We start from the raw sequence: 72,089 nt of genomic DNA on the forward strand, positions 1-72,089 counted from the left end.
TACCCCCGCCCCTTAAGTGAAAAAAGGTAAAATAAAATGCAGATAAGCAACATGCTCAGATGAGTAACACCAGGAGCAATGAGGACAATAGCCTGATCAGAATGACGAGGCATTCAAGGGCAGCAGATCCAGGACAGTGTGTGGGTCTAACACCATGTCCCCGGAAAGATGGAAGAACCCAGATTTTAGTTTGCCCAGGTGAACAAAGAACAAACCAGCAAGATGTGCTTGACATCAACCGACCGTGGTGTGCTTGACATCAACCGACCATGGTGTGCTCATTACAGAAATAGGAGGCCAGATGTTAATCGGTTGCCTCGAGAAACCACGAGGGTCAAGAGACTAGGTGAGAACCAAGCTATGGCCCAAGTCAGTCCAACAATGGAAAGAAGCCCCTCACTCCAAGCTGGCTAATGTCTGTGACTACAGATGTCACTGGGGAGAGAGGGTTAGGCCACTGAACTGTGGGTGGCCACCATCCAGTCTGTGACTCCTGGGAACCTGAAGGCAAGTCCTACTTCACAAAAGAAACAATGCTATGCCTGCAAGCCTGTGGTATCCCAATTTTGATGGCTGCCGATAGTACTGCAGGTATTCCAGAAATCTGCTTTTCTTATGAGTGGGCAGAGATGGTGAAGCATTGGTTTTTGTCAACCAGTCCCACTAGAGTGGAGTTCCTTATCAAGAAGGGCCACTGTGCATACTATTCAGTTGCCCCTTTTAACACAAGCCAGGCTACAGGTGACAGTCTCTCCAGGGCTTTCTTTCTCTCGCCTCTGGAGAGTTCTTACTTTGATCCTATCTTTGGTAAGTGGAAGACCTAGTTACCAGAAGAATGTGGCCTAAAGGTTACACTTCTGTTTCACCTTTGCTTTCACTGGAGGGAAAAGGCATCCATTTCCAGTTTCTTCCAAACCCACTAAATCACACAAGTACAACTTTAATATAGGGCCGCTTTTGAAAAGAGAAAACCCAACTACTTCTTCCATGTCCCAACTTTGCAAGCATTACCAGCCAACTGCTTCATAAACCCAATTCCAGTAACTCAAATCCTTGTGGTACTGCCATGTCATCAGTTTTCTTCATGGAAAATTCCCCAAGTATACATTTTAGAGGTCTAGAATGTGTCGAGGCACCTTCTTTCACTCCAGGGGAAGAGGTAAATTAATCAAACAGCCAGGGAACATACAAAAGACCAGGGGAAAAGAAGAATGATGCACAGACGTGCTTGCTACCTGTCTTGCCAACCAGGTGGCCCTCTGACGGCGGGTGGGATGTTGACATCCTCGGGAATACAAGTCGTCTTTGACCAATACATGAGTTTGGAGTGTGTTCCACAAATCAAACTTGCAGGCTAACCTTGCAGTTGGAATGAATCCACACAGTTTTGAGGATTACAAAACTGATCATAAATGCAGCATCTGTCTCCACTGTGATACACTACGGTGTCATTTTCACTGGTGCACAAAAGGCATAACATCCACACCAAGCAGGCAAAGAACGGTGACCAGCTAGCCACTCAGCAACAGATGAAAGGAAAGTATGTATTTCTCTGCCTTAGAGGATGAAATCACATTAGCCCATTTGAAGGAAATGCAGGTTTTAGCTTCCAAATATTCACCGAGGTGGCACCAAACTGGCAACTAAGATGTGTGCCCTGACTCAGGGAAAGTAAGTATGCTTTTAGTGGTCTGTTAACATCACACTTAATAGTGACCCCTCTGAGAGTAAGGTAAGAAATGGATAAGAAAAAGAATTCTCTTAGCATTTCTCAAAGTGTAATGTGCATGTGAGTTCTTATTTTAAACTTGAGAGTAAGTCCATCTGAAGTCCCAAGATAGAGCTGAGTCTTGATTCTGGCCACCCCAGCAGCACTTAAAATGCAAATGCTACCCTGTCCTTCTCCCCAGAGCACATGTGAATGCAAAAAGCTATTCTTGGCAATCCTTGACATTTTTGTCAATATGCTGTCCGTGTGGTGACATTTGGGAGGTTTCTGATATTGGAGCAGGAGGGTTTGGTTTCTGGCATCTTGGCCTCTACAACTAAGACTGAGGAGTCTGGGGTCAGCAGGTCAGTCCATGACAGGGTTCTCGGGTGGCCTGCTCTAATTTATATTCATAGTGAACAAAATGGCAGCACAGTGCTTAGAAGAGGCACAATGTGAAAGAACTCTGCAGAGCTGGTCACACCAGGCTGGGCCAATTCACTGCCCATCCCGAACACTGGAAAGTCACTACAAACCACTGTTTGAAAATTGGAAGAAAAGAAGTTAAACTTCTAAATGGAAGAATTTATATATAACATTATCTAAACATTCAGAGGGCTTATCACAACTCTCTGTAAGACATACACTTATAGCCCATGGCTAAAATAACAAGGAGGGCTAGGAAAGAATACTGGGTGTGCATATCAGAAGCCCTAGGTTCCATCCCCAGCCCCACCATATGGCAGAGCTGAAAAATGCTCTGGTGTTTGTGCTTGTCTGCCTCTCATAAAAATAAATTTAAAAAAAATAGTAAAATAGCAAAAATGAGATGCATCTGCCGCCCAGTGTTTCCAGTGGCACAGAATGCCTTGCATGCAGTCCAGTGAGAAGCAGAATGGGGAGAAGGCTCTTAGTCACAGTCCAGCTCTCTGCTCCCTCTCCTACACGGCGTCCTGGGCAAGGCCCCCCAAACAGGTTTGAGTCAGACAGGCAATACCCCAGGTCCAGGTCTTAGAAATGCTTGGGTCTGGGATCACTCCCATGGCCACCTCTCAGCCTGCGCCCTGGGGACAGCTGCCATCTCCCACCCAGTCTTCATACATCAGTGCCCTTCCTCTTATCCTCCCAGAGCAGTCAGAGGTCCCAATAAAATGCAAGGCTCCCTAATGGGATGGCTCCCCAACCTGCTCAGGGTCACCACCAGAGTCCCTACAAGTGCCACCTCAGCCTGACCACCCTACACACATCAGCACCTGTGCTGCCTTCTTCCCCGCAGCCTCAGCCCATGGGCCACACAACTCTCGCCTTCGCCCTCTCCCTGTTACCTACAGACATGACTCAAAGGCCCATGATTTGAGGCCTGCCTGACAGCCGACACAGAGAAAGCACCTCCCCTGCTGCACATCTCTCTACATAGCAAGCAGTGCCACACTCACTCACTCACTCACTCAGCGCCATTTGATCCACCCAGACACAAGTGCCCTGAGAGCAGGTCCCCAGCTTACTGGACACCGGTGATGCACAAGCTGGCTCGTTCTCTGTGCTACAGGAGTTGTCCTGTGCATTGCAGGGTGCCTAGTAGTGCTCACACACACGCACACACATACACACCCCAAGCTGCTATAACCAGAACTGTCACCAGACACCGCCAGATGTCCTCTGAGGGGCAAAACCACCTCTCGCTGAGGACCACTCTCTTAGCAGAGAAGTGAGAGCACTAAGGGAGGGTGCCGGGCTAAATTAGAAGCATAACAACAGGTGGGAATGACTTTGACAGCTCTGGGGGCATGCTGCTCTACTGGGAAATGTCTGAGGTGGAAGCTGAAGCAAACCATTCCATCTTTGTCAGTTCCCACCAGTGACATGCAAGCTTCCAAAGGTACAGAACTTTCCAGAGGCATTGGTATGAAGCTCTGAGAGTCTCCTTCCAAGACCCAAATAGCACAGTGATTTGAACAAATTTCATTACATCCCCCAAGTGCACTCATTATACATTTCAAGGCGGATCCAGCTGTTTATACGCGTGTGAAAACTGTCTCAGTGGCCCTGGCACACCGACTGTAGAGCAGCTAGAGCCGCCTTTGAGCCAGAAGCTTGTGTTCTGAGCATCTACCCAACAGACAGGTCTACTAATTATCAGACAAGCTCTAAGGAAAAAGAAAACTGCTCAAAGCAAAGCACAGGACTTGCATGTGTTCATCCCTGGTTCCTATCCCTTGCACCACACATGACAGAGCTGAGCCAAGTTCTGATCTCTCCCTCCCTCCCTCTCTCTCTCTCTCTCTCTCTCTCTCTCTCACTCACTCTCTCTCATAAAAATAAAGGTCTAATCATAAGATGTGAACATTTTAAATGTCTCTAAATGCCCTGAAGGCCACAAATAGCACCCTCCAGAGCCAGAGTAGCCGGACGCAGAAGTCACTAATTCTGTATATTTCCAGACTTGTAGCCAAGTTAAGCTGATAGAAGAATGCAAGCTGAGGGGAGCGCAGCAGGTTAAGTGCAGGTGGCTCAGAGTGCAAGAACCAGAGTAAGGATCCTGGTTCGAGCCCCCGACTCCCCACCTGCAGGGGAATCGCTTCACAGGCGGTGAAGCAGGTCTGCAGGTGTCTGTCTTTCTCCCCCCTTCTCTCTTCCTCTCCCCTCTCCATTTCTCTCTGTCCTATCCAACGATGGCGACATCAATAATAACGACAACAATAAAAAACAACCAGGGCAACAAAAGGAAATAAATATTTTTTAAAAATGCAAGCTGAAGATGTGACTGTTTTGGGAGTGTTGACACAGCACACAGATGAGCATCGATCTGAGGTCTGCACACTCCAGCCAGGGCCAAGCCTCCTGCCTGTGTAAACAGTGTTGGACTGGAAGGCAGCCAGATGCATCACATTTGGGTACCATCGACATTTGCTTTGCCACTGCATGTGCCAAGGAGACCCTGTGGCCTGCAAGCCTGAAACATGCTATCTGGACCTTTCCCTAAAACATGATGGCTTTGCCCAAATCTGCGCTTGCTCTTGCTCTCTCCTTCTTGCCCTCTCTCTCCCTCTACAGTGACACCTCATTTCCAGCAACTTCACTTCCCCAATCACAAACCCAAGAGAATAGTTCCAAGCTGGAGGAAGAATGAATACTGATCATGAACTCTGAGAACCTGTCTTCACATTGGTAAGTCTTCCATGTTCTAGGACTCAGGGTAAATAAGGAAGAACTCGGAAAGAGAAGCGGCTGAATAGAGGGAAGACGGATGGAAAAACACAAAGCTGAATGATTATTCCACGTGCCCACAAGAACAACTAAAACGGGAGTGGCAACTACACTCTGACACTGACCCTAGGTGTCCCCCATCTTATGGCAGAGGAAACTGAGACTGTGAAAGCTCAGATAAGCTGCCTTCCTTAGGACGCACAACAAGTGGCAGAATCAGGAGGCAGACTCAACCACCAGGTCTAGGGCCAGGGAGGCGGCTCAGTGATAGAGTGGAGTGTGCCTGAGGCCCCTGATTTAATGAATGATCAACCCCTGACACTGCATATGCTAGAGCTGAGCAGTGCAATGCTGTGTGTCTGTTCCCCCTCAAAAGTAAGAAGTGAATCTGAATTTGAAGGAGGCCGTCCACGTCTAAAATCAAGGCTGGCCCCACGTGGATGGTCCCTATGGTTAGTAGTGCGCCCAGCTTTATCTCCTGCAGGTGGGGACTGCAGGTCTGAACTTGGGTCCTCAAACATCACCGCATGTGCAATCTACTGGGTGTGTCGCTACTTTCAAAACTATTAAAAGTGGGCCCCGCTTTCCAAACTATCAAAGACCCAAGGATCTCTCCTTGAGAGGTAACTGGCATATGACCATGTGTAAATAACCTGCATGCCATGTTGATTGCATATGATTCTGTACTATCGGCTAAGTGCCACCTTGGTGTGTCACCTGGCACCTCCGTGACCTCACATAATTACCATTTCTTTTTTGTGGTGAGAACATTTAAGATCTACTCTCTAGGCAATTTGAGCAACAATGCAGTATTGCTAATTCTAACCACAAAGCAGTACATTAGGGTCCCAGAATTAACCATGTTTTTTTTTTAATAGAAATCTTTACAAACATGGTTATATTCCTGTCTTCTTAAATAAAGTTGGCTGACTCTGCATGCTATTTAAATCATCTAACTGTAGCTCAGGAGGTGGCTCAGCAGTCAGAATTCATGAAAAAGACTCAGCTATAAGATAAAATCTTGTTTTTTGCTACCACATGGACTGAGCTGGAGGGGAGCATGCTAAGAGAAATAAGTCAGGAGAAACAAATGCTGGATGATGTCGCTCATGTGTGGGATGTAAGAAAGTAAGTGAGGGAACAGGCAGTGTGAAACATATAAACCCTTTGTCTATGTCTGCATATCTTAGGAAGATATCTAGGAAGAGAGGAGGTGAAAAGGGGAGCAGCCCCATGCCCTGCACTCGGGTGGTAGGTAAGGTGAACCAGCACATACTTATAGGAGATGTAAATTAAACTCATACCTGAGACAACAGGCTTGTAAAGCATTTCCTCAAAACAAAAGTGTTTTAAGGAGAAGGAAAGCAGCTGTCTCATTGGGCCCCTGTGTTACAGCAAAAGCATTCTCGGTTCGTGTGGGTCTGAGTGTTTGTAAGGGGATGCCCTCAGTGCCACGCACATCTGTACACATTGGGGCACAGCACTGAGTGAGCCTTGACATCAGGGTCTGCAAGTGGCAGACACAGCCAGCTGGCTGCAAAGAAAATCTCACGCATGTAGTTCTGGTGTCATCGCAAGGCTAACTGACTGACTCTCCCCAGGCTTGTCCCTGCTTGGGCTGCCCCAGTTGGTTAATCTGTCCCAAGAAGTGCATTGGGCTGCCCCATTGAGCACTAGAGATTCCAAGACAGCACCACTCCCTCTCTAAAGACTTTGGGTTGCTCCTCAAAGTAGGGCATTTCCCGACAGAGAAGAGTGGAGGGGAGGATGAGAACAGGGGTGCTGCAGTCATGCCCCATCCCAGGGTTTGGAACCTGGCAGACCAGCTGGGCCTGACCTGCTTCTGGGCCAGCACTGCCTGTCATCCTGGGCCATGAAGCCCCAAAACAGCCCACTCCAAACCCACAAGGGCTTCAGGTCTGCCCACTGTTCCACTGTAACTAACACTTTCAAGAATGACCAGAGGCCTGGGGGGGGGGGGGGGGGCGGGGAGGAGAAAGTGGTGGTAAGAGAAAGTTTTCAAAAAAGACAGAAGAAGCAGTTCCCAAGCAGGATACAATAAAAAGAGCTGTTGGTTGCCAGTTTGGAAATTCCCAATGCTGTTGCAGAACCAAAACTCTCCTAAGATCAACATTGTTCCATTGCGTGGAGTTGTGACACTATCCTTAGGAACAGGAATGTGCTCCAAACTCAAGTTAGGAACTATTGATAGAAACTTGGCCAAGAACTTCACAGGCGGGGGACAGAGTGGAGGAAGGAAAGGGGGTGGGGGGTGAGACGCAGAGGAACAGGAGGAGGAAGGGGTAGGAGGACTTCTAAAATGCCTACTTAATCATTCCGCCTCATTCTCCCATGCTGGGCTGCTCCTGTTCATTCTCTGAAGGCTCTGTGTGTTTATGTGGCTGATGCAGTGGAAGCCATGCAAAGACACATCACACCCCAGGCCCCATCCTCACTGTCCCATCTCTGCCTCCCCCCAAAACACTGAGGTAGAGACATTTTGTCCTCCCACACCTGTGGGCCTGCTCCACACTTGCACATGCTGGGGACGGCCTCACCGCTGTCCTCCAGACCAGTGGCTGCAATGCAGTGCAATGTCCCACCTACCAGAGACCCAAGTCACCACCAGGTGCTGAGTCCCTACAGCACAAATTCTCACCACTCCCCACCTGGTCCACTTAATGGCGGGCAGAAGTGACTGAGTTCCCAGACCCATGAGGTGGGCCAGGGTGACTAGTCCACAGGAACAGGGCACCTGTCTCCTTCAGAAACAGACAAATACACATCCATGCCAGATGCATACAGGAGAAAGCTCTGCATTTTTAGCTACCCCTGCCCCCAAATTCTGTGAAACATCAGTACCTCCTGGATCACTGTGCTCTCCAAGGGAACATAAGTCATGAAGCTGCCCAGCATCCCTCCCCCAGAGGTGACAGGATGCCTGAAGCCTCCCCCACCCCCACTCCCCTCACTCAGCTCAACAGGGCACAAGTCCAAGGAGAGAAGCCCCTGGTCCGCCCAGAGATGAAACACACAAAGGAGCAAATTAGAATGCAGCTGATACTGTCCCACCCAGAGCCTGGTTTTTTTCACCGAGCACATGAGGTAAGGTTTATATTTTGTTGTTGCAAACATAGTAATGGCCATGTTTTTCTGTGAGTAACAGTTGGGAGCTGACATAATGGAGCTAAAGGCGGCAACTGCCTACACTCCTGCAGGGAATACTTCCACAGGAAGGAACATCAGAGCCGCTTCCAGAATGCAGGCCGTTCCCCTCTAAGGCACAGAGTTTGGCAATCCAAAGGAATGATTTGGGCTGCCACTCATGGAAACCTTGAAAACCCATGCTGAGATAAGCCAGGCCTGGACGTCCGTGTCCTGCATATATACTGTATGACCCATTTTTCTAAGGTATCCTCGAAAGGCGAAGCTAGAGATAGCAGGTGTGTGGGTGCCACCGACTGGCAGGCAGAAGGGACAATTAGTAGGTGGGGAGAGGGTCTTTTGAGGGCTATGAGAATGTTCTGGAACTAGGCTGTGGCAATGGCTTCACAACTTGGATAATATACTGAAAACCATTACTTTGTGCCTCTTAATTTTAAGACTTATTTATTACTGAAAGAGGTCAAAGAAGAGAAGCAGAGCATGACTCTGGCACATGTGATGCCAGATATAGAACTTGGAACCTCGTGCTCGAGAGCTTGCCACCATACCCACCGCACTATCTCCTGGGCTAGCCAAGTTACGCACGTACATTAATGGCGCCTGTATGGGTGGGGCTCAAGTTTTAGTGCTTGGAACCTGCATTCCTAAGGCTCCTGGTTCAATCCCAGGCACCATACATGCCGGAGTGATACTCTGACTTTTCTCTCTCATGTGAAACCCTATTTAAAATACATACTTTTTTAATAAAATAAAGGAAATAGGAGGCTGGAAGAGAGCTCACTCAGCGGAGCACACACTTTACCATGCACAAAGACCTGGTTTGAGCCCCAGAAATCATATGGTAGCACCATGCAAAGGGGAAGCTCTACCTCTCTGTCTCTATCCCCCACAGTGACGTTTTTAAATAACTCTTTTTTTAAAAAGGGAAAAACCACTCCGTTGCTGAGTGGGGATGAGAGAAGGCCTGCAGAAGACCTCTTGGTCTCACCCGCCTGAATTCAAGCATTGGCTGAATCCTGTGTGGTCTCTTTGAGGTAGCTCTGACACAAGCCCTGGATTTCACAAACACCTCTGAGAGTCTCCTCTCAAAACCCTGGCCCGCCCTTGCCCTCCCCCACCTCAGGAGGACTTAGCTCCTCCAAGTGAACAAAGCACCTAAGGGGAGACTGTAGGCTCAGCTCACAAAAACAAGGACTCCAGGGGGTGCTGTGAGGAGCAGGGAGGGAAAAATACCCCTTAGGCATGGTACTCTAAGCACACAGCAAATGGCCTCTATTACAGGGACTAGCAGGCACAAGTGGACCAGAATCTTCCATGCCCACTGAGCAAATGAGGCAAGGGGTACATTCATTTCCTGCGGCTGCTGTGAACAAGTTGCCACAAACCAAGTGGCTTCACATGACACCAGTTTCTCTTCTCACAGTTCTGGAGGTCAGAAGTCCAGAGTCAGCTTCATCCAGTGAAAACCAAGGTGTCAGCGGGGCTCTGTTCCGTCTGCAGGCTCTAGGGAAGGATTCATTTTCCTGCCTCTTCCAGTTTCTAGAGACTTCCTGCATTCCTTGGCTCAAGGCCATAAGACTCCAACATCTGCTTCTGCTGTCACATCTCCTCCTTCAGTTCAGAACCTCCCACCTCCCTTTTGGAATGCCCCTTGGGATGACACTGGGCCACCTAGGACATCCCAAATCTTCCCCCATCTCAATTAAGTTGGTGATGCCAACAAAGCCTCTTCAACCACAGATGCTAACTTATTAACAAGTTTCAGGCACTAGGAAACCAATGTCTTGAGGAGGGGAGCAATCTTCTACCTACCATGGCGGGGTGGGGGGGGGAGGAGTTAAGTATCAAATAGCAATGAATGCGAGATAAAAATAGCCAGCGGTGAACCCAGGCTTCTCTCCAGTGCTCTCTGGCTGCCAGGATGCAGGTTATCAGGTCAGCCTCCTCAGATGCTGTTTTAGCACTTGCCCACCTACAGACCACGTGCCCCTTGGGGTCCTTCAATGGAAGAGGAAGCATGCAAATGCCTGATGTGCTGGGCACAGGGGAAGTATCCACACATGCCCCCTGCAGACCAAAGGATAGCAGCGAAGAGGAACTCCCAAGCAGACACAGCAGGATAAAAGCTTGGGGGAGAAGGCCAAGAGGTAGGGCATGTCCCAAGGCAGCAAGACCTCTTCGTGGAGTTCATAGGCAACGACCGCCACCTCTCCAGATTCAAAGGAGGTCTCGAAACTTGACATCAGGCTCAACCTGACGCTGTTGACTGGCTACGGAAGAAGGGCAAACACTGGAAGAAGAAATTCCCAGGGCCCCCAATCCTGGAAGAACAAATGAGTCCAAGAGGCTGCCTGACACAGTTATTGATGAAGGACTAAACAAATGGACAGAGGCGGGATGCTTCAATCTAGCTGAGGACTGGGCATCTGGGTGCATTCCAGAAAAAACACTAGACCAAGCAGATGACCCCAGCTCAGGTACCTGTCACTCCCACTTCTCGGCAGGACATATCCCCAGCTGTGACCCTGGGTGCAAAATGAGTTTGATCTAACCTGAGCCCACTGCTGCCAGGCTCTGCACTAAGGACAGTTTGACTGGAGTGTCACCTCCCTGACACTCAAACTCACCCCTCCCTCATCTCTTCCCTACACACCGCCTTCCGGTCCCCTTCCTCCCTGGCGAGAAACCCCAGAGGTGCACAGATGATTAGGATAAGGATGTCCTGGATTCAACTGGACCCTCCTTCCCCTTCTCAAAAGTCATACTGGCTGATAAGGGTACTTCACGGCTACCTTAGGCCTTATGTTGTATGTCTGTCTCCTGCCCTCTAGACAAAGGTGGTCTGACTATCCACCCAGCTCACGGGCACCAGAGAATCTCTGTAACTGGTTTCTTCCTTTTACTGGACTCCCATGTCACTAACTGAACTCCGGAGAATTTCACTGTGCCTGAATTCCATCAGCTTAACTTTACTGAATGTGCTGGAAAGACAGCCAATGCTTGCAAAAGGACGTGGGCCAGAAGTGGCTCGCCGGTGACCTTTACCACATGGCTTGACCCGAGGGCTCCCAAAGCATAAACCTACCAGAGAAGGTGAAAGGCATTCTTCCCACTTCTAAAATCATCAGTGAAAGGGAAGAAAAGGAAACTGACAGACTTCCAAACATCCGGGAGCTATCTTTAGAAATGAATGACTTTTCCATTCACTTCTCAAAAAAAGAAAGGAAAAAGAATTATTAGAGCAAAAATAGACCAAGAAGTGACTGTTGATAATATAGGTGGAAGAAAATTCTTCCAGGAGCCCACCCATTCTGACCTTAAAAGCAACATGACAACCCACTTCACAGCAATGCTACCTATGGTCCTAAAGAAAGAAAAATGGCCCCAGCACCGCCATAAGCCAGAGCTAAACAGTGCTCTGGTCAAAAGAAAGAGAGAAAAGTGGAGAAATCGCAACAGGGAACAGGGATTTATCTTGGGAGCAGAGTACACACTTCTTATGGATGAAACTCTGGGCCCATCCCCAGCAATCCCTCAATCAGTCAGTGCATCTGAGGAAATAGCTCAGTTGGGAGAGTTCAGGACCTGCATGCCAGAGGGTGCTCCCAGTTCAACCCCCAGCACCCTGTGTGTTCGGAGTAGTGCTCTGACTTCTCTCTCCTCCTTGCTCATCAAACTATGTCTTACAGGAAATAAAAGATCTTTTTCAAAAGGAAAAGACCTTGAAATGGAGAGATCATTATTCATTTATTTACCGTAACATTTAGATGATATTGAAATAAGACTATGGGTTGGATATAGCAAGCCTCCAACATTTTTTATATTAATATCAGCCGTTTCCAGGAAGATAGCAATGATGTTCAGCTGGCTCTGTTATGCAGCGTATGCCAAACTGGCATATTCTACAACCATGGTCTTTGTTGGTTCTTTTTATGTGGTACTGGGGAATGAGCCCAGGGTCTTGCACAAACTCAATACCACTACTGAGTAGTCTCCACAGTCCAATTTTTTAGTAATTTCATATTTTTAACTTTAAAAAAAATATTTATTGGATAGACAGAGAGAAATTGGGAGGGAAGGGGAAGATAGCAAGGGAGAGAGACAGACACCTGCAGTACTGCTTCACCACTTGTGAAGCTTTCCCCCTGCAGGCGGGGACTGGGGCTTGAACCTTGGTCCTTGTACATTTTAACAGGTGTGCTCAACCAGGGGCACCACCACCCAGCTCCCGTTTCATATTTTTGAGGAGAAGAGCTAGAGAGAGAGGGAAGGACAACAAAGCATCATGCCACTCTACCTTTCAGAGTTCCCATGCACCAACCATCTTGATGCTCTCCTGTGATTTCGGGGCTCAACCCAGGCACTCAAGCACCATCAGGTGTCTGCTATGCTAGGTGAGCTATCTCCCCATTGCAGAACCATGAATCCCTTCTCCCTAAGAAGAACTACCTACTCAAGGGACTTAAAAGAATGATTATTATCTTTATTCATTTATTGGATAGGGACAGTCCGAAATTGAGAGGGAAGGGGAAGTAGAGAGGGAGAGAGACACCTGCAGTACTGCTTCATCACTCACAAAGCCTTCCCCCTGCTGGTAAGGGCCGGGGGCTCAAATCTGGGTCCTTGCATACTGTAACATGCAACATGCGTGCTCAACCAGATGCACCACCACCTGGCCTTAAGGGACTTTTAAAGTGCTGCAGAATCCTTCCACACCACACAAGCCAAATCCAGTCTTAGCAACAAGTAGGTCCTATAAGCTTTTGTTGTGATATAACCTGGGTCTTTTCCCAAAGACATGACCATTTGTACTCAGCTTTAATCTCCACCGTGGCATGCCATGCCCTACCTACCCACCCCACCCCCCATCCTGCTTATGCTGTAGAGGCTGACATTTCCAGCACTATGTAACCCCAACTGAGTTACAGGACGTTTTCATCAATACAACCCCATGGATGCATACCCATATATAACTGTCAAAGGCCAAAAATTCTTTCAAGGGAGGTTAAAAAGACATTCTTCCTGTATTTTTCACCTAAAAAGCAAGTATCTTTGTATAAACTGGTCACGAGAACTCCAGGTTGAGGCATGTAGGATACATGTGTGTCCTTAATATAAACCATACAAGACTCACCCATGGAAACCACTAGCTGTCGAAGTGGTGAGTCGCTTTATTTTTTTGTGAAAAAAAAAAAAGGTTTTTAAAAAATTGTTATTGCCACCAGGGTTGTCTCTGGGGCTTGGTGCTGGCACTACCAATCCACCACTCCTGGCAGCCATGTTTTCCTTTTATTTTTTTTTCTTCCTATTTTATTTGACAGAATAGAAAGAAATAGAGCGGGGAGAGGGCAAAAGCATCCTTCCTGCAGGTGGGGAGCTGGGGCTTTAACCTTGATCTTGTGCATGGTAATATGTGTGCTTAACAAGATGCACTACTGCCCAGCCCCCTGTATTTATTTTTGAGGGAGAGATCAGAGACCTCTCATCTCAGGTACATACAATTCTGTAGACTGTACCTGGAGCCTCATGCATCTATGTGCTTTTTAAAAATTTTTTATTATCTTTATTTATTTGCTAAAGATAGCCAGATATTGAGAGGAAAGGGGGAGACAGAGAGGAAGAGAGACAGAGAGAAACTTGCAGATCTTCCCCCCTGCAGGTGGGGACTGGGGGGCTTAAACCTGGGTCCTTGAACATTGCAATATGTGCATTCAACCAGGTGTGCCATCACCAGGCCCCAAGCATTTATGTTAAATATGAGAGAGAGAGAGAGAGAGAGAGAGAGAGAGAGAAATTATGGAGGAATAAGTGAAGATAGGTTCTTCTAAGGTTTATCCTAATCCCAAATTAACTTTTTTAGCAAATGTGTGGATTCAATTCCCATAAAGCTATGAAGATTATATGCAGAGTACACAGCTGCAAGAATGGTGAGTTTAAGCCCCAAGAGGGCTAATCATCAAGAGGAGGGAATTACATTTTGAAAATGCTGGAGGATTTGTAAGTCAATGTTAAATTAATATTAATAATTTTTTTAAAGTACTGAATTTCTTTTTCACACATCTGTAGTCACACCTGCAATGAGGTTTCCTTTGGCTCATAACCTCTTTGTTACAACTCAAAAAAGAAAGCGCAGCTACAAAAAGTTGACCACACTCCCTAAGCTGGCAATATCAAATGCTGTTAAACACAACATTAGATTGAATTACTATAAAACTCTAGAAGAGATAGTCGACAACTTTTGCTTTACTTTATTATAGGCTGTTCTATTACTACTAAATTGAGTACAAAATGACATTTTAGATCAGCAAAAGTTTTTGCGTAACCTACTGCCTTCACTTACTCCTCCATAATTTCTCATTTCTCTCCCCCCCTCTCTCTCCCTCCTTCCCTCCCTCCCTCCCTCCCTCCCTCTCATTTATTGATTCATCTCTCCCACATCAGTTGATTATCTGGAAACTATTTGGGGAAAAGTCCTCAATACCTGTACATCAGTTTTCCAGCCACAACTCAAAAACAACAGGTCTTAACTGTCAGATGCCCATGGAGAAAATGGTGGGGTTTTTGCATATAATAAAGATCAGTTACAACTTTAAAGTCTAACTGGTCACCTATAAAAATCGGCAGGGTTCTATTCTGAGGGAGGTAGAAGAATGACTATTGCACCATTTACACCCTTCTGTAGACTCCACTTAAATGTTTGTGGCTTGCAGAACATTCCATACATATTTAGGGCAAGGTATTATGGGAGCTGAGAAGTGCAAGCTGTCCCCTGCTGAATTTTCACTCACTATAAAAACAACGGCTCAGAAAAGTACACACATGTTTTCACTTTACAAAAAAAAAAAAAGTAAAATATCTACTTTTGTTCGCTCGACCAACACTTCCAGGCTTAGAAACAAGACTTTAAAAAACTGTATAAGTGGTGTCTGAAAAGAGTGGGACATCATTTTGGTAACACAGGTTTCTGGAAAGAAGAATACAGGAAACATGTGTGAAATACATGGAAAGGAAGATTGGACAGGGGATTTCTGTAAGGGGGTCTCACCTATGTCCTGGGTGGTACCTTCAAAGTGAGAATTCTTACATTTCGAGTTTTCATCATAAGCCCCACCAACAAAACCACAACTGTTTTATATTACCCTCATAAAATGTGCCTCAGTGTTTTTGAAGCAAAACAGTATTTTTGTTGGTTCCTTCTCCAGTTGTTTGGGGTTTTAACAGACAGACGGCATAAAAGGGCACTGCATTCCAAGGAATTCTACCAATTCCAGAACCACCCAAGGCTTATTCAAACAGCCCTGACTCTTGCTTTTGGTTAAAATTATAATATGATCTCACCTGATTATCAAAATAGCTGAGCATCTTTTCTCACCCATCAAGTTGTGCTAGGGTTTATCTAAGTTTCTGAGGCCAGAAGTCTATAACCACTCCAGAGAGAATGTTAGGCGATCATGATCCTTTTGCCCCACCCCCACCCCAATATCCAAACCCAGAGAAACCTTCAAACAACATTTCAGCAGTCTCTCTCCATTTGTTTTCAGAGGACAGTGCCATAGAGCTGCCTTTCCTGTGCAGGTAGGAGGAAGCAGGGGCGATGTCACCACATTTGGGCCTTTCTAAGTCCTGAGACCACTGGAAGTGTTTCCTTTCTGGCTCAGCTTGGAGAGAAGTTGCTCCAAGAGGACAAGATATCAGATAACTACTGCAAACACTCTCAACAGAATACCCGATTCCACGGGGGGGGGGGGGGGGGGGGAGGGGAGGCATACCTCCAAAAAGTAGCTGAACCTCTGAAACCAGTAGACAATGGGGCAAACAGTTAAGTTATATGAACTCAATTTAATGCAATCTGCTAGTTCCTGTAGAAGAATCTATCTTACTCAACAACATTTACATGAATAATAAGCGAACTTAGGACCCTATTCTTAACATGCACAAAAAGAAAATCTAAAATGCAGCAATTGGCTTTCGGTTTTTTTTCCAAAAGCATATGGGTCTAATATTCCATTCTGCATATGAAATGCTATTCCTATCAAGTTTTAACTCAAGTTTCAAGGTGCACAAGGAAAAGGGAGCAGCAGCACGGGGCTCGGAAGCAGGCTCTCCCAACTCTAAAAGCATTGGGAATCTCTAAAGTGTTGCGTGTGGCATCAAGGTCTGGATGGAAACGGAGCTGAGCCCGTGAGACCAAGGACCACTTAGCCGGGGCACACGTTAGCGCTCCGAGGTGACAGCCCATCTGGCCACCAGGAGTCGGGGGGCGCGGAGGCCCGGGAGGTATGGGCGAGGTCACCGCGGAAAAGGGAAAAGAGGGCCATCCGTCAGCCCCGGGAAAGGAAATTCCAGGCGCCGGACAGCGGGTGACGTGAGGGAACCGAGTCAGAGTGTCCGCCCCGCGGTGCGGGCCGGGGAGGAGGCCAGGGCTCCGCTTTCCCGGGGATCGAGGTCCGGTCCTCCGCCGGCGCCCTGGGAGTGGGGGCGTGGAGATGCCCGATTCCTGTCCCGGGGCCCGAGGCGCAAGATCTCAGCCCAGACCCGGGAGCCTCCCGTTGTCCTCGAACCTCTCTCAGAGCCCTGGGCATGGATAGATGGAGGCGCCCAGATCTGGCCCAGCCCCCCCCCCACCGGCGCCTTACCGATCGCGGGGGTCGATCCACGACGTCTGGCGCGTGTTGTGGTCAATGTAGAAGACACGGCCGTCGTAGTCGAGTGCCTCCTCCCAGCCAGCGGGCAGCGGCAGCTCGGAGCTCTCCCGGGCCCGCAGCTGCGTCGGCGCGCAGGGCGTTGAGGGAGCAGGGGCCGCGGCTGCGGGCGCGGGAGGCTGGGGCTCCCGCGGGGACTGTGCGGTCGCCTGCGGCTCCCGGGGGGCCTCGCGGGTCTGGCCCCGCCACCGGCGCCGGCCGCCGCTCAGCCACGGCATGACGGCGCGGGCCCCGCCTCTGCCCGGCCGCCCCGGGCGCGCTGCCTCCTCCGCCAGCACTAAGGCCCGGTGCCCGAGGCGCGGGGGCAGTCGCGGGTAGCCGCCCGCCGCGCGCGGTGCATCCTCCGCCCGGCGCCCACACACCGGCGCCCACCCGGCGCCCGCCGCTCAGCCGGCCCTGAGAGCCGCCGCCCGCGCAGCTCGTCTTCTCCACCGGGTGGCCTAGTTCTCTGCTGCTGCTGCTGCCGCTGCCGCTGCCGCTGCTGCTCGAAAAGTCACCGCCTTCGAGCCGCCGCCGTCGCTGCTACTGGCAGCCCCTGCGTCCCCACGGCGCGCCCGGCCATCTTCGTTCCTCCGCGCGGCCCGGGGCGGGAGGGGCGGGACCTTGAAGCCCGGCCCCCTGGCGCTCCGGCCCGCCTCCCTCACCGACTCAGCCGCAGGCTCGAGCGATTCCCCGCCGCGGCCCCGCCTCTCCCGCCGGCAGCCCCGCCCACTTTCCCGCGGAAACTCCTCCTCCCGCCCCGCCCACTTTCCCTCGGCGGCTCCTTCCCAGCCCGCAGCCGCAGCAACGGCAGCTGCCGCCGCAATTTCCCCGGGCGGCTCCTCCCCGTCCCCTACCTAGTCCCGCTCTGCACCTTTTCCCTAGGGGCACCTCAGCGCGCAGCTCGCCCACCCCCCCCACCTGCAGGAGCTGCTTCACCCCCTCCTCCTAAACCCGAACCTGCTTCTCCCGCGCCCCTCCTCGACTCCTCGACCTCCTACCCCTTCTCCCCCACTCCTCGCTCCACCACCTCCTCCCGCCTCGCCAGGAAACCTCACGGGGACCGGGATGGGCGCCACCGCGTCATCCGTCTGTCCGTCCGTCCGCCCCTGGGTCACCTCGGAGAGGAAAGAGGACCCGGAGCACGGTGCCCCAGTCAGGCTGCAGGGCGGCCTGCCTGAGACTGACTCCCGGGGCTCCAGGGATACCCGGGGGACGGAGTAATCCCCTCACTTCACAAGATGTTGGGCCTTGGATGCCTTGGGAGCCTCCCTTCTGCCAAGTTGGGGGCTGTGGGAGGCGGGGCGAGGGAGCAGCGGCCCCTGGTCTCCCAAATACTCTAGATGGTCCCTGGAAAGTGGGTAAAGCCCCGAGGGGAGACCGGGGCAGTAGCCACGGCTAGTCCTCTTGGGTGGGGCAGGGAGGGTGCACCTGAAAGCGAGGTTGGGCAGGTGACCACTTCTGGTGCCTGCCAGGAGGACCCCCGGATGGGCCGATCCCCATTCCCGGCAAGGCAATGACCCCTGACCTGCCCTGGGGTCCTTACATCCTCCAATCTGGAAGAACTGATTGATGGTTTGAGCAGAGACCCAACCAGGCCACAGCTGGGGAGGGAGCCAGGGCAACTCCTAGAACATGAAACCTCCATGGTAATTTATGTTCCACTCACATCTCCTCGCTGTGGAAACTCAACCCCAAAGTTGGGGCTTTCAGTTGCTCCAAATCCCCCAGCTACTCAGTGCTCCAACTCCCTGGCCGCAAGACTTAATGCCAGGAAATGCAGGAAAGTATCAGGGAGGTTTTTAAACACTGTGACAGTGATACTAAAATATCTAGGAAAAACTGAACCAAATCCAGATACATACAACAGAACAGGGGGAAATTCCCCAATATGCACACTTCCCTTCCGTGGAATAATGCTAAAAAGTGACTGCCTTCCAATTTGGGGGTAAAACTGTTCACATTACTTCTATGAGGGGAAAGGTTCATTTAAAAACGAAAACATGAAAGATAGACTGCTAGGTATCTATCTACTCGAGGCTATTGCCTCCACCCCATCACTGCAACACAGTATCTCTGTCTTTGTAATACCCAGAAATTCCACCACGGGAGTCCTCATGGTTAAATGTGGGGAGGCAATAAATGCCTCAGGAAATGGGCAATCTTTAATGATCTTGTATGTTGCAGGGAGTGCACAAGCTATGCCTACATGCACATCTTTCCTTCTAATTAGCATGATTTACTGCTGGCAGACAAGGTGGTTGCCACTGCCCCCCAGTTCTCCAGACATCTTACCATCTGGATCTGCCTTCTCAGGTCATTTCAGAACCTCACAAATCTGGATTCAGAAGAACAAGGGCAGTCTGGGAAATAGCTCAGCTGGTAGAGCTCAGGTCTTGTACATGCCCCCACACCATATATGCCATCAGAGCGATGTGCTGACTCCACTCTCTCTTTCTCTCTCGACTCAGTGTCCCCCCCAACATGAGTTAAAATAATAAAAAGTAAAAAAAAAAAAATGGTAAAAGGCCGGATGAAGAAAGTCTGAGCTAAAGAGGAAGGGCTCAAAGAAGTTACATCTATGTAGGTGCTAGGAGGCAAGTGTAGTCCAGCCTTTCACCGAGCATGAGAAATCCTGTGTACTCAGTCAGACTGTAGCCATTATGGGCCACAGACCTACTACATGCAGGCTTTGTGCTGGGTGTTGAGGAGCTGCAGAGACCAGGATGGAATCTGCATCTAGGATGAACCGTCCTTACCCCGAGATTGGGGACTAAACAAAGAAATTGGCACTTTAGGAGGGGAAACAAAGATTTACTGACAGAGAGGGAGAGGGAGAAACAGAGAGATATCGGAACTCTGCTCTGGCACATACAGTGCCAGGAATAGAACCCTGGACCTCACACACACAAATCCTGTGCTCTGGGGCCAGGTGGTGGCGCACCTGGTTGAGTGCATGTGTTACAATGCACAAGGACCCAGGTTCAAGCCCCTGGTCCCCACCTGTAGGGGGAAAGCTTCATGAGTGGTGAAGCAGTGCTGCAGGTGTCTCTCTGTCTTTCTCCCTCTCTACCTTCCCCCTTCCTTCTCAATGTCTGGCTGTCTCTATCCAATAAATAGAACGATTAAAGAAAGTTAAAAAAAAAAATCCTGTGCTCTACCCACTGAGCCACCTCCTAGGCCTGAAAATAGGCAGGCCGCTGGCCTGGGTGGCATTAACTCTAGTAGCCCACAGCACACACAGCCCCATTCCCCAGGGGCTCCTGATGAGCCCAGGCTTCCCTCCCCTGCCCTTGCCTACCCCCCAAGTCCCTATCTTCACCCCCTCCCCAGTCAATCCTCCCAGGAGACCCCCCAACATACACACACACACACACACACACACACACACACACACCTTGGGCACTGCTTTCTAAGGGGCACGACTTAATAGTCTGGCTCTTCGGAGCACTTAGCAAATAGAAATCCTTTGATCATCCAGGCTACATCTCCAGGTCCCCGGTAATGGTAATTGCATTAGCACATGAATAGCGATATCGAGAGTGTGACGTAGCAGTTGAAAGGCAGATGGGAGACACTCACTAAAAAATCTCCATCCACATGTCCTGTCTGCCAGTGGCCCCAGGATCTCCCTGCCTCAGATAAGGGAGACAGCAGTTCGCTTTCATCTTGCCAAAAGTCCAGGCTCAAAGGACAAGACCACAGCTTGAGGTGACCTGTTTATTGAGCCTTTGGTCCTTTTCGACTGGGTCTGCCCCAGGCAGCTGGTGATTGTCCAGAAAGACCTGCGGTGGTGTTGAAATGGAGGAAAACTAGGAAAGGGGGTTGCAGGAACTTGACTCCCCCTCAGCTCTGCCATAAACTGGGCAGTCTTATATCATGTGTTAATTGTTAGGGAGAATAAGGCCAGTCTTTCTTACAGACTCTCGGGGCTTTCCATGTTGGACTAAAAACACATGCACACACAAAAACACTGCAGGGAAAGGAGTCTTTAGTCTTAGCTGAATGCACAATTATGCATTCTTTATGGCCTCCATGTTAAACCACAGCCTTGCCAACAAGAAAAGCAGGAGTGTGGTGCTGACCTCTCCTCCCACCGAGATTGCAGTTGGAAAACCAGTTGGGGGGGAGGGGAACCCACACAGACTCCAGGTAACCGAGAGGCAGACACTTGTTCTCCTCAGCTCAGACCCTCCAGGAAAGGCCCTTTCTGAAACTGCCAGGATGCACCGAAGCCACATATGTTCTGCTGACTACATACTTTTCTTAAAGTGCTGGGGGTGGGGGGAGTCAATCCAACACTCTTTGCATGCCGGACAAGTCACCAAAGAGTCTGTGGCTTTTTTTTTTTTTTTTAACCATTCTGCCCTTTCTCCTCACCTCTCTACCCAGAGGATAGACTTTCTTTAAACAAACAAACAAACAAAAAAGGTGGGAGGGGGACACACTAGGTTCAAATTTGCCATCTATACACTTTTAGTGTTTGAGAAGCTTCTAGAAAAGGGATCCCAGTGAAGGCTGCAATCATCACGTCTGGAGTGAGAAAAAGAAATACTGCCAACGAAGTCTCGCTTTCTTGTATAAACAATCAAGTGTTCTAGGAAGTGACAAGCCCGGTAATTCTACACATTGTGCTAAAAGGAAAACGGAAATGGGCTGGATAGGGGCTGAAGAAGAAATGCCTCATTGTTTGGCATTCTTTAAATGCTGGAATAATTACTCAATTAAAGGCGGGCGGGCACTTCCCAGATATTTAAATTATGCAGATCCAGAGGCGGAGACTCAACGGTGTATCCCGCTGGCTTAGGGACCTCGAAGGGAGAGGAAATCGGAGGTCCCTAAACCACATGGGGCGGGGTGAGGTGAGTGCCCGACACTTCTCTCCGTGCTGAGCTTTCGATTGGTGCTGTGCTGCATTCGGATTAGGGAAAGCCCTCCGGAGTCCTCTTGTGCACTCCTGGGAGCGCTTTTTCTTAAACGAGATTTTCTTGATTTGTGTTGGATGTTTTAGTTCGAGCTGAAGGTTTCCCTCGTGCCTAAACCTCCACTCCAGAGAGATGGAGACTATTCCAGAAGCAACTGCAGTGAGGAGAAGCCAGATCGAATGCAGAGTTTTAAAATCATTATAGACCAATTCCTCTCCCCAACTGCGAGCACTTGTGGTCTCCCACTTGCTTCTCCCCTGGTCTTCCCTCCCCAGGTTCTGTTTTTTCCTTCTTTTCCTCCCCGCCCCTAGGTTATGTACTACCAGAGGCGAAGGAGCTGGCTGAAAATGCATTCCAGGCAAACCATCATTTTCAGGAGCCCCAGCCACCACGGCCTGCACACAACAGACTGCTTCCTTCCAGCTGCACGCTCGCTTGCTTCGGGTTATGACTCTGGTCCCCCATGTATTTGGAAAAACAGACTCTTCAACTACAAGCCTCTACCTTTAGAACCCAGCAGAGTAGCTTGCACAGTTTAGGCTTCCAGAAACAAGAAGGAGGGGGTCATCAGACCCAGACAGGAACAGTCTCTGAGTCATTAACAATTGCTTCTCACACAATGACGCGAACATTACAAATGAGTCTCTTTTGTGACATGGATGGAATCCTTTTGGATCAAGGGTAATCTCCCTGGATCCTGAGGTTCCCCCCACCACCACTACCTCCACACACCCAGATGGTTGCTATAAATCAGTAATTCTCAATGGGGTCGGGGGGGGGGGGGAGATGTGGTCACTGCTCACAGACATTTGGAGGTTGTCACAGCTGGAGAGAGGAATCGCTCCTGGCATCTAGTGAATGGAAACTGGGGGAGCTGATCGACTTCCCTTAATGTGTGGGGTGGCACCCACAGCAAAAAATGAATGATTCATTCCTAATGTCACTAGTGAGACTGGAGTCGTGGAATATATGTGTGACTTTTGATAATGTTTAGATTACTTAGGCCTTCGAGAGGGAAAGCCAAGACCTAGGGAGTATAAGTAACTCCCCCACAGATCTGGTCACAGTTCCAGGGGAGCAGCCCTAGCAGCCTCAAGCTATAGCAGTAGGACACATGACTTACAAACACGAGGTCCTGAGCTTAACTCTCAACCCTGCAGATGCTAGAGTGATGCTGTGGTCTTTCTCTTTCATGCTCTCTCATTAAGAGATTAATCTTTTTAATATCTTATTCATTTTGGTTAAAGACAGAGAGAAATTGAGAGCCAAGGGGGAGATGGGGAGACAGAGACACCTACAGCACTGCTTCATCACTCGTGAAGCTTCCCCCCGCAGGTGGGGACCGGGGGCTTGAACATGGGCCCTTGCACACTATAAAGTGTGCGTTCTGCAAGATGTGCCACCACCTGGTCCTTAGTCTCCCTTTTAAAGCGTGGGTCTTGAGACAGAAGCAGCTCAGGTTTCCCACCTGACCTGTACCAGTTGGGGGTAGTGCAGTATCTCAGAGAAACAGAGCCAATCAGCTATGCATAGTTATACATACAATTATGTGAGTCAATTCCTTACAGTGAAAGTTTCTATCTATCTATGGCAAAAAAAACTGGAGCCAACACTTCCATTCCAGTGTGAAGGCTGGGAACTACAGCAGGTAGGGGGACTCCCCCTTAAGCATGGACAAGTTTGTCCTTCTGGGTGACTCATGTCTTGACTGGATGAGATGAGCTAGAACTATACCTGTAACCCCATCTCCCCAATTTATATGCTTAAATCGGTTTCTGTGATTCACATGCTCATCTCTTGCAGACCAACCCAGAATCCTGTCACCAAATGCGACAGTGAACTTGCCCATCAGAGTTCCAGACTTTACAATCAGCTTCCTTGGGATTCAAGAACTTTCTGCCCACTGGGTTGTTGGTGGGACAGTGAAAGATTCAGGGGGTGGAGGGCTCACTGGAATGCCTGGCTCATTCATTGGTTTTCAAAGCCCTGTGTTACCCATATGCTAGGGGTGGTGTGTGTAGGGGGGAGGGGCATCTAAATAAAACAGTTTTGGCCAGAAGATAGCTCACTTGGTGGAGCACAGGCCTTGCCATTTGTTTGGCCTGGGTTTTTTGTTTCTAATATTTCATTTATTTATTTTCCTTTTTGTTGCCCTTGTTTTTTTTTTTATCATTGTTGTGGTTATTATTGTTGTTGTTATTTATGTCGTTGTTGTGGAATAGGACAGAGAAATTGAGAAACAAGGGGAAGACAGAGAGGGGGAGAGAAAGATAGACGCCTGCAGACCTGCTTCTCTGCTTGTGAAGCGACCGACCCCCACTGCAGGTTGGTAGCCGGGGGCTCGAACCGGGATCCTTACGCTGGTGCTCAAGTTTTGCGCCATGTGCGCTTAACCCTCTGCTACAGCCCAACCCCCCTTGGCCTGGGTTTAAGCCCCAACACCACAATGGAGTATCATAGATGGCTGTGGGGGAATTCCACAAATGGTGGAGTGGTCTTCTGGCACCTCACCCTTTCTCTGTTCCTCCCTCTCTCCCAAAAATAATAAAGAAAGTAAAAATGGACTGGAAGGGTGCTGCTTAGTGGTGGTATCATGCAGACACGAGGCTCTGGGTTCACTTCCCAGCTCCACACTAAGAAAAACAAAAGCCATTTTGCAACATTGATTTTGATTTTTGGTTACTACCTGAGACAGTTTTCCTTACTCACTCAATCAGTAGAAATAGTGTAGGTAGCTGAAATACATTTTTGTGAGCAGATTTTAAATAGATGAAACTTAAAGTAAAGAAAAAGAAGGGGAGAGAAAAGAAAAGAAAGGAAAGGCGAAAAAAAGAAAAGAAAAGAAAGGAAAGGAGAAGAAAAGAAAGAAAAAGAGAAGAGAAGGAAAGAAAAAAAAAGAAAAAAGAAAAGAAAAGGTATAGGCATTCTCAGAGGTTCCTTTCCACCTTCAGCCACCGAGCACAGTGCTAGCCACTCAGCTTACAACTCATTGGTGTGATGTTCTGCCCGATTTACCTGGTACAGAAGTAGAAATGAGTGAAAAAAGTGGTGGTGCACATGGTAGAGTGGCCACATTACCGTGTGCAAGGACCTGGGTTCAAGCTCCTTGTCCTCACCTTCAGGGGGAAAGCTTCACAAGCAGTGAAACAGTGCAGCAAGTGTCATTCTCTCTCCCCCTCAACCTCTCAACTTCAAACTGTCTTTGTCTAAATACATAAATGAATAAATAAATTTATTTTAAAAAGAAAAGAAATAGCGCAAAGCACAAGGACTAGTGTAAGGATCCCAGTTCAAGCGCCCAGCTCCCCACCTGTGGGAGGGGGGGGTCACTTCACAGGCAGTGAAGCAGGTCTGCAGGTGTCTCTCTTTCTCTCCCCCATCTGTCTTCCCCTTCTGTCTCCATTTCTCTCTGTCCTATCTAACAATGACATCAATAACAACAACGAGAATAACTACAGCGACAATGAAAAACAACAAGGGCAACAAAAGGGAAAATAAATACATGTAAAAAAGAAAAATGATGAAAAGAAAAAAGAAAAGAAATAATGAAAATCCAGCTGTGGCTCTTAGGTATGAGCTGCATCCACAAGATGCCACACAATGACTTACAGGCAACAGAAAGAGGTTCCTCCCAATTCTGCAGGCCGGGAAGTCCCAGGTCAGGGTGCCAGCACCTCCCAAAAGGGCCCTCTTCTGGTTGGCAGGCTTCTTGTATCCCCACACAGAAAAGAGGGATGTCTAGAGGACTGCCTTTCATGTGTACACTTATTTACTCTAGAATTATGTGCTTAATTATTAATGAGAAAGAGGAGAGAGAGAGCCAGAGTACCCCTATAGCACACGAAGTGCCAGGGGTTGAATTTAGCAACTCACTCCTTCGAGTCCTGAGTTGTATGGCTGTACAGCCTATTGTTTATTTTTATTTTATTTTATTTTATTTTATTTTATTTTGGCTAGAGCCCTGCTCAGTTCTGGCTGATGGTGGTGCTGAGGACTGAACCTGTGACCTCAAAACCTTAGTCCTGAAAGTCTTTTACAGAACCATTATGCTATTTCCCCAACCCTTATTTATTTAATACAGTGCCAGAGAGCAAACTCAGGGGCCCACTCATGTGCTTGGTGTCTGAGCCACCTCTCCAGGTGCATTTTTTCATTTTGATTATTCTATGAAAGATGAGGTTGAGAGAGAAAGCATAGAGCACTGCACTACCACCTACAGAGTTCTACTCATCTTGTCTTTGCTGCCCTCATGCAGTCTTGGGGATCAAACCCAAGGCCTCACACATGCTGGGCAGGTCCTCTACCCACTGAGCCACTTCCCTGTCCTCTGGAGTCTCTTTAAAAAGCCCGGCTCCATGGCCAGCCGAAGGGGGGTGGCTCAGTGGGTAGAGCATGGGGATAGCCTGCATGGAGGGCCAGGTTCAATTCCAGTGATGCTCTGGTTCTCACTTTCAGTCAATGAAGGAATCCTTTTCAAACACTGTAAATGTATAAATAAACAAATATAGTTGGAAGGACATCGACATTCAGATCCTATCGGACTCCTTCTTTTAAAAAGCAGTAAGTTCCTTTAAAGTATGTGTAACTACTCCAAGAAAAACTTGAAATGTGAAAAAATAAATAAAGTGCAAAAAAAAAAGTAAGAATCTCAAGACAATGGTTGGGGGTACAGTTCAGTGGTAGAATGCACACACTCTTGCAGGAGGCCCTGGCTTCCACTCCCAGCACCCCAAACCAAACCAAACCAGAACAAAAAAGATGAGACCCACAGAACATTCCAACAAGCATAATCCCTTTGGAGAGCAGGAGCCCATCCAAACCTCTGACTTCCTGTCTTTGTGTCCTTTGAACATGCTAAAGGGACAGTAATTATCAGTGGCAGAACAGGAGCTGTCTGGGGAAACAGGCCCCATTCCTACACATCAAACCACTTGCTCCGAGACTTCTCTGCCAGAACCTCACTTCCCCAAGGCTAACATGACCCCTATGCTCGGGGTCTCCTGCCAGTGTGGGCTGAATTATGTCCCCCACTGCTGGGAAATTGTGCCAATGCAGTCACATCTGCCATGTTGTCCCCTCAGGCTAGTTCCCACGAGAGTTGGGACATTCTCAGAGTGCCTGTTCCGCCATGTTGTGCCCTCAGGGCATTGTCTATATCCCCGCAATATTTGGAGTGCTTTGGTTACTCCTCCCCCCTCCCATCCTCACCAGAGTTATTATCCTATCCTGGAGTGCTATGGTTACTCCTCCCCCTTCCCATTCTCGCGAGAGCTGCTCCTATAAAAGCCCTTCTTCTTCCACGCCTCGTTCTCTTGCCAGCGCTTCACTCCGGTGTTCAGACGCAGGAAAGGTTACTGCGTGAGGCGGCCATTTTCCACTACCTCCACGTGGCCCAACCTGCTTCTCTAGCACCCAACTCTGAGGTGCCAGCACAAATAAAGATTTGTGTTTCCTCTTCGCTCCGGACCCCTCCTCTCTCTCTTCTCCGCGGCCCGCGCACAACAACACCCCACAGATTTAAGTTGTCTTTCTTTTTCTTTCCTTTCCTCTCCTCCCTCGTCCTTCCTTCTTTTCTTTCTTTTTTCTTCCTCCTCCTTTTTTTTTTTTACCAGAGCCCTGCTCAACTCTGGCTTATAGTTGGTGTTAGATTGAACTTGGGACTTCTGGTGCCTCAGGCATGAAAACCTGTTGTACTACCACCAGTGCTACCTCCCCAGCACAGTGGATTTAGGTCTAAATCCAATCAATTTCTCCTACCTGCAAATGAGTCTTGATTTGGGAATATGATTACCACAGATGTAATTAGTTGAAAGATGAATTACATTAACACAGTGGCTCTTTAACCCAATACAACAGGTGTCCTTATACGAGAAGACACAAGGCTGGGGAGCTAGCTCAGTAGTAGAGCACCATACTTACATTTGTGAGGTCACGGAAAGAAGGAAGGAAGGAAGGAAGGAAGGAAGGAAGGAAAGATACAGTCACATGTGGGGAAAGGTGATTATGGAGACAGAGACTGGAGCTATGCATCTACAAGCCAACCAAAGCCAGGAACTGCCATTAACACCCAAAGCTGGGAATATTCCTGGGAATATAGTGATTATGGAACATTGAATACCTGCATATGAACTCTGGCTCTACTCTTAGTATATTTTTGAGTGAATTATTAAAAAAAGAAAGAAAGAGCCATAACTGGGAGGAGGGCAGGTGGTCCCTCAGAGGTGCCTGAGCCTGCTGATGCCTTGACTTCAGACTTACAGCTTCCAGGACTGTGGGAACAATTTGTGCTGCCTTAAGTCACCCTTTCTTTGAATCTTTTGCTCAGACCAAGCCCTGTGAGAGATCCAAAATGGACTATGACTTGGACTATCCCAAAAAGTATGTGCTCCTGTTGAAATCCCAGCAAGAGACACGCCCAGACATGCTGACAGAGCCTGTAGGGACAAAAACACCAGCACCTCTGAGGCAATCCTGCCCTAAAACCCAAACCCAATCTGATCAAAGCCTCTAGAAGGATTCCATGGATTCCAAAGGTCTTATTAGTAGCAGATAAAAGGGTATTTAGATATCTTAGGATTCCTCAAGTGCAAAGGTCTTCAGAGCTAGAGAGAAAAGTACATATTTTGAGAACCACATAAATGCAAAATTCAAGCAAGGGATCAAGTTGCCTTTCCTACTAAAGTCCCTGGGTGCACAGAAGAATCAATAACATGGACAGCTTAAACCTCAGGGTCAGGGTCTAGAGAATATGCCTTGGGGCACAGCAATCATTAATTGGGTTCAAGTGTCCATTGAGAGACAAAGACAAGAATCTAGCTGAGGCCTCCCAGAGATTGGGAATGCATTTAGGCTCCCTCATGGAGACAATCACTCAGCTCCAGGAGGATTTAGGAGGAGAACAGAAACTTCCAAGAGAATCAGAACATCAGGTGCCCTATTGGGGTGAAGAAGGAATCTGTGCATATATGATATTTATGCGTATAGTTTCAAAGAATTTCTGAGTCTGGAAAAACCACTGTGAAATGGGTCACTTGGCAATTAATCTAAATGTGTGGTCTTAGTTGAAAACTGACTATATATATATATGATGGGTTTTTAGATAACTAATTTCATTTTTAGTTTAATTAACCAGATTTAAAAATTATTTATATGCTTGGGAGCCTAATGGGACAATTAAAGTGATTCAGTTGTGCTCTCAAATGTCCCAAGGTGTCTAATTCATTAACTTTGTAAGTGAAATTAAATGTTTTGAAAAGGCTGCTTGAAAGTGGTTGCTATCCCATCTTAAAAAAAAAAAGTGGTTATTAGTTAAGGAAGCTCCCGTTTAAAAATTGGGCTAAGGAGGGAATGCAGCAGTGTTGCATGTGCACAAAACCCTAGGTTCGGGAGTCGGGCGGTAGCACGGCGGGTTAAGCGCAGGTGGTGCAAAGCGCAAAAACTGGACAGAATAATGATACTGGTTCGAGCCCCTTGCTCCCCACCTGCAGGGGAGTCGCTTCACAAGTGGTGAAGCAGGTCTGCAGGTGTCTTTCTCTCCCCTCTTTGTCTTCCCCTCCTCTCTCCATTTCTCTCTGTCCTATCCAACAACAACAACAACAATAATAACTACAACAATAAAACAACAAGGGCAACAAAAGGGAATAAATAAATAAATATTTTTAATAAACCCTGGGTTCACCCCCCCCAACACACACACAGACACACACACACACACACACACACACCATATAAAACCCTAAGTCCATCTTTCCAACCCTATGTCCTAATTTGGATCAGATACCAATATTTTTTATCACATAAATTCCACCCAAACTCAGAACCCTTGTTCAACCTCCACAGCCTGCTTACAGCTGATCACGTCTGATAATAATTCACGCGCATGCTTCCTAAGGTTTTTGCCTTTCTGGATTTTTGTGTCATCTGAATCTAATTTTCTGCTTTTGTTCTCATTCACTTATAGAGTTGTGCGTACATGTGTGTATGTGTGTGTGTGTGTGTGCATTTGTGTGATTGCTTGTCATTTTAATAAATTATTTCTTCAACCCACTGATTTATGTTCTTTATAAAGGACCAGTTTAATTCTATGCCAGTTTAACTAGGGAGTATGGGGAGGGGGGTCCAAATAACTCTGTGTGCAGTATGTTGTCTGGAAGTTACTGGGCTCTGATGGGTGGGACCCCATTCTGCTCTGACTGCCCAATCACAGTGAGGACCACATATCTTCTGAGACCTATGGAGAAGCACCATCAACCCCCCCCCCCCCACACACACACACACTCCAGAACAGAATCTGCGTTTTAGCAAAATTCTCAAGTTATTTCCATGTACATCAAAGGTCAAGAAAGGGCTGGCAAGATAGCTTGCCTAGGGAAGGTATCTATTTTGCCATATGTGTGACCTGGGTTCGAGCCCAGTCCCTACAGCACTAAGGAAGTTTCAGTACTGTGTTCATTCTCTCTCTCCCTGAAAAAATAAGCCCGGAGCAGTGAAGCAATGACATAAAAAAAAGTTCAAGACTTCAGGTCACAGCAGTCAATTCTGTGGTGATGGATTCCTTGAGTCTAGGCAGCACAGAGTGCACTGCAGCACTTACTCATTTTAAATGGAAAGCTGACAAGTTCCAATTCAATTAGTGCAGTGAATTGTCTCTGCATATTATTGAATCATGTGTCTATTTTGGTATTGAGTTAGCGCAAATTGGGTGATTGTAACATCAATATATTACATTTATGGTTCAACAGAAATTTCCCCTGACATGGAAGTGTGTGGGGGTTGGTACTGCTGTAATCAGTAGAGGCCCTAGCACCCAAGGGGCCCCAGGATTTGTGCTAAGCTCCAGCCAACTCAGCTGTTATCACCCTAGATAAACTTCTGGGTGGATTAAAGGTCATAAATACTTTTCTGTTCCTCATATCAAGAAGAGGAGTCTGGGGACTAGAAGATAATTTACCCAGCAGAGTGCCTACTTTATCATACAGGAGACCTGTTGTTCGCACCCCAACACCACATGGGAGCACCAGGGCACTGGTGGATGATGAAATGGTGATATGGTGCCTGTCTGTTTCCCTCTCCCTATCTGTGAAATAATGCAAAAGAAGGAAAGAAAGAGAGAAAGAAAGAAAGGAAGGAAGGAAGGAAGGAAGGGAGAGAGAGAGAAAGAGAGAAAGGAAGGAAGGAAGGAAGGAGGGAAGGAAAAAAGAAAGAAAGAAAGAAAGAAAGAAAGAAAGAAAGAAAGAAAGAAAGAAAGAAAGAAAGGAAGAGCTCATTCCAGCAGAAATGAAATCATGCATGCACGAGGTCCTGATGCCACTCAAAGAAGAGAGATCTGTCCCCCCATCTTTTTTTTTTTGAATGAGCATGCCTAACTTAATTTAATCAATATAAAAGGGTAGAAGTGAGGTTCTAAGACTTCCATCCCCAGACTTAAGACAATTGGCATTTTAAAAAATATTTTTAAATTTATTTTCCCTTTTGTTGTCCTTGTTGTTTTTTATTATTGTTGTAGTTATTATTCTTGTTATTGATGTCATTGTTGTTGGATAGGACAGAGAGAAATGGAGAGAGGAGGGGAAGACAGAGAGGGGGAGAGAAAGATAGGCACCTGCAGACCTGCTTCACCGCTTGTGAAGCGACTCCCCTGCAGGTGGGGAGCTGGGCTCAAACCGGATCCTTAAGCTGGCCCTTGCGCTTCGTGCCATGTGTGCTTAACCCGCTGCGCTACCACCCAACTCCCGACAATTGGCATTTTTACCATATTGCTCTTGGGAGTCAGCTACCAAGTAAGAATTATAACTATTGTGAGACTGCCTGCAGTGAACATGTAACCCTAGTAACTATAGTAACCATAGTGTGCCTGCATAGTGTGATAAAGACAGAAACATATGTATACATAGGATAAGACGTCAACCTGAACCTGATTGGCCAATAGAGAACTTTGAAACCAGAGGCAAGCTAAGTCTAAGTAAAGGCTCAGAAACTAGCTGGATGAAGCGCCTTCACCATTACCGACCGGGATGCTGCCCGTGCTGCTAGAGACTTAAGCACACGCGGCCAGGCTAAGCCTAAGTGAGGGTCCCAGCTTCCAGGGACCCAGCTTCCAGGGACCCTCACTCATCCGGTCGCGCCAGTGGATGAAGGACCTCCAGTCTGGCAACACAGCAGATGGTGACCACGTCGTGAGCCTTACCTGCGAACAGCTATTAAGTAAGGAGAGGTATCGGGTTGACTGTGTGTTGTGTGAATTGTGTGACCCTTCTATGGCATCTAAAAATAAGTAAAAAAAAATATATATATATATATATATATATATATGTATATATATATATTGCTTAACCCTGACACGCTTTCCCGAGTGAGTCCTTGCTCTAATTCCTTGCTCGTGACACTGCCATACTGTAAGATATCTTAAGCTATCCATGTGGAGAGAAGCACTGAGGGGCCAAAAAGTGTTAAGTAAGCTAAACCTTCAAGTACCTTCCACACTGGACAACTGTGCAGCCCCGTGCATGACTACAGCTGATGCAAGTGCAGAACAATCAACCTAGCTGAGCCCTACCTGCCTCACAGAATCAGGAGCAAACAATAAATATATTGTTTAAGTCATTGACTTTGGGGGTGATTTGTTAGACAGCAGTATATATCTGCAACAAACACTCACACCTTTATAGTAGCCTCTGAATTTCTATTTATCACAAAATAGAGATGCCACAACTAAGAGAAGCGTCTGGCTGGTGGTGAAGAATCGGTAGCGTTCACTGCGCTAAGTGGTGAAACTAAGCACAATCAAATCCCCAGGTCTTCCCAAACAACGAGAGCAAACCCAATTTGTCAATACAATTGTTGTCTGGGTGGGGAGACAGATTCCTGGTGCTTCTTACTCTCCCATCTCCCCACACTCGCTCAGTGGCCATATCTTCTGTAACTATAATAATCTATCAAAACCAGGGACTCGCCATGGGTAGGTACCATGTATGTGCACAACTCTGCGCCATTGCATTATACAGAGTTTCCTGGGGCCACAGTCAAAACAGAGAAGTAGTCCATGACCTTTACTCAGAAGACCCAGAGTGTGTGGGACACACAGAAATTCAGGGAGAGCTGTTTCTTAACACTGACGCCCCCCTCCCCACCTGAGATGATGAGCACTATACACTGTAAACACCTTAGGGTCTTCACTATCTCTTCTTGGTTACCCCCAACCTGTCCCTGATTTTGTAAATAGTCCTTTTCCTAGACTCTTCTTTTATTTCCTGGCTTGTACATGTTACATGTTTCCTGTAAAGGCCCCTGTCTGAATTAGAAATATACAGAAGTATTCGCAATAGGACTGGCAGTGATTCTAACTAGTAAAGTAAGGAAGGAGGTAAAGGACAACTATGGGATGATTTCATTCAGATGTGGAATATAGAGGATTGAAACACATGAACTTGACAAGGAAAAGGAAAAAAATATATATGTAGGTATAGTCAACCCCTATCTATGACCTTCTGTTGGAGGGTGGCGGTGGGTGGGGGCACAAAAAACGTAGCGGTGGGAGTGATGCGGACTTGTACTCCTATTTTCGTATAATTTTGTAAATCACTAATGAATACATATATTCAAAATGTAAAAAAAAAAAGCTACAAACCCATAAGGAAAAGACAAATAACTCAAGTGTATAATAAGCGAAGACTATGGAGAGGGAATTCACCAAAAAACAAAGTCCTGTTGGTCCAGGAGCATAATATGTCTAACCTTGGAGATGCTGAAAGGCGTATCCCAGGCTGTGCAGAAGTGGGAAGGGGGGAGTCTCATCCCTCAGTGACTAAACTATAAATCAGAGTCACTTGCGAGTGCAAGTCAGTGCTATCTAGTAGACAGGGTTTTCCTTGGGAGTCACTCATCCTCCTAGAAATGCCAACCTCCTCCATACTGTCCGGTCAGTTCTCTGGACACTGTCTCAAGAAACTCAGGAGAACTGGCCCCATAACCAAAGGGTTGATTCTTGATTATTCAAAACAACTTAATATTTGTCAATAAAGGGATATCTTAATAAATTTATATTTATAAATCATAACATCACAGAAAAGTTCAAATTAACCAGGTCTAGTTCCACACGGGGGAATCTTACATTTTAATGGTAAATGAATAAAAGTCATGCATTTGTGATTATAAATGGGTTTTAAATGCAGAGCAGTACTATATTGTCTCTGGAACCTGTTTTTGGAACTAAAGTCTGAGATCAAGGATAGGAAAAAATACTCACTTCAGATTAGAGGTGACTTGAGGGCATAGGGAACGAACTAGATAAAGGAAACTTAATCTCTGCCTGTAAACATGTCTTTCTTGCAAATATTTCAAGCAATGGTGGCAAAAAATGAACATGGGTTAAATCTGGGTAGTGCTTAAATGGGCAGCTGTTGTATTTTTTCATGTATAATTTTCTCATTTTTTTTTCTGCCCCTGGGGTTCCAAGGCCAGTGCAATTCCACTGCTCCCAGCAGACTCCTCTTTTATTCAGCTAGAAGGTGAAAGATGGAATGAGAGAGAAACAGAGAGGAGGAGAGAGAGTACAGCACTGTTTCACCACTCACAAAAATTCCTCTTTTTATGGTACTACCATGGGGTGGCCTGGCCAGGGTCTCGAACCCCAGTCCTTGCACATGGTGTTTGCTTTACTGAGTTAGTTATCTCCCAGCCCCCTCTACACTTAGTACACAGCAAATCTTCTAAGAGTTAATAACAGTTAAAAACAGCTTCCAGGACCAATTTAAATCAGCTAAGTGATGTGGCCAGAGGCTGGGACACCATGCAACCTTGAAAACGCCAGATCAAAGAGCATGGGGAAAACAAGGAAATGCTCGAGGGACATTTGATGGGAAAAGGGAGATTAGAAAACAATCATGAGAGCGTTTTATTTTAAAATGTGTAGCTTCCTATTTCCATCACACAGAGAAAGCATGCAGATAAATGCCAGATTGTCAAATGTGGCTATATCTGAGTAGTGTGAATATAGGTGACTTGGGATTTCACCATTATATCAATTTTATTAGCTATTTAATACTGATTTACAAAATTACATGATAACAGGGGTACAACTCCACACCATTCCCACCACCAGAGTCCTGTGTCCCCAGTCCTTCCATTGGAAGCTCCAGCAGTTCTCCCATGGTTGCAGATATGGGTTGACTATTATTTCTACAACTATCTGTCTATATTTTTATATGTCCTCCCCCTTTTTTTTTGCCTCCAGGGTTATTGCTGGAGCTTGGTGCCTGCACCATGAATCCACTGCTCCTGGCGGCCATCCTTTTTTTCACTGTTGTTGCTGTTGTTACTGTTGTTGCTGCTGTTGTTGCTGGATAGGACAGAGAGAAATGGAGAGAGGAGGGGAAGACAGAGAGGGGGAGAGAAAGATAGACACCTGCAGATGTGAAAGAAGAAAGATAGACACCGCCTGTGAAGCGACTCCCCTGCAGGTGGGGAGCCGGGGGCTTGAACCAGGATCCTTGCGCTAGTCCTTGCGCTTTGTACTATATGCACTTAACCTGGTACCCCACCGTCCCCCCCTTTAAGGTTCCATTTTCTCTTCCTTTCCAGGTCACACATACACCTATTATTATATTCAAATGCCGCCCCCCTTTCCCTCCTCTTTCTCTGGTTCCTGATGGAGTTGGAGTTCAGAGCCCTCTGGTCACTTTCCCCCATCACTTCTCCCCCACTGGGAGTATGGATCAAAATTCCGGAGTTCTGGCTTCTGTAATTGTTTCTCCACTGGACATGGGCGTTGGCAGGTCAATCCATACCCCCAGCCTATTTCTATCTTTCCCTAGAGGGGTAGGGCTCTGGAGTGGTGAGGTTCCAGGACACATTGGCGAGGTTGTCTGCCCAGGGAAGTCAAGATGGAATTATGATAGTGTTTGCATCTTTGTAGCCGAAAGGAGGCAAGATATAAAGTGGGGGGAAAAGATTAATGAACAGGACACAAAAAGTAGAAGTAGAGCAGACGAGAACAGGGATCTTAGAGAGGAAGCTAGAAAGTCCATTTTAGGCGGTAGCACAGCAGGTTAAGCACACATGGTGCAAAGCACAAGGACCACCGTTAAGGATCCTGGTTCCAGCCCGCGGCTCCCCATCTGCATGGGAGGGGTCGCTTCACAAGCGATGAAGCAGGTCTGCAGATGTCTGTCTTTCTCTCCCCCTCTCCATCTTCCCCTCCTCTCTCCATTTCTCTATGTCCTATCCAACAACAATGACATCAATAACAACAACAATAATGACTACTACAATAAAGCAACAAGGACAACAAAAGGGAATAAATAAATCTTAAAAAAAATTAAGTGGTGGGGGTAGATAGCATCATAGTTATGCAAACAGACCCTCAAGCCTGAGGCTCTGTCAAGTCCCAGGTTCAATTCCCCGCACCACCATAAGCCAAAGCTGAGCAGTGCTCTGGTAAAAAAAAAAAAAAAAAAAAAAATCCATTTTAGGCATGTTCCTAAGGGCCAAATATCATTTTTTTGCTTGAATTTGATAAATAATATGGAGTTTGACAACAAATACTGAGAAGATGATGTCAGAATAAAGAAAAGGGCTATAAAGTTGGATTAAAGCAAAAAGTAGTTCCCAGTCTTAAAAAAAACAATCTATGGTGGTCCAGGAGGTAGCACAGTGGATAAGGCTTTGGACTCTCAAGCATGAGGTCCCGAGTTCAATCCCCGGCAGCACATGCACCATAGTGGTGTGGTTCTCTCGCCTATCATTTCTCATGAATAAATAAATAAAATATTTAAGAAAAAACAATCTCTGAATAAAATTATCTGTTTACCCCATCCTGACCCAGGGCCCATACATACATATTTATGTTTAGCACCAGGGCATGTGTAACCTCTGAGTCCCTGTTGGTCTGAGCTCACAGTTCCTGGCCACAGCTGGGAACACTGCAGGCTGCACTCATTTCGGGACCAGTCTTCCTCAAGTGGCAGAGCAGGATACCCAGCCTCTCTCTGGAGACCAGGGCACTGCCTATCATTGCTGCTTTATGGTGAGGGCAACGACCTGGGAAGGCCTGAAGAGGGCTTGTGATGACATTCCTGATGGAAGTGACCATTGACGGTGGCGAGAGGGACCCATTAGAGGTCTCGGCCCATGACCGTTATTACTTTTTAAACTGAATGTATAGTGACTTTACAGGGAAAAAAAACAACAATTCAAATAATAATAATAATAATCAACAATTCACTTTTAAGACTTTTCACCTATTTTAAGCTTTCAAGGGAGGGTGTGGGATACGGAGTTCTGGTGGTGGGAATTATCTGGAAGTGTACCCCTCTTATCCTATGGTCTTGTCAATGTTTCCATATTATAAATATTAAAAAAGACTTTTCATCTATTTTATGAGAGAGAGACTGGAGTATAGGATAAGTGGTGCTGGGGTTTGAACCCAGACTTCCCAGTCCTGTGTACTGCCTGCTGAAGCACTTCCCCAATACTTTGTCCCCTTTGTTTCACCAGAGTGCTGCTCAGCTCTGGCTCATGGTTGTGCAGGGGATCGAACCTGACATCAACATGATTTTTTATTTTGTCCATTTCCTTGGTATTTTTAGAACTGCATCACGGGCATGGTGTGAGGATTAGGCTTAAAAGGCTATATATATATATATATCTATATCTTAATGATTGGGGGAAAGGGAGAGACAGATAGAGAGAGAGAAGATGGTAAAAGAGAGAAGAAGATGGAGAGAGAGAGGGAGGGAGGGGGAGGGGGAAAGGGAGAGAGAAGAGAGAGAGAGAGAGAGAGAGAGAGAGAGAGAGACTATGCTATGACACTGGCTCATCTCTGGCTTATGGTGCTGCTGCCATTGAACCCCAGACCTCTGGGGCCTCAGGCATGCCATCAGCTGTGCTGCTGCTTCACTATCTCCCTGGCCTTGTTTTTGTTTGTTTGACTGCTTTTGTTTTTATTATTTAAAAACTCTGTTGAAGGGGGAGTCCAGCTGTAGCACCGGGTTGAGCTCATGTGACACGAAGCACAAGGACCTGCTTAAGGATCCCGGTTCGAGCCCCGCTCCCCACCTGCAGGGGAGTCGCTTCACAGGCGGTGAAGCAGGTCTGCAGGTGTCTGTCTTTCTCTCCCCCTCTCTGTCTTCCCCTCCTCTCTCCATTTCTCTCTGTCCTACCCAACAATGATGACATCAGTAACAACAACAATAATAACTACAACAACAATAAAAAACTCTGTTGAAGTAAAATGGGTTTAAATCATTACAGAAAAATGAACATTTAATGAACAATTTGTGCAAGTAACTTACACAGGTACAGAGATGCAGAACATTTGTAGCTATTGTGCCTATACTACTCCCTTGTGGGAAGAGAGAATACTTGATGATTACAGTCATTCAAAATCCTCCGTGTTCTTACTGATAAATATATAATATATTAAATGTGATGTGATTACATGAATGAATACAGTGGTCAAGACGACAACTCAGTGGTGGAGTAAAGAAATAACATGTGTGGGAGTCGGGCCGTAGCCAGCGGGTTAAGCGCTCCTGGCGCAAAGCGCAAAGACCTGCATAAGAATCCCGGTTTGAGCCCCCGGCTCCCCACTGCAGGGGAGTCACTTCACAGGCGGTGAAGCAGGTCTGCAGGTGTCTGTCTTTCTCTCCCCCTCTCTGTCTTCCCCTCCTCTCTCCATTTCTCTCTGTCCTAAACAACAACGACGACATCAATAACAACAACAATACTAGCTACAACAATAAAACGCAAAAAGGACAACAAAAGGGAATAAATAAATACATACTTTTAAAAAAGAAATAGCATTGTGTGAGGTCCCACATATAATACCCAGCACTGCAACCTCAGAGTGGTGCTTTGATATCTGTCCTCTCTCACTCATCAAACAGACAAACACAACTTTCAAAATTAATCTATGCTGAGTATAGAAAACTGAGACTCCCCTGAAAATATAGAAAGGAAGAAGAACACCATCCAGAATCTCACTCAGCCACAGACTCAAGATTCTAAGATTCTGAGCAGGGAATAAAAAGAGCAGTGGTTCTCAGTATAAAGGCGGTTTTTCTTACCCTTTTGCTGAGAACTTTCTTGTTAGAACCTTGAGCTTGGGTTCTAATACCGTCCATCTGAAGCCTATATAATGTGATAACCAGAGAAAATCGATAAAAATAACAAAATAAAGCAAACCATTATAAACCATTTTCGTGTTTTTGTTAATGACTGTTTTACAGAATTATCAGATTTCAGAATTATTGTGCAACCCACACAGGAGGCATGTAAGTCACCACACCTCCCACTAAACTTCTGTGTCCCTCCCCTAAGCTGCCCCCACTTTTTTTTTCCTTTTTTTCTGCCTCCAGGGTTATTGCTGGGGCTCGGTTCCTGCACTAGGAATCCATGGCTCCTGGAGGCCATCTTTTTTCCCCATCGTTGTTATTGTTATTGCTGCTATCGTTGTCGTTGGATAGGAGAGAGAGAAATTGAGAGAGGAGGGGAAGACAGAGAGAGGGAGAGAAAGACACCTGTGGACCTGCTTCACCGCTTGAGAAGCGATGCCCCTTAGGTGGGGAACAGGGGGCTCGAACCGGGTTTGTTACACCAGTTTCTGCGCTTCGCACTATGTGTGCTTAACTGGCTGTGCCACCGCCCAGTCCTCTGCCACCATTTTTTTTCCCCTCCAGGGTTATTGCTGGAGCTTGGTGCCTGCACTACAAATCCACTGCTCCTGGAGGGTATGTTTTTCCCTTTTGTCACTCTTGTTGTTTATCATTGTTATTATTGTTATTTTTTATATTTATTTATTTTCCCTTCTGTTGCCCTTGTTGTTTTTTTATCATTGTAGTAGTAGTTGTTGTTATTGACGTCGTTATTGTTAGATAGGACAGAGAGAAATGGAGAGAGGAGGGGAAGACAGAGAGGGGGAGAGAAAGAGAGACACCTACTGACATGCCTCACCGCCTGTGAAGCGACTCCCCTGCAGGTGGGGAGCGGGGGGCTCGAACCAGGATCCTTAAGCCGGTCCTTGTGCTTCGCGCCACTATTATTGTTATTGTTATTGATGTCATTGTTGTTGGATAGGACAGCGAGAAAAGGAGAGAGAACAAGAAGACAGAGAGGGGGAGAGAAAGATAAGACACCTGCAGACCTGCTTCACCACTTGTGAAGTAACTCCCTTGCAGGTGGGGAGCCGGGGGCCGCCACATTTTTAAGGGTCAGTTTTTATGTTATTTGGGTGCTAGCCTTGAAATGGATTTTGATACTTTAAATAGATCTTGTTCATGAGCATCTTTATTTGCACAAATATCCAGCCATTTGACTCTATTTAGATGCCTTAGATGCTTTCGCTTTGTTTCGCTTTGTTTTGTTTTGTTTTGTTCTGTTTTGTTTTTGTTTCTTTGGTCTCCAGGGTTATTGCTGGGGCTTGGTGCCTGCACTATAAATCTACTGCTCCTGGAGGCTAATTTTTCCCTTTTGTTGCCCTTGTTGTTTATTGTTGTTGTTGTTGTTGTTATTGTTATGGCTGTCATTGTTGCTGGATAGAACAGAGAAATCGAGAGAGGAGGGGAAAACAGAGGGGGGGAGAGAAAGACAGACACCTGCAGACCTGCTTCACCGCCTGTGAAGCGACTCCCTCTGCAGGTGGGGAGCTGGGGGCTTGAACTGGGATCTTTAAACCGGTCTTTGAGCTTTGTGCTAGGTGCGCTTAACCTGCTGAGCTACTGCTGGGCCCCCAACTTTGTTTCACTTTGAATTAAACAAATTATATCCTGAGAGAGAAAGAACACTGCTCTGATATACACAGTGTTGGAGATCGGACCCAGGCTTCGTAAACCAATTCTGTGCTCCAGCTCTGAATGAATAAGGTGTCCAAGTAACATGTCAAATCCGCTGAGCACATCATAGCAAATGAGGATTTCAGACCCAAGGGGGTTGAGAAAAAAATTGTATTTGCTATGCTTATGCTGCCATCTCGTGGCGAGTTAGAAGAATGTATAAGGACTATAAATGAATTATAAAACTCAGCTGTGGAATTTCCCTGCCTGTTGATAATACACAACACATAACTTCATTTTAAAGAATTAATCTAAGAGTTGTTGGTGGTATAGTGGTTAGCGTAGCTGCCTTCCAAGAATTAATCTAGTGTGGGCAGGGGTAGATAGCATAATGGTTATGCAAAAAGACTCATGCCTGAGTCTCCAAAGTCTCTCAGGTTCAATCCTCTGCACCACCATATACCAGAGCTGAGCAGTGCTCTGGTAAAAAAAAAATAATAATATTAAAAGAATCAGTCTACTGTTTGGGAAACAAATTAGTCAAGAATTCTAAGACATGCAGGTGAGAGGTCCTCATCTTCAAACCATGTGCCAGACTGTTGCTTCGATATTTCTCTCTCATTAAAGTTAGTTTTTTTTAATTACATGTCTATTGTAGAAAATTCTGACAATCTATAACAATATAAAGAATTAAGAGAGTCATTCACAATCTCACTTGACCTCAAGATCCTGTATTCCCAAGCCAATGAGATGGAAAAGTTCAGAGCAAACCGTTCTTAGAATAATAAGCAATCCTGCTGTTTTTTGTGCCAGTGTAGGATGTGATTTATCAGACCATATATCAGAGCCCCACATAATGTTGTAAATCAATGTTACCACAATAAAAAACTACAAATTAAAACAAGCCAACTTCCCAAGCGGTTATTGATGCATTTTTAACCTAAAAGACCATTTATTGCCCAGTGTTCAGAAGGCTGGAAAATCCTAAATCAAGATGCCAGCAGATGTGGTGATTACAGAGGACTCTTTCACTGAAGGCTGTCTTCCACTGAGTCCTCAAGCTTCACAGATCTTTGGATGGTAACTGGCTTTGTTCGATGGTTTTTGCTTTGTTCTCTATCATCAAGCTCTTTCATCTACACAAATCTCTAGTGACTTGAGCCTGTTCAGGTGGCTTTATTGCTTCACTTTAGTTATTTGTTTGTAGTCAGCGTGGTTATCACAGGAGCTCTGCATATGCATGAACCCACCAATCTCTGTGAACTTTTTTTTTTTTAGAATGAGAGTGACAGAAAGAAGTAGAGTTGCCACACTACTGCTCCATCACTGATGCAGCTTCCCCTGTGTGAGTGCTCCTGTGTGGGGACCAGGAGGTTCAAACCAAACCCTTGAGCATTGTGAAGCATGCGCTCTACTGGGACAGCTAACTCTCAGACCCTTCTTCAAGTGATTTTTGAGGATTCTTTTTTAAAAGAGATCACTTTCTTTATTTTTAAGAGAGACACAAAATTGATGCTGCTGGGGAGGCATCTGGAGCCGCAGGCAGGCACATCTTGGCTCCACCGCTCACCTCCCTTCCCAGAGGTGCTGAGGTTTCCCAAGTTCAATCTCCAGCACCACCACAAGTTAGAGCTGAGCAGGGCTCTGGTTAAAGAAGGAAAAAAGGAAGCTTTATGAATATAGACTCGATCAGAACCTGGGTACGTCTTTACCTTTTCAGGTCACTATACTGCATGCTGCAATTTATTCATTTTTTAAAAATAAATTCACCGTTTTTATCATTATCATTATTATTATTAATTAATTATCCAGAGCACTGTTGAGCTCTGGCTCATGGTGGTGCAGGGGATTGAACCTGAGACCAACATGATTTTTTACTTTGTCTTTTTCCTTGGAATTTTTAGAACAACATCATGGGCATGGTGCGAGGATTAGGCTTAAAAGGCTTATTAATTGATGTTTTAATGTGAGGGGAGAGATCAGAGCACTGCTAGCCCTGGCATACGGTGGTCCTGCCATTGAACCTGGGACCTCTGCTGCTCCACTAGCTTCATGGCCACATTTTTGTTTGTTTGTTTGTTTGTTTGTTCTTTTTTTTAAAAAAAAACTTGTTAGAGTAAATTTGGTTTAAATAATTATATAAAAATGAACGTGAGGAGCAGATGGTGGCATACATAGTAGAGGGCACCTGTTACCCGGCACAAGGACCGGGGTTCAAGCCCCTGGCCCCTTCCTGCAGAGGGGGGAGCTTCACAAATAGTGAAGCAAGGCTGCAGGGGTCTCTCTTCTTCTCTAGCTCCACTGCCACCTCAATTTCTGTCTCTAACCAATAAAAAAGAAAATATTTTAAATAAATAAATAAATATGAACACCTAATGAATAACTTATGCAAATAAATTATGAAAGTATGCTGAGGAAATAGCAGCACCCTTAAACTGGAGACCAGATGCAGAAGTTTTATTTGCTGTAGTCATACTGACCCTGGGAAGATAGAATACTTGATGAATAGAGCCATTTACAAAGTACTCTTGTATTTTTTACTTATTGACAAATGTACTAAATGTGACTTAAGTATGCAAACTAGTCCAGACCAGTCCAGTGGCCAGAGAAAAAGAGCCAACCACAATCTCTCTTGTCCACAAACTCCACATTCTGAGATCCTGGGTGCTAACTCTGAAATGGATTTTGATACTTCAGATAGACTTTGTTTATCTATTACTGAGCCTTTTTATCTGTGCAAATACCCAGCCTATGCAGATACCTTGTATGCTTCAATCTTGTTTCCCTTTGAAGTGACTCCGCTGCAGGTGGGGAGCTGGGGGCTCGAACCGGGATCCTTACGCCGGTCCTTGCGCTTTGCGCCGCTGCGCTTCTGCCCGACTCCCTACTTTGTTTCACTTTGAATTAAACAAATTATATCCTGAGAGAGAAAGAACACTGCTCTGATATACACAGTGTTGGAGATCAGGCCCAGGCTTCGTAAACCAATTCTGTGCTCCAGCTCTGAATGAATAAGGTGTCCAAGTAACATGTCAAATCCGCTGAGCACATCATAGCAAATGAGGATTTCAGACCCAAGGGGTTGAGAAAAAAGTTGTATTTGCGGGAGTCGGGCGGTAGTGCAGCGGCTTAACTGCACGTGGCGCAAAGCGCAAGGACTGGTGGAAGGATCCTGGTTCCAGCCCCTGGCTCCCCACTTGCAGGGGAGTCCCTTCAAGGCGGTGAAGCAGCTCTGTAGGTGTCTATCTTCCTCTCCTCCTTTCTGTCTTCCCTTCCTCTCTCCATTTCTCTCTGTCCTATCCAACAACGATGATAACAATAATAATTACAACAATAAAGCAACATGGGTAACAAAAGGGAATTAATTAATTAATTTATAAAATTATATTTGCTATGTTATGCTGCCGTCTCGTGGCGAGTTAGAAGAATGCATAAGGGCTATAAAGTGGATTATAAAACTCAGCTGCATTCCCTGCCTGTTGATAAATACACAACACATAACTTCATTTTAAAGAATTAACCTAGTGGGGGTGGGGAAATAGCATAACGGTTATGCAAAAAAACTTTCAGGCCTGAGGCTCTGAAAAGCTCTGGCTTATGGTGGTTCAACCCCACCACCACCATAAGCCAGAGCTGAACAGTGCTCTGGTATAGAAAAAAGAAAAAAGAAAAAAAAAAGAATTAATCTAGTGGTTGGCAGGCAAATTAGTCATGAATTCCAAGACATTCATGAGAGAGGTCCTCATCTTCAAACCATGTGCCAGACTATTGCTTTGATCTTTCTTTCATTGAAATAAACGATTCTTTAAAAAAAGATTATTGTCTATTACAAAAAAATTTGAATATCCTGGAAAGTGGAAAGAATTAAGAGAGTCATTCACAATCTCACTTGACCATTAGCTCAAGATTGTGTGTTCTGAGCTGATGAACCGGAAAAATCAGATCCAAGAGTTCTCAGAATAAAAAGCAACCCTTCTGTTTGTGTGCTAACATGGGACTTGATTTATCAGATCGTATATCAGAACTCCACATGTTATAAATCAATGTCACTAAAATAAAAACTACAAATTAAGATAAGCTCCAAACCCCAGTTTGTTATGTATGCATTCTTAGCCTTCTAGACATTGATTTCCCAGTGTTCTAGAGGCTAGAGTCCTAAGTCAAGATGTTAGCAGATCTTCCTACTGTGTCTAAAGTGCCTACTGAGACAGAGAGGTAGAGGCGGAAAGGCAGGGGGGAGGAAGAGACAGAGACAGAGACTATAGCAGTGAGGGAAGATCACAAACTTGGGCGGTGTGCCAGGAACTGTCCAAATGAGTTATTTCACCAGCCCTCTTTAGACAGTTTTAAAACCTCACAAATAATTCTGCAGTTTTATTCTTCCACACAAACTGCCCACTCTGCCTTCCCCAAACTCCTCCAACACCAATGCTCTGTCCCACCCCCATTCTTTAAAGTGATAAGCATTTGCTGAAGAAAGTAGATGGAGAGAGAGTCCAGTGGTTAAACTTGTCACCACTGAAGACTTACTGTAAGTCATTAACCTCCCAAAAAAAAAAAAGAAAGAAGGAAAGAAAGAAAGAAAGAAAGAAAGAAAGAAATGGGGCCAGGTGGTGCTGCACCTGGCTAAGAGCACATATTATCATATGCAAGGGCACAGGTTCAAGCCCCCTGTCCCCACCTGCAGGGGGAAAGTTTTTGTAAGTGTGAAGCAGGGCTTCAGGTGTCTCTCTCCCTCTCTATCTCCCTCTTCCTCTCAATTTCTGCCTGTCTCTATCCAATAAAGATAATATTAAAAATTAAGAAGAAAGAAAAAGCTTATTGCCTTAAACATTTGATGAGAGTCTTCTTTGAAGGACAGCGACTCATCGGGCTGCCCTGGACTTCCTGCTGGGTGCATTGTACCAGGAGGTTTAGAGCAATGCTAAGGGTGAGGCATGTGTTTACAAGGAGAGTACCCCAATCCCTCCTATAAATGTCACTAGAGGGGCCGGTTGGAAGCACACCTGGTTAAAGCATACATAGTAGGAAGCACAAGGACCAGTGCAAGGATAAGGATTCAGGTGTGAGCTCCCCAGTCCCCACCTGCAGGGGTGGTAAGCGGTGAAGCAGGTCTGCAGGTGTCTACCTTTCTCTTCTTCTCTCTATCTTCCCTTCCTCTCCCAATTTCTCTCTGTCCACTCCAATAACATGGAAAAAACGGTCACCAGGAGTAGTGGATTCATAGTGCTGGCACCGAGCCCCAGCAATAATCCTGGGGGCAAATAAAGAAAGAAATAAAAATATATAAATGTCGCTAGACTTCCACCTAAGTGACACCTACTCATGGCCCTTGTTGCAATCACTGCGTCTATGATTGCAGGTGGTAGCTTTTAAATGGGAACATTCTGGCCAGAATTCTTAGATGGGATGCCTTTGTTAAGAACTCACCCACAAGAGGAAGAGAGGACTCGACCTGGAAGAAAAGGGAGGCAATTCTGTACAAATGTAGACAGGTGGTTGTAATGATGATGGTTGGCCCATGTTTGCAACTTTAGGACAACTGTGGTGGTTTGCAGTGGGGAGACTGGGAGTTCAGAACTTCGGTGGTGGGAATGGTGTGGAATTATACCCCTGTTGACATGACATTTTGTAAATCAATATTAAATCACTAATAAGATAAGGAGAGAGAGAGAGAGAGAGAGGGAAAGGAAAAACTCTCCCACATGGCTATCTAGTGCACTAAAACTTCAGCTCAGCCACGAACAACCAGTGCTGTGGTAATTTTCATTCTCTATTATATTTAAAAAGAGTCATCCAGTAGGCGATTCATGCAGATGTGAAACCCCAGCACACCAATTAATAAAGTCCAGCTCATACCAGAAAAAGGTAAGGTGAATGCTTTGTTCTTTCCTTGTAATAGGAGCACCAGGGAAGGAACCCAGGTGATAAGTGGCCGCTCTGGGACTATTTCTTCTTTCTTTCATTGCAAAGGAGAAGAGGCAAAGAGAGGGAGAGATATCACACTACCATTCCATCATTCAATCATTCAGTGCTTTACTTTCTCTCTCTCCCTCTCTCTCATAAAAACAAAACAAAACCCGAAACCTCTAGGGTGGGGCTCACTTTCCTTCATGCTTCTCTCAATTCACACCAAATGATAGTGCATCCGCTAATCCCAACCTAATCAATGCAACAAGTACCACCTCAGCATGCTTCACTTCAGACTGTGTCCAGAGACATCAGGCGTGGAATGTCAACCCTTCACCCTCATTACTCGGGTGAGACCTTTCCTTTCATAGGATTCACTTTCTGACAAAGTCCCAAAACCTAGATATAGACCAGGTCCTGTGAGATAGAGCATATGTTCACATGTATCCATAAATTAGGGCAAAACATATACCTGAAAGCAAAAGTACACAATAGTCTGCAGTGAGTCAGTATAAAGTCCCTAATGAATTAGTATCTAATTAGACTTAGACCTTCCTCACCTAGTTCCTATTACAGTTCTCTCACTCACTCCAAAGCTAACCTTATCAAAGCAAGGACTGCAAAAGCTGAATAAGGGCAAGAGACTGGCATACTTTAACAATGACTCCTTAGTCAATATCAGGCCCCCCCATCAGCTAGGGCCCTATTCAGGGAGACCTGAGATTCCCAAACAGACATGATGGGCCTAGACCTCGAATAAATCCCTCTCTCCATTGTTACCAGTCATCTCTATCTGGAACAACAAAATAGACCCATTTGTGGCCCCCCCATAGGAACCTGCCCTCAACTTAGATCAACAATGGTAGAGAACGTTCCATCCTCCGAAGTAGGATGGACAACATACTCTATGCTACACCTGAGGAAGATGGGTCCTGAAATTGGGGCAGCTTGGAACGTTCCTACTCATGACCACAGAATGTGAGCTCAGATCTACAGGGATGCAGAGGTCACATAGGCTCCTAAGCTGAATATGGGCCCCAGATCACATCAAATCAAAGGGGTTTATAGTCAACAATATTTATACACCTTTCTCATATCTGGGAGCTACTCTCTTCCCTGATCCAACTTTCTGGTCTTTTTCCAGCAGTAACATCATCTCCCCAGACAATAACTTGGATCCACCTGCATATCAGATTGCAGGCTCAGAGGAAAGAAAAAAAAAAACAGGCCCTTTGGAATATAACTAAAATATGCCTACTAGCTATCTACAAAATGGAGGACTCCCCAACTCTTCGTCTGCACTATTCCAGCCTTTAGGTTCATGATTGTTCAACAATTTGTTTGGCTTTGTATGTTAACTCTTTTCAGCCACCAGGTTCCAGATGCTAGCATGATACCAACCAGACTTCCCTGGACAGACAACCCCACCAACGTGTCCTGGAGCTCTGCTTCCCCAGAGCCCCACCCTACTATGGAAAGAGAGAGGCAGGTTGGAAGTATGGATCGACTTATCAACGCCCATGTTCAGCGGGGAAGCAATTGCAGAAGTCAGACCTTCCACCTTCTACATCCCACAATGACACAATGACCTTGGGTCCATACTCCCAGAGGGATAAAGAATAGGAAAGATATCAGGGGAGGGGAGGGGATATGGAGATCCGGTGGTGGGAATTGTGTGGAGTTTTACTCCTTTTATCCTATGGTTTTATCAATGTTTTTTTAAATAAAATAAATAAATAAATGGACCAGCAATATAGCGCAGGTGGGAGGCCCTGGGCTCCATGGTCAGCACCACATAAAGACAGAGTGCTCTTCGTCAACAACCAGGGTTGGGGGTGGTCAGAGGAGGGGAAGTGGGTGTGGGGATAAGGGGCTTTAGGGACTCAGAACCCTATGGTGAAGGAAGAAGATGGTTTGATGGAGAGTAAGATGGCTGATACCTCTCTTGGGAAGATATGGAACTGGATCTCTCTGACAACAATAAGCCTGAAAATCAACATGTCCTCAACAAAGTGAATGTTTAAAAGTGATACTCCAATCTTTCAGTTAAAAAGGAAAGTAGCAGGGGAGATAACAGTGATTCTGCCAAAAAAAAAAAAAAAAGACTCTTGCCTGAGGCTCTGAGGTCCCAGGTTCAATCCCCAACACCACCATCAGCCAGAGCTGAGCAGGGATCTGGTATAAAAAAGAAAAGAAAGAGAAGGAAAAGACAAAGATAATGAAAATAAGAAGAAGGAAAACCAAGGTACCAGGAGATAGTTCACCCAGTAGAGCCCACACTTTGCCGTGCACGAGGCCCTGGGTTTGAACCCCAGCACCACATGGGAGCACATGGATGGCACTGGGGGAGTTCCACGGCTGGCCCCATTCTGGACAGTCCCAACCCTGACACCTAGCACAGGGCTTCATTCTTTCCATCCCCTGTAGATCTTCTTAAAGGTTTCCTGCTTAAGACTCTAATGAATCATGGTGGTGATTTGGTCAAGAACTTCAAAATTGGGATTTAAAAAAAAAAAAAAAATGGAGACAGACAGGGAGAGACTATGTATAGTGTGGTGGAGGCCAGGTTCAAACCTGTGTTGTGTGCATGGTAAAGCAATACACTACCCAAGTGAGCTATTTCACTAGCCCTCAAACTGAAAGCTTGAAAATAGCTTTGGTTTATTCTATAATAGAGATATCAGAATACTGACTAGGCATAGGTGGTGCCAGGGAGTGCCCAGAACAGCAGCCATTCCTATCTTCTCTCTTCAGAGCCTCAGGCACGAGGGTCTTTTCCATCACTTTATTCTTCTTACCACAGTCCTTCACAGCTCTGGCTGATTGGTGGTGTTGGGGACCTCAGAGCCTCAGGCAGGAGTCTTTTTTCATGACTCTTATGCTATCTCCCCAGCCTCCTATCTTCTATCTTCATGAGCCTGCCATTCAGACTTTGCTCACAGTCCCTGGGGGTCATGGAAACAGTAGAATGTTGGCTTTATTGTTCTCCCTCCCAGCCTGGTGGTTACTATAGTTGCCACTTGGGAGAAGATATCCTCCCAGTTTGGCTGGTTTGAGGGGAAGCTTATTCTTACCTTGATTAAAGAGACCTCTGAGACTTCCTGAGGGGGAAGTTATTGTAGTTTAATCCTCTCAGTTTCTCTGTGAAGCAACTCGATGCCACTCAAAAGAACTACAAGCCAGGTAAGCCCAGGTCACCTTTATATTCATATAAACCAGTATCACCCTTGAAATCACTGTTGTTTTGCTTTTTTAATTTTGGGTTTTTTTCATTTTCGATAAAAACAGATAAATTGAGAGGGAAGGGGGAGATAGAGATAGAAAAAGATGGAGAGAGACATAGACACCTACAGCACTGTTTCACCGCTTGTGAAGCTTCCCCCCTGCAGGTGAGGACGAGGACTTAAATCTGGGTCCTTGTGCACTGTAATGTGTGTGCTCAACCAGATGTCCCACCACCTGGCCCTGCTTTTTTTTTTTTTTTTTTTTTTAGTCTTTGGAAAAGTAATTTTAAAAGATCTACTTATTTTGAGAAAGAGAGAGAGAGAGAGCTCCTGTTAGTACTGGGGCTTGAACCGGAGACCTCTTCCACGCAAGTCCTGTGTACTGCCCCTGCCCAGCCTCTCCACTCCCTAGAGGTGCGATCTTGGGCAAACATGATCAGTGTGGGCCACATGTTACGGCTTTTCCAACACATGTTTATTCTATTTTGAATTAGAAAGCTGTGTGTTTCTCATTCAAATAATTACAAAATGTGGGAAAACATGGAAATTAGAATGAAAGTCTGTATCTCTCTCCATGGATCTCTCTACAATTACTTTTTAATGGGCTTTTATTTCTAAACTTTTTTAAAAATGTATATGCCTATCTATTTATATACTTATAGTGAGAAAGAAGGGCCTGGGAGATGGTGTAACATCAGAGCACGGAACTTACGTATCTGAGGTCCCAGGTTTCATCCCAGATACCCTGTAAGTCAGAGGAGAGCACTGCTCTTGTCTTTCCCTTCAAGATAGAATAAAAGAAATCTCGGCCCAGTAGGACAGCTCACTTGGATGGTGAACTATGTTTTGCCATGTGTTCAACCCAGGTTAAAGCCCAGCCCCCAGTACACTGAAGGAAGTTTTAGTGCTTTGGTCTCTGGTTTCTTTTCTTTTCTTTTCTTTTCTTTTCTTTTCTTTTCTTTTCTTTTCTTTTCTTTTCTTTTCTTTTTGCCTCCAGGGTTATTGCTGGCTCAGTGCCTGCACTACAAATCCACTGCTCCTGGAGGCCATTTTTACCCATTTGTGTTGCCTTTGTTGTTGTTATTGTTTTTGTTTTTGTTGGATAGGACAGAAATACAGAAGGGAGGGGAAGACAGAGAGGGGGAAAGATAGACCACCAGCAGACCTGCTTTACCGCTTGTGAAGCCACTCTCCTGCAGGTGGGGAGCCAGGGGTTTGGACCAGGATCTTTATGCCAGTCCTTGCACTTTGTGCTATGTGTGCTTAACCAGCTGCATTACCACCTGGCCCCCTATTTCCCACTTTCACTTTGTTAGTCTCCGAATAACATAAAATGAATCTCTCTACATTAAAAAAGAAAATCAAGGGAGTCGGGGGTAGCGCAGCGACTTAAAGTGCACGTGGCACAAAGCGCAAGGACCGTTATAAGGATCCCAGTTTGAGCCCCCGGTTCCCCACCTGCAGGGGAGTCGCTTCACAAGCGGTGAAGCAGGTCTGCAGGTGCCTATCTTTCTCTCCCCCTCTCTGTCATCCCCTCCTCTCTCTATCTCTCTCTGTCCTATCCAACAACATCAATAACTACAACAATAAAACAACAAGGGCAACAAAAGGGAATAAATAAATATTTTTTTAAAAAAAAAGAAAGTCAAGGGGGGGCGGGCAGTAGTGCAACACTGCTTTACCACTGGGGACCAGGGGCTCGAACCTGGGTCCTTGCCCATTGTAACATGTGAGCTCAACTAGGTATGCCACCACCTGCCCCACCTTTTTTTGAATACAGTGGTCCCAGTGTATATGTTAGGATTCATATTACCTCTTGGGATGTAATAGATGAGACTCCATTCTTCCACGTGGCACAAACATTCCTTGAGGCCTAGGCATTTCGCTTACTTCCAGTTGATCTTTGTGGCTCAATCTATTTCCTGTTCTCTCTCTCTCCTTGATGCTGCTGCCTCATTTCTCCATGCGCCTCACTGCCCGAAGGACTCCAGGCTGTTGCCCTTCTCTTGCAAGCTATTGGCTCTCTTTCTGAGCTACACCACCTGGGCTATGGGCATCAGCCTGGCTAGCAGCAAGTCATGGCGTGTGTGGGAGTTAAAGAGCGACACCATCAGTGAGGTGTTCATCGGGCTGTGGGAGGTCCTGTATTTCCAGAAGATCAACATCTCCAGCTCCAATGTTAAAACACCCGTGTACAGCATCATCAACTCCAGCTGGGTTGTCTCAAACGCGATCTGGTACGGGCAAGACCTGATACTGCTGTCAAATTTCATGAAATCTGTCGTCATGGTTTTTGCTACCGTTGCCATGATGATTACTTGGATCAGAGCCCCGTACCCTGAGTTCCTCCGCTTGTGTTACAACATCTCCAGCTTTTTCCTGCTCCTCAGCAGTATCTGCACCCTGACCACGGTATGCTGGAACTACTCTGCAGAATTCTATGGCCAAACCACCCTGGAGTTTCCGGTGGGCTTTCCAATTGCAAAAGAGCTGATCACCAAGAAGCGCTTCACCTACGTGTTCCCACTTGGCTTAGCCACTTCCATCGTCTCGGTGATCTGTGCCTCCATGTTCCTCAGTGAAAGCTTTTTACTCCGAGAGTGGATCCAAGAAGTGTTGAACGACTTGGCCTCCTCCTCCCCAGTCTTGAGCTAAGTGGGTGGTGCACTGTTTACAGTGGCTGCCCATAGCTTTCTTGAAGAGCAGTCCATGTGCACGTAATATTGTCACTATCCTGGTGGCATTTGAAATAAAACATCTCTGCTCATGCACAGTGTGGGTTAAGCTACTGCTCCCCTCTTCTGCAAATCCATTCCTTCCTTTAAGAAAATTATTTAGTTTGGATAGAGATCGAAATTGAGAATTAAGGAGAAGATGGAGGAGAAAGAGATACCTGCAGTACTGCTTCACCATTTGTGAAGCTTCCCCCCTGCAAGTGGAGAGTGGGGGGCTTGTACCTGGGTCCTTGCACAAACCCATTCCTTTCTTTAGGAGACTCTCCCTTCCTGGAATGTCTAGGTGGATATATTCTCTACCTGCACTGACATAAATGGAAAGCAGCCTGCAGTCAGCTAAGCCACCCAGGCTTTCTTTTGGGGGGACCCCCATGTGCAATGTGTGCAGCTTGTTCCTTGTGAGTGACCCTAAGCTGTCCCAGCAGATGTCCACCTCATGCCCAACCTTCTCTGCTCTCAGACTTAGACCCAGACAGGTATTCCGGATGCCTTTGGGGAGATCCTGGACATCCTGGACATCCTTCCAGATGGCTGGGGGTGGGAGCACATACATCCCTAATTTCAGTCCCCTGGATAAAACATGGGCCCTGCACTCACAAGAACCTCAGAACTGCCCCTTTCTGAGTCACACCCACCAACAAAACCTACTTCCTATCCAGAGAGAAAAAGATAAAGAGAGGAAGGGAGAATGGGATGATGGGAGGAAGGGGAGGAAGGAGGGAAGAAGGAATTCTACTGGGGGAGAAACAAGGACACAGATACAGCACGAATGTAACTACCTCCAGGCTGAGTCAAGGCTGAAAATAAGCTCAACTACTCACACAGGAAAGACTTGCATCTGGAGCTCAGAGAGTTGTAAAATGTTTGGTTAAGTTACAGAAAAATCTCTCAATCTTATTTTACTGATTGACATTCGGGTTCTTTGCAGTTGCTCTGTGTGTGTGTGTGTGTGTGTGTGAGAGAGAGAGAGAGAGAGAGAGAGAGAGAGAGAGAGAGACTGTTCTGTGTATTAAAGGCCATTCGGCAGTGCCAGGGATCTTTACCCACTAGACACTAGTAGTATTACTCTCTCCCTTCAGCTGAGACCCAGAACTGTCCTCAGACATTTCCAAATATCATTTGAGGGACAAAATTGGCACTTTTGGGGCCAGCAAGACAGTTCTCTTAGTTTTGACATGAGCACAAAACCAGGAAACCAGTGCTGTGGTGTCTTTCATTGTATAGGCACCAAACTCCAGCTATAAGCCTGGTGGAAAATAAAATTTTTTTTGAATCCTAGGAATAAGCCCAGAGCAAGCACAATACTGCTGAGTGGATTCCCTGGGACAATATTTTCTTTAAGTTTTTTTTTTTTTGTAAGGGATGGACAGACAGAGTGTATAGAGATAAGTCCATGCCATCCACCACCCATGGAGCTCCCCCTGTGCTATCCATGGTACTCCCCTGTGGTGCTCTAGCTAAAATCTGGTCCCCACAGAGACCAGAGCACCACTGTGGCATACATAGTGCCAAGGATTAAACCTATGGCCACAGGCATGCTAGTCCTGAGCTCTGTCCCTGGTTGGTCCCTATTAAGAAACACTGAGTGAGATGTCACCAATGGTTTCAGCTTGTGGACACTGTAGCTTTGGAGAGGATTTGGAGGAAAACAATTGATTAAAACAAGTTATATAGGTTCAATATGCCATGTGGCCTATTTACCTAGGTCCTTGGCTGCCTTTAATTCCAGGCTTTCCTGGGATTGATTCTGCACTCCTCCCAGGGACATTTGGATCAATCTCAGTGGAAAATGTGAATTTTGAAGGATAAAATATTGACTGAAGGAATAGATTTCTGTACAGATGTAGCTGATGAGAGAACTGAGGACCACAGAAAATAAATCTGAGGGAGTCGGGCAGTAGCGCAGCGGGTTAAGTGCACATAGCGCAAGGACCAGCGTAAGGATCCCGGTTCGAGCCCCCGGCTCCCCACCTGCAGGGGAGTCGCTTCACAGGTAGTGAAGCAGGTCTGCAGGTGTCTGTCTTTCTCTCCCCCTCTCCCCATTTCTCTCTGTCCTAACAACGATAACAACAATAACTACAACAAGGACAACAAAAGGGAAAATAAATAAACAAATATAAAAGCATTAAAAAATTACCTTTAAAAAGAAAAGAAATCTGAAAGGGGCAGGCAGTGGTGCACCTGGTTAAGTGCTCACGTTACAGTGTACAAGGACCCAGGTTCAAGCCCCTGGTCCCCACCTGCAGGGGGAAAGCTTCACAAGTGGTGAAGCAGGGCTGCAGTTGTCTCTCTGTATCTCTGCCTCTCTATCTCCCCTTTTCCTCCCAATTTCTCTCTGTCTCTATCCAACAATAAATAAATAAAATAAATCTGAAGAAAGTGCCTGGAACATCTCATGGAAGATAAATTGAAAAGGTGAGAGAGCACTTAACAGGCGTGGAGGATAGACAAGGTTCAACATGTGTCTCAAGGTAATCCAGTGGGGAAAATGGTGAAAAGGACAGCACTTGAAGTGAGGGCGAATATTTTCTGGAGTTAGTGAAAAATATGGACATTCAGACTGAGAGAGAACAGAGTCTTCAGTAGCATGAATAAAGAATCAATTCACACATAGTAGCAGAAATGTAGACACTTCAGATACAAAAACACTTTATTTTGTGGTCCGGGAGGTAGTGCAGTGGATAAAGCCTTCAGCTCTGGAGCATGAGGTCCTGAGTTCGATCACCGGCAGCACATGTGCCAGAGTGATGTCTGGTTCTTTCTCTCTCTCTCCTATCTTCTTCATAAATAAATAAATAAATAAAATATTTAAAAACACATACTCACCGGCGGTAGTGCAGCGGGTTAAGCACACGTGGCGCAAAGCACAAGGACTGGCGTAAGAATCCGGGTTCCAGCCGCTTCACAAGCGGTGAAGCAAGTCTGCAGGTGTCTTTCTGTCCCCCTCTCTGTCTTCCCGTCCCCTCTCGTTTTCTCTCTGTCCTATCCAACAGTGGCATCAATAACAACAATAATAACTACAACAATAAAACAACAAGGGCAACAAAAGGGAATAAATAAATATATATTTTTTAAATTTTAAAAAAGAAATAAAAAACACACACCTCATTTTATTCTATTTGTTTTATTTATTTTTATTATATTTATTGGTTGATTCTATTTATTTTAATGTGAGCCAAGAGCACTGCTCACTTCTTCCTTGTGCACTGCTGGGTGGGGAGGGTTCAAACCTGGGGCTTCACATATACAAGTTCTAGCTCCTCTAGTTATCTCCCTAACTCCAGAAAACACTTAAAAAAAAGTGCTGCTCAGCTCTGGCTTATGGTGTTGCCAGAGATTAAACCTGATACCTCAGAATCTCAGATATGAAAGTCGTTTGAGGGGGCTGGGCAGTGGCTCACCCAAATGAACAGGCACATTGCTATGTGTCCACTTCCCACCTGCAGGGAAGCTTCAAAAGTGGTGAAGCAGGGCTGAAGGGGTCTTTCTCCTTTCCTTTCTATCTCACCTTCTTTCAACTTCTTTCTATCCACTCAAATAACAGGTCCTGCTACATGATGATGGACTTAAGTGGGGGGTGGAGAGTGTTTCACAGACACCTATCTTGGGGAGATGAGAAAGTGTACCCATGTACCAACAACTGTACTATAAACCATTTACCTCTCGACTAAAAAAAAAAGCTGGAGGAAAGATGGGAACAAGGGCTCTGAGAATTTGTGCAGACACCAAGCCCCAGTGATAACCATGGTGGGGAAGAAAACAAACAAACAACATCATTTGAATAACCGCTATGCTGTCTCCCTGAACCGAAGCATAATTTTACTTAGTTATTGGGGGGCAGACAGACAGAAACAAAGACCACTTTGGCACATGTGATGCTGGATGCCAGGGACCAAACTCAGGGCCTTAATGTTCGTAAGTTCAAATTTCTACCACTACACCACTACCCAGGGCCAGAAAATTTCTTAAACAAGAAAGAAAACAGAAACTGATGGCAAAGGGTCTCTAATTAGACCAAATAAATCCCAGATGTCTCAGCTAAGTGCAAAGCAAATAAACAAGCAAGACCCCCGTAAAATATTTTCGAAGTGCTGAGTAAATTAATGTCCAAGTGATAATTTTTTTACTTACTAACACATTACTCAAGAGTGAGGACAAAGGGAAACATTTGCAGGCAAAGCACTTCTTTTTTATTATCTTTATTTATGTATTGGATGAGAGCGTCAGAAACTGAGAGGGAAGAGGGTGGGTGATAGAGAGGGAGAGAGACAGAGAGACACCTGTAGCCCTGCTTCACCACTCTCAAAGCTTTCCCACTACAGGTGGGGACCGGGGGCTTGAAACCCGGGTCCTTGCTCATTGTAACCTGTGCGCTCAACCAAGTGCACCACCACCCGGCCACAAAGCACTTCTGAACACAGAGACACTTTGGGAAGAAAGTAACTGGACCCAGGATGAGGAGTTGGATCCCAAAACAATGAAAAAAACAAACAAAAAAATAATTAGCACACAGGTCAGTACCAATTATTTAATTTATTTATTTATAAGGTTCTGGGACCTTATGCATGCAGAACACCACCATCCTAGACCAATCTTTTCTTTCTTTTTTTTTTAGCTTAGTTTTTTAAAATTTATTCACTTTTGTCACCTTTTTTATTGTTGTAGTTGTTGTTGTTGTTGGATAAAACAGAGAGAAATGGAGAGAGGGGGGAAGACAGAGAGAGGGGAGAATGATAGACACCGGCAGACTTGCTTCACCGTCTGTGAAGCCACTCCCCTGCAGGTGGGAAGCCGGGGTCTTGAACCAGGATCCTTAGGCCGGTCGTTGCTTCGCGCCATGTGTGCTTAACCCGCTGCGCTACCACCCAACCCCCGACCAATCTTTTCATGCTCTGTTTTGAAGAAGAAAGTGAAGAAAGACAGATGAAGAAGAGAGAGACAGCAGCACTCTACCATCCTTGGAGCTCTCATGTACCAGGGCTCATGCATAGCAAGGAACAAACTCTACCAGGTGAGCTGTCTTCTGGGCTTTTGATTATCACTTTTTAAAAAAATATTTATTGATTGATTCCCTTTTGTTGCCCTAGTTGTCTTCTTCTTGTAGTTATTATTGTTGTCGTCATTGTGGGATAGGACAGAGAGAAATGGAGAGAGGAGGGGAAGACAGAGAGGGGGAGAGAAAGACAGACACCCGCAGACCTGCTTCACCGCCTGGGAAGCGACTCCTCTGTAGGTGGGGAGCCGGGGGCTCCAACTGGGATCCTTATGCTGGTCCTTGTGCTTTGCGACATGTGCACTTAACCCGCTGTGCTACCGCCCGAATCCCTATTATCACTTTTAATGCTCACATATGACATGCAAGTGGGGAAGAATAGGGCTAAAGCTTTTGAATGCTCTTATTAATTCTGAGTCACGAATCCATCTTTTAAATACCTATTTATTAACATGAGTAAAAGAAGGACACAGAAAGAAAGAGAGAGAGAGAGACAGAGAGAGAGAGAGAGAACCGGGGCATCACTCTGACACTTGTGATGATGAGGACTGAACTCAGGACCTCATGCTCTCAAGTCCACTGCTTTAGCAACTGCACTACTTTCAGGCTGTTAACTTTAATGCTTTTTAATTTTTTTTATTATTGGGGAATTAATGTTTTACATTCAACAGTAAGTACAATAGTTTGTACATGCAGAACAGTTTATATACTAAAAAATTAAATGGTATCCACTAAACAAACAGAACGGATAAGAAGAAATGTAAGGCAGGGGATGGCCAGTGGCACATCTGGTTGAGTACACGTTATAATGCACAAGGACTCAGGTTCAAGCCCCTGGTTCCTATCTACAGGGGGGAAGGTTTGCAAGTGGTGCATCAGGGCTGCTGTCTATCTATCTATCTATCTATCTTCCCCTTCTCTCTCAACTTCTGTCTCTAACCAAAATAAATTTAAAAAAAATAAATGACTTTGAAATTAAATAGAAAAAAAGTAAGGTATAAGGATTAGGATGGGAGAAACAATAGTGTAATTTGTCAGAGGCGACATAACAATGTAGCAAAGCCAAGAGGAGATTGCACAGTCCTGATTCCAAATGGGGGCAGCCCTGAGCTAAGGCTAAGGTGTCACTGTAATTTCAGTAGCTTCTGGGTCCCCTGGAAACCAGGAGAATTCCCCCTTGGCTTTCACTCCCCACTGTTAGCCTGTTCTTCCTACACCGAATTCCCAGTGATAAACCCTTCCTATATGAACCACCTGGAATTTTCCTGATCAAATCTGACAAATGTGATAGAGATAGTCCCTGGCACTCCTTGCCACACAGTTGGTAATCTCATGGCTGACCAACTTGTTGAAGATGACCTCTGAACTCCCACATCTTCCTATTTATTACCAGGTTGAAGTGAGTGTGCATTGGGTCCCTGAAGGGTACAAAACCAGCTTCCTGGACCTCAGTCCAGTGTTTCTGATTCACTAGGTCTGGGGTAGGATATAAGGAGGTGTATTTCCAGTGTTCCCCACTGAATTCTGGTGCTGTTGGGTCAGGGTTGAGTCTCAGAAATATTCTGAACTGGACCCTTCCTAATGCTACCTGAAGCTCCCTCATCTGAACACCTGGCTGAATTGTTAGTGCTTGTTTAAAGATGAACTCTTGAGTGACTGCTTGCTTCCGCATGAACAGTTCGTTGAGTTTCACTTTCCAGCAATTTTCCGTCGTTCTGATCATGTCCATTGCTTTCCAATCCCCTTCTCACCTCCCTGCCCACCTTAAAAATAGAGTGCAAGGTTGCACTCTTTCTTAGGGTGTGATGCTTGATTTTGAAGTGGAAAGGCAAGTGTAATTAATTTTCCACTCCAAGGAAACTCTTTTAGGTAACATTTAATGGTGAGCAACAGTGGGTTCAAATCAAGCTAAATCATGGTAGGAAATCATGGCAGAGACAAAGAGAGAGACAGAGACAGAAAGTAATGTAGAGGGGGCAAAGAGAAAATATGATTTCTAGAAAACAAACCCAGTCTCAGAAACACTCCTTTTTCATTTCATGCAGACCCAGGGGCAATGAACCAAGGGTCTCGCATATGTATACTATTCCAAATAGTCTCTGTGACACTGCTTCACAATCTACGGAGCTCCTCTGATGCTGCCCATAGTGACCCTGTGTGCTGCTGGGGCTCAAATCCAAGGGCTGACGCATAGTAAGGCATGTGCTCTGCTGGAGGTGCGCTATCTCCCAGCTCCAGAAACAGTCTTAAGAAAGCTTGAGATCAACGGTCCATTTTCATATAAAGTCTACTTTACCACAAGGCACTTTTCTTGAGAAGTCCAATTTTGAAGGGAAAGAGGTGGACTTTTCAGCCAACCTGTTGGCATAAAGCTGTGATACCATCAAAAGAAGGCCTCCAGTCAAAAGGAAAAATCCACCTATCCAACCAACAAACATGGAGGCGCCATATTCCCAGTGGGGTCCATTGGTGGGAGACCCAGGTCCCCAGAACCTCCATACAGTCACACGGGCCATGTAGGACACAGGCACCAAGGTACCAAGACCTGCAAGGCCCAATAGAGCTCCCCCAACTACAGCGGCATGTCTCTCCAGAGAACTGTCTTGACAGTCCCCACACCTCAGCCAAGCCATTCCCAGGATAACAGCCACAAGTCCCAAAGCACCAGTGACACAGGCCACACACATGAGGATGCGAGTCACCAGAATGTCACCATCCAGGTCCCCTAGGCCAGAGGAGGCCTGGCACACACTACCCCCTGTGTCTTGAGTCACACAGGTTTCCCACAGGCCTAGCACGTACTTCTCACTCTCCAGGAGGCCTGAGGAGAGTGTCAGCCACTGAGGCACACAGAGGGCCACCAGGGAGCAGAGCTGGCCCGCCACGGAACTCCAGAGTGCCACATTCCTGGCCAAGCAGAGTGTCTCACTTGGCATTTTGCAGTGCAGGCCTGGGTATGTCGGTGCAACAGTCTCTCTGTGGGAGAATGAAGAATGCAGCCTGCCTGGAGGATGGAGATCTGGCAGTCTGTGACACAAGCTCACTCCTGTGTCAATCCATCAGAAGGCAGCCGCGTTTTAAAGCAAGTTACTGGGTGAATGGGTGGCGACTGCTCACCCCTAATGAATGCAGGGGCCCTGCCATTAAAGTGGACCTGCCAGGCAGCCCGCAGCCAATGGGGCAACAGCAGGAGGGCAGGACAGGACAGGCAGGCTCTGGGGAAGTTCTCAGGCTACTAAAAGTAGTCTTTGGAGCCATTACCTTTTCAAAATGTAGACAGTTTGGATGGAGTTATGGTGGGGGGGGGGGAGTGGAGGAGGAGTTTAGTGGAATGGAGTTATCAAGCAGTGAAATCCTCAAGCACATTTTTGAAAGGGATGATCCCTTCATTTTAAAATGACTGTAAGTGCTCATGTTTACATTCTTGGCAAATCTCCTCAGCATTCTCCCTCCCAAAGTTTGGTATCTGGTTTCATCATTCCCGCCCTTATTTTGACAGGAAACCTCTAATTACTCACACCAGCCCTGAAAACAAGAGATTGAGATCTTCCTGACCTCACAGAGACAGAGTCTCTTGATCCACCAGTTGTTTTTACCCAGAGGAGCTGGACATTTCAGTCCACTTTGTCCAGGATGCACAAACTTGGAAGCAACCAAGATAGCCATCAGTGGGTGGACAGATAAACTGCTTCACCCAGACCACGGAGCATTCTTCAGCACTACAAGGCCATGAGGTCTTCAAGCCATGGAAAGACATGGAGGAACCTTACATACACATTGCTAAGTAAAAGATGCCATTCTGGGGACCAGGTGGTGGTGGACTTGGTTGAGCACATATATTACAGTGCACAAGGACTCTGGCTCAAGCCCCTAGCCCCACCTGCAGGAGGAAAGCTTCAGGAGCTGTGAAGCAGTCCTGCAGATATCTCTCTTGCCCTTTCTCTTTTTTTTAATTTTTATTTATAAAATGGAAATATTGACAAGACTACAGGATAAGAGGGGTACATTTCCACGCATTGCCCATCCCCAGAGCTCCATATCCAATTCCCTCCCTTGATAGCATCCCTATTCTTTATCCCACTGGGAGTATGGACCCAAAATCGTTGTGGGGTGCAGAAGGTGGAAGGTCTGGTTTCTATAATTCCTTCTCCACTGAATATGGACATTGGCAGGCTGATCCATATACCCAGCCTTTCTCTCTCTTTCTGTAGTGGGGCAGGGATCTGGGGAGGCAGGACTCCAAGACACATGGTGGGGTCGTCTGCCCAAGGAAATCAGGTTGGCATCATGGTGTCATCTGGAACCTGGTGGCTGAAAAAGAGTTAAGATATAAAGCAGAACAAATTGTTGACTAATCATGAACCTAAAGGCATGAATGTTGCAGATGACGATTGGGGGTCTCCGTTTTGGAAAAAGCTAGTAGGTCTGTTTTAGGTATATTCCAGAGGGGCCCATGACTTTACTAGTTTTTGCCTGAGCCTGACATCTAATATGTAGGTGGACCCAGGTTATTGTCTGGGGAGATGGTGTCATAGTTGGAAAAAGGACTAGAAAGCTGAATTAGGGAAGAGAGTAGCTCCCAAATATGGGGAAAATATTGTTAGCTGTAAAACCCATCAATCTGATCTGAGGCCCACATTCAGCACAGGAGCCTATGTAACTAACCTCTGCAACCCTGTAGGTCTGGGCTCACATTCTGTGGTCACGGCTAGGAACATTCCAGGCTGCACTAATTTCAGGACCCATCTTCCTCAGGTAGGGTAGTAGGTAGAGTATGTTATCCAACCTCCCTTCAGAGAATGGAACATTTCCTACCACTATTGACCCACAATGAGGTCTCTTGCCCTTTCTACCTTTCCCTCTCCCTCTCAATTTCTGTCTGTCTCTTTAAAAAATTTTTTTTAATTTTTTTAGTGATTTAATAATGATTGACAAGATTGTGGGATAAGAGGGGTACAATTCCCACCGCCAGAGTTTTATATCCCATCCCCTCCATTGGAATTTTCACTATTCATTATCCCTCTGGGAGTATGGACCAAAGATCTTTATGGGACATAGAAGGTGGGAGGTTTGGTTTCTGTAATTGCTTCTCCATTGGACATGGGTGTTGACAGGTGGATCCATACCCCTAGCCTGTTTCTATTTTTCCCTAATGGTGTTGGACTCTGGGGAAGTGAGGTTCCAGGACACACTGATGAGACTGTCTGCCCAGGGAGGTCAGGAAGGCATCCTAGTAGCATCTGCAACTTGGTAGCTGAAAAGCATTAAGATATAAAGCAGAACAAATTGCTTAATAACCAGGAACCTAAAGGTAAGAATAGAGCAGATAAGATTTGGGATTTTCATGTTGTAAGAGGCTAGAAAATCCATTTTAGGTATATTCCAAGGGGCCCATGACTTTACTAATTTTTGCCTGGGCCTGACAGCTAACATGCAGGTAGGTTAAAGTATTGTCTGGGAGGATGGTGTCAGACTTGGGAATAGGAAAAGCTGGACCAGGGAAGAGAGTAGCTCCTAAATATGGGAAAAGTATATAAATATCATTAACTGTAAACCCCATCAATTCAACCTAGGGCCCATTTCTAATCATATTTAGCACAGGAGCCTGTGTAACCTCTGCATTCCTGTTGGTCTGAGCTTGCATTCCATGGTCATAGCTAGGGACATTCTTTTTTTAAATATTTATTTATTTATTCTCTTTTGTTGCCCTTGTTTTTTTTGTTGTGGTGGTGGTGGTTATTATTATTGTTGTTATTGATGTCGTCATTGTTGGATAGGACAGAGAGAAATGGAGAGGGGAGGGGAAGACAGAGAAAGGGAGAGAAAGACAGACACCTGCAGACCTGCTTCACTGCTTGTGAAGTGACTCCCCTGCAGGTGGGGAGCCGGGGGCTCCTACCGGGATCCTTGTGCTGGTCCCTGTGCTTTCCACCACCTGTGCTTAACCCACTGCGCTACCACCCAACTCCCCTGCTAGGGACATTCTAGGCTACACTCATTTCAGGACCAGTCTCCCTTGAGTGGCAGAGTATGCTGACCCAGCCTTTAAAAAAAAAAAAAAAAAAAAGATGTCATTCTGTAGAGGCTATACACTGCACAGTTCCAAACCACATAGCATTATGGAAAAGGAGACAGAAAGATGAGAAGACATTGCTCCTAGCTTCTTCCCACTTAAGGTCCCTATTCTCATCTACTTTATTCCTACTCTCTGGTTCTTCTCTATTAAACATTTTGTCCTGCTTTATATCTTACTGCCTTTTAGCCACCAAGATTCAGATGCTACTATGATTCCCTCCTGACATGCCTAGGCAGACAACCTCACCAATGTATCCTGAAACCTCTCCTCTCCAGAGATCCTATCCCACTAGAGAAAGACAGAAACAGGCTGGGGGTCTGGATCGACCTGTCAACATCCCTGTCCAGTGGAGAAGTAATTACAGAAGCCAGAACTCCCACCTTATGCATGCCATAAAGATCTTTGGCCCATATTCCCAGAAGGGTGAATGATAAGGGCAGATGACCAGAAGGCTCTGAACCCCAATTCCACCAGAACCTGAAGTATCTGCCACCAGGAATCTTGTTTTTAATTTTATTTTTTAAATACTTGATTGATTGATTGATTGATTGATTAGAAAGATAAGTGGAGAGAAGGAACCAGACATCACTCTGGTACATGTGCTGCTAGGGATTGAACTGCTGGGAAATTGTGCAGATGCAGTCACATCTGCCATGTTGTCCCCTCAGACTATTGTTAGTTCCCACGAGAGTTGGCCATGTTGTGCCCTCAGGGCATTGTCAATTCCCCGCGATAGCTGGAGTGCTATGGTTACTCCTCCCCCTTCCCATTCCCGCGAGAGTTATTATCCTACCCTGGAGTGCTGTGGTTACTCCTTCCCCTTCCCATTCCCGTGAGAGTTATTATCCTACCCTGGAGTGCTGTGGTTACTCCTTCCCCTTCCCACTCCCGCGAGAGTTATTATCCTACCCTGGAGTACTGTGGTTACTCCTTCCCCTTCTCATTCTCACGAGAGCTATTCCCATAAAAGCCCTTCTTCCGCCCCTCGCTCTCTTGCCCACTTTTTACCTCGGTGATGGAAGGGTGCGGCGAGTAGCAGGAGGTGGCCATCTTGGCTAGCTCCATGTGGCCCCAACTGCTGCATTCCCACCCAAACCCTGAGGTCCCCTTTATGCAAATAAAGGATTGTGTTCCCTTTCTGCTCCAAACCTCCTTTTTCTGCGTCCAGCCGCCTCCAACACAGCAAGCCACATTGAACTAAGGACCTCATACTTAAGAGTTTAATACCTTACCCACTGTGCCATCTCCTGGGCCATGAATCTTATTTTTATACCATCACTGAAAGGGAGATGAATCTGGAAAACACCACAGAAAGTCAAGCACTGTATCCCTTTTTTTTTTTCTTTTTCCCTCCAGGGTTATTGCTGGGCTCAGTGCCTGCACCATGAATCCACTGCTCCTGGAGGCCATTTCCCCCACCCTTTTGTTGCCCTGCTGTTGTAGCCTTGTTGTGGTTATTATTGTTGTTGTTGATGTCATTCGTTGTTGGATAGGACAGAGAGAAATAGAGAGAGGAGGGGAAGACAGAGAGGGGGAGAGAAAGATAGACACCTGCAGACCTGTTTCACCGCCTGTGAAGCGACTCCCCTGTAAGTGAGGAGCTAGGGGCTTGAACTGGGATCCTTATGCCGGTCCTTGCACTTCGCACCACGTGCACTTAACCCTCTGCACTACCACCCGATCCCCGCACTGTATCTCTTATCTGAGAGAGAAAAGGGAAAAAAGGAAGCATGCTCACAAGTAGTAATAGGTGTAGGTGTGACTTAGAAGGGAAGTGAAGGCAGGAATATAGAAAAAATGGGCAAAAAATATAGATATTGATAGTTATAGACATAATGCGAAAGATATAAAGTCACTCTGACGTTGAGAGAACCACTGCAGTTTCCAATGGAGAGGCTGGGGCCACAGAACTTGGGTGGTGGGAATGGTGTGGAATCATACCCCTGTTATTTTGTAATTTTGTAAATCAATATTAAGTCATTGATAAAAAAATTTAAATGCTGGGGGGAGAAGTTGCTAGGTAGAACACAGAGAATGTTTAGGGATGGCAGCAAGATTACACTAATGAAAGCATCATTGCACACTGGACATTTGTCTAAACCTACAGAATGGACATCACCCAGCATGACACCAATACCAGCTCTGGCCTCCAGGTTGTGATGACTTGTCTTTGTAGGTTCACCACTTCTAACAAGTGGTTCCTCTGGAGGCTGGATGGCGGCATACCTGGTTGAGCACATAGGTTTGAGCCTCCAGTCACACCTGCAGGGGGAAAACTTTGCAAGTGGCGAAGCAGTGTTACAGATGTCTCTGTCTCTCTATTATCCCCTTCCCTCTCTATTTCTGGCTGTTTATCCAATAAAAATGATTAAGAAATAAAAATATAAAACAACAAGTGGCTCCCTTGGCTCCTGGTAGAGATAGTAACAGAGGCTGGGTTGGGAGTCTATAGGAAATCTCTGTCCCGGTTGGGAGTATGGATTGACCTGCCAGCGCCCATGTTCAGCGGAGAAGCAATTACAGAAGCCAGACCTTCCATCTTCTGCATCCCATAATGACTCTGGGTCCATGCTTCCAGAGGGATAAAGAATAGAAAAGCTTTCATGGGAGGGGATGGGATACGGAGTTCTGGCGGTGGGAATTGTGTGGAATTGTACCCCTCTTATCCTATGGTCTTGTCAATATTTTTATTTTATAAATAAATTAATAACAATGAAAAAAATCTCTGTCCCTATTATTCAGTTGTGCTGCTCACAAACCTCAAGTCCACTTAAAAAGAGCAAATCCGATGCTATTATCTGTGGTGGTAGCTGCCAATCAGGTTCATCATGACCAGTGAGAAAACAGAATCTCTCCACTGAGTCCAAAATAATGTTCAGACTCCTCAGTCTGCCACCAGGGCTTTTCCTAGAGCCTGTGCCCAAAGTGCTCACAGGATTGGTAGAGTCATTGACAAGAGAGAAAGGGAGAGTGAACCTGAGCATCACGCTGGCATCTGTGGGATCAGGGATCAAATTTGGGACCTCATGCATGCAATTCCTGTACCTGACCACAGAGCCATCTCCAGGGCCCTGGGCCCCCTACCTGGAGAATTCCCTCCGCACAGGCCCCAACCCAACTTCTCTGGTTTCCAGCTCTGTGATGGCCATATCTCATCTCTGCTTGTTGGAATTTGAGCCATTCTGGAAGGCCCTTTTAAATGACACCACCATCATCATCCCACACACACCACATGGCCCATCTCATGAGAAGTCCTGCACACTTTACTTTGCCAAAAAGTGTTGGGTGCTTGATGCTTCAAGAGTAGAGAATATTTATCTTGTGGGTCCACAAAATGCTGCTTCAGTTGTCCCTATTTCCATTTGCACACCCTCTGACCTTCTTAAGAGTTCTCAAAGGGCTTTGGCTTCCCACAGATAGCCCCCAAACCCCACACACCACTCTGAAAAGTCTTAGATGAGGAGACCCAAGGTCATGATAACCAAGGTACTTTCCCAGTGTCACACATAGGGGTGAAGGTCTTTGGCATCCTGGCCATCCCCACAGAGGGGCCTAAAAGGACCTTAAGTCTACTAGGCTACCGTAAACGTTTTTCAGAGGGAGCACAAACCTCTCACGATGGCTAACTGTCACCCTCAGTTGGAGGCAGAGCTCTGTGAAGTATCTGATCAGAGCAAGGGATGCAGCCCGTTCACCTGTTGCTCAAGTGGAAACCAGGATCAATAGGCCTTCCATTTCTTCCTACTCTGAGAGTGATCATTTTGGAGGTAGACCATGAGTATGCACACCACATCATGTATTTCTTTTTTTTTTTTTTAATTTTTTTTTAATATTTATTTTTATTTATTCCCTTTTGTTGCCCTTGTTGTTTTATTGTTGTAATTATTATTGTTGTTGTTGTTGTTGGATAGGACAGAGAGAAATGGAGAGAGGAAGGGAAGACAGAGAGGGGGAGAGAAAGATAGACACCTGCAGACCCGCTTCACCGCCTGTGAAGCGACTCCCGGGCAGGTGGGGAGCCGGGGTTCGAACCGGGATCCTTAGGCCGGTCCTTGTGCTTTGCGCCACCTGTGCTTAACCCGCTGCGCTACAGCCCGACTCCCCACATCATGTATTTCTACCGATGGAAGGATAAGAGAAGAAAAGAAAAAAGAGGGTTTGAGCTGCAGGGAGGAGGCAGCATTTTGCCATGAAGGTATAATTAGTCCACACCCAGTCTCCACTCCCTAGCTCCCCGATGTTATCTAGAGGATGGACACCCTCAGCCAAAAGAGCAGCCTGGGTGTGACTGTATCTGAGTGTGTCAGGAGGCCTTGATCCTTTACACCAGCGTGACAGAGGACCGGGGAACTGTTCCAGTGTTCAGTGTGTTCTAAGCAGGCATTCCAGAGGCAGAGGCAGCTTCTGGGAAGGTCTACAGTATCAAGGTGAATTCCAGGACTCAGTGTCCCTACTTGGGGCTGGGAACTAGCTCAACCAATAGAGCACACGGCTTGCTGTGTGTCTGGTCCTGGGTTTGAGCCCCAGCCCCACAAGGAAGAGCTGTGGGTGGCACCCAAGAGGACTAAGGAGGGTAGAGCAGTCAGTCTCTCCCTCTCTCCTCTCTAAAACAGGCCGCTCGGCAGTATCACATGTGAAAAGCCATGGGTCCATCCTCTGGCATGGCAAGAATGTCCCAATTAAGGGCTATTGAAGTAGCTCACTTGGATAGTGTGCTGCTTTGCCATGCACACGACCCAAGTTCCAGTCTCAAGCCCAGGCTCCCCCTCCACAGTGAGGAAGTTTCAGTGCTGTAGTCTTTTTCACTATCTATCTCTGTCTCTCACCTCTGTCCAGACAACAAACAAGCAAACAACTTTACACAGCTGGCAAGGTGTCCCAAGGGTGTCTTAAGGTTCCCACATCGGGACAAGGGGGTTCTAGAGAGGGCCTGGGGCCAGTCAAGTGTGTAGGTCTCTAGCACTTGGTTTCCTCTCCAGGACCCTTCAGTGTTCCTCCTCCTTAAAACCCTTGCTGGGACAAATGAAGCCAAGGCCAAGCTCATCCTCCATGGCCATCTACTCATGTTGCCAGATGTGAGCCAGAATGACTAGGTGGCTTAATTATGACTCTGAATTATTCATCTGCAATGCTGTTGGCCTTGATTTAGGAAAACTGCACACTTGGTGGCAGCAACCAAACCTTGTTGCCGGTCATTTCAAAGGTGGCAAGAATAGCTGAGAAAAAGACAGAAGACCAAAGCGTAGCCTACAATTATTGTGGTCCAGTTTTCTACTCATGGCCTTTCTATTATACGAATTTGATTTGTGCTTTGGTTTTGCAGATTGGATGACCGCTATTACTGAGACTAAAATCCTCAGTTGTCTCTTCAAGGGCTATTACGCAGTCATCAGTGAAATAGCTCAGCTGGGAAAGCACAGGACTTGCATGCCTGTGGCTCCAGGGTCGTGCTCTGTGTTGCTGCATGTGCTAGAGTGATGTTCTCACTTCTCTGTCTAACCTGACTGTACCACATATGAAATACATCACATAAATGTTTTTTAAAGAGTCTTCACACAGATTGAAAGTAGTAGTGTTATGTCCAGGGAGATAAAGCAGTGGATAAAGTTTTCAACTTAGATGTATGAAGTCCCTGAGTTCAACCCTTGGCATTACATATACCACAGAGAGAGACTCTGGTGTTTCCTCTCTCTCTCTCTCTCTCTCTCTCAACTGATAGTGAATAAATCTTTAAAAACAAAGAAGTACTTTTAATCATAAACCAAACATTCAAATTTATTGTGCTCACTGTTTTAAAAATCCACACCAAGAGGCTGATAGGTGGCTCACCCCAGAGAGCACAAGGACCCAGGTTCAAGGGCCAGGCCACCACATGGGAGTCTTGCTGCAGGGGAGAAGTTTCACAAGCACTGGAGAGATACCACAGTGTCTCTCTCTGCCTCTCTCTCCCCTACCTCTCAACTTTTTTTTTTTTTTTTTGTCTCCTGGGTCATTGCTAGGGCTCGGTGCCTGCACTATGAATCCACTGCTCCTGACGACTATTCTTCTCATTTTGTTGCCCTTGCGGTTCTTGTTGTTGTTGCTGCTGTTGTCGTTGTTGGACAGGACAGAGAGAAATAGAGAGGGGAGGGGAGGACAGAGAGGGGGAGAGAAAGATAGACACCTGCAGACCTGCTTCACTGCTTGTGAAGCAACTCCCCTGCAGGTGGGGAGCCGGGGGCTTGAACCAGAATCCTTAAGCTGGTCCCTGCTGCACTACCGCCTGAGCCCCTATCTCTCAATTTCTATCTAGAGGAATGAAAAAAAAATGGTTTCTGGGAGCAGCAGAGTACTACAGGCACTGATCCCTAGCAATAAGTCAGGTGGCCAAAAATGTGTCCTGGAACCCCACCTCCCCAGAGCCCTACCACACCAGGGAAAGATAGAAACAGGCTGGGGGTATGGATTGACCTGTCAACACCCATGTCCAGTGGAGAAGAAATTACAGAAGCCAGAACTCCCACCTTCTGCACCCCATAAAAATCTTTGGTTTGTGGTCTGGGAGGTGGCGCAGTAGATAAAGCACTAGACTCTCAAGCATAAGGTCCTGAGTTCAGTCCCTGGAAGCACATGTACCAGAGTGATGTCTGGTTCTTTCTCTCTCCTGTATCTTTCTCGTGAATGCATAAAATCTTTAAAAAATTACATTAAAAATCTTTGGTCTATAATCCCAGAGGGATAAACACTAGGGACCCTTCCAGTGGAGGAGAGGGTATATGTAATTCTGGTGGTGGGAATTGGACTCCTCTTATCCCACAATCTTGTCAACCATTATTAAATCACTAATAAGAAAGAAGTAAATAAAAAGAAAAATTTCTTGGGTTGGAAGAATTAACATCATCAAAATTAATATACTACCCAGAGTCATCTACAAATTTAATGCTATCCCCATCAAGATCCCAACCACATTTTTTTTTTTGGAGAATAGAACAAATGCTACAAATATCTGTCTAGAACCAGAAAAGACCTAAAATTGCCGAAACAATCTTGAGAAGAAAGAACAGAACTGGAGGCATCACACTCCCAGATCTCAAATTATATTATAGGGACATTGTAATCAAAACTGCTTGGTACTGGAACATGAATAGACACACTGAGCAGTGGAACAGAACTGAGAGCCCAGAAGTAAGCCCCTCACCTTTGGACATCTAGTCTTTGACAAAGGTGCCCAGACTATTAAATGGGGAAAGACGAGTCTCTTCAACAAGTGGTGGTGGAAAAAAATGGGCTGAAACATGCAGAAGAATGAAACTGAACCACTGTATTTCACCAAATACAAAAGGCAATTCCAAGTGGATCAAGGAATTGAATGTTAGACCAGAAACTATCAGATACTTAGAGGAAAATATTGGCAGAACTCTTTTCCGCATAACTTTTAAAGACATCTTCAATGAAATGAATCCAATTACAAAGAAGACTAAGGCAAGCATAAACCTATGGGACTACATCAAATTGAAAAGCTTCTGCACAGGAAAAGAAACCACTATCCAAACCAAGAGACCCCTCACAGAATGGGAGAAGATCTTTACATGTCATACATCAGACAAGAAGCTAATAACCAAAATATATGAAGAGCTTGCCAAACTCAACAACAAGAAAACAAATAACCCCATCCAAAAATGGGGGGAGGACATGGACAGAATATTCACCACAGAAGAGATCCAAAAGGCTGAGAAGCATATGAGAAAAATTTTCAAGTCTTTGATTGCCAGAGAAATGCAAATAAAGACAACAATGAGATACCACTTCACTCCTGTGAGAATGTCATACATCAGAAAAGGTAACAGCAGCAAATGCTAGAGAGGGTGTGGGGTCAAAGGAACCCTCCTGCACTACTAGTGGGAATGTCAATTACTCCAACCTCTGTGAAGAACAGTCTGGAGAACTCTCAGAAGGCTAGAAATGGACCTACCCTATGACCCTGAAATTCCTCTCCTGAAGGTATATTCTGAGGAACCCAACCCACCCATCCAAAAAGATCTGTGTACACATATGTTCTTAGCAGCAAAATTTGTAATAGCCAAAACCTGGAAGCAACCCAGGTGTTCAACAACAGATGAGTGGCTGAGCAAGTTGTGGTCTATATACACAATGGAATACTACTCAGCTGTTAAAAACGGTGACTTCACAGTTTTCTGCCAATCTTGGATGGAGCTTGAAAAAATTCATGTTAAGTGAAATAAGTCAGAAACAGAAGGATGAATATGGGATGATCTCACTCTCAGGCAGAAGTTGAAAAACAAGATCAGAAGAGGAAACACAAGTAGAACCTGAACTGGAATTGGCGATTGCACCAAAGAAAAAGACTCTGGGCTGAGTGGGTGGGTGGGGAGAATACAGGTACAAAAAGGATGACAGAGAACCTAGTGGGGGTTGTATTGTTATATGGAAAACTGGGAAATGTTATGCATGTACCAACTATTGTATTTACTGTCAAATGTAAAACATTAATTCCCCAATTGTGGGGCTATGTGTAAGCTTAATAGAGCTTAGGGAGAACTCCCCCCATCCTTGGATGGAGGTCTGAGAAGATACCCTCTTGTTAATCTCTCTCAACCAAGGTGAGCAAAGGGGAGAAACCACATCTCTCAGACTTAGCTCTTTCCTTCTTGACTCTCAAGCCCACAGAAACCTCACTACTCCTCTCCATTAACCGCAG

At 46.0% G+C, this 72,089-nt stretch overlaps 1 protein-coding gene across 2 annotated transcripts; it reads left to right on the plus strand.

Annotated features, from left to right (window-relative positions):
- The first annotated feature begins 31,759 nt into the window (after window positions 1–31,759).
- On the plus strand, window positions 31,760–52,358 carry LOC103108538 (uncharacterized). Of its 2 annotated transcripts, none has more exons than XM_060183111.1 (2): window positions 31,760–31,889; window positions 51,571–52,358. In XM_060183111.1, the coding sequence occupies exon 2, from the start codon at window positions 51,637–51,639 to the stop codon at window positions 52,240–52,242; it is 606 nt and encodes a 201-aa protein (XP_060039094.1). In that variant the 5' UTR covers window positions 31,760–31,889; window positions 51,571–51,636; the 3' UTR covers window positions 52,243–52,358. The 2 variants fall into 2 exon arrangements, with proteins under 2 accessions (XP_060039094.1, XP_060039093.1); XM_060183110.1 differs by lacking the exon at window positions 31,760–31,889 and adding an exon at window positions 49,425–49,546.
- Window positions 52,359–72,089: the final 19,731 nt, after the last annotated feature.

The sequence above is a fragment of the Erinaceus europaeus genome, chromosome X (genome assembly GCF_950295315.1).
Source record: "Erinaceus europaeus chromosome X, mEriEur2.1, whole genome shotgun sequence".
In the NCBI taxonomy this organism is placed as follows: domain Eukaryota; kingdom Metazoa; phylum Chordata; class Mammalia; order Eulipotyphla; family Erinaceidae; genus Erinaceus; species Erinaceus europaeus.

Bases quoted from the DNA above. Each gene is read 5' to 3' on its own strand.
- LOC103108538 (XM_060183110.1), top strand. From the start codon at position 49,520: ATGCCACTCAAAAGAACTACAAGCCAG. The intron at 49,547-51,570 runs GTAAGCCCAGGT...CACTGCCCGAAG, and splicing joins TCAAAAGAACTACAAGCCAG to GACTCCAGGCTGTTGCCCTT.